The sequence below is a fragment of the Apteryx mantelli genome, chromosome 23 (genome assembly GCF_036417845.1).
Source record: "Apteryx mantelli isolate bAptMan1 chromosome 23, bAptMan1.hap1, whole genome shotgun sequence".
NCBI lineage: Eukaryota > Metazoa > Chordata > Aves > Apterygiformes > Apterygidae > Apteryx > Apteryx mantelli.
In genome coordinates this window covers 4,835,972-4,906,539 of record NC_090000.1, presented here as the reverse complement: position 1 = coordinate 4,906,539, position 70,568 = coordinate 4,835,972, and the positions used below count along the sequence as shown (strand labels likewise).

Genomic DNA, 70,568 nt, shown 5'->3' with positions numbered 1-70,568 from the left:
AAAAGGCTGTGCATAGCTGCAGTGCAGAAGCAGGGAGAAGAGGAGACGCCCAAGGCTATTTGCATGCCTCATCACAAGCATGCAATGAACAAATGAGCCCTCCTACATATTTTCCCATCTATAATGATTTGCTTACAAGTGATAGGAAGAAAATGGATAGGTCATCCCTGTGGCAAGCAAAAATTCATTCATCTTTTAAAAGAACACATTCTTTCAGTTTAAACCATACTGCTTGGTGCAGGGACCACAGGATAACAGCATATGGCCTGTTGCTTAGCATGTCTGTCTAGATAACCATAACAAGTCAGACCCCTCCTTCCTTGAATCATACAAATGCTCTTCTCAATATTATTTTGCATCTGTCTTTTTGGAATATCAGTTTTGGGGGACAGCTCTCCACTATTCTGTCTGTACAGCTTGGTTGTAAATCCCAAAAGCCTACTGAATTTTACTTGTACAGATAAGACAAGCAGCCTATTTCATGTGCATAGATTTTCACACTCAGTCACCCACATCAAAATTCAAACACATACTAGCATACATGCCCTAGCAAAGGTTTTCTTCTGGGCTGATGCAGTGAAAGAAGCTAAATATTCCTTCCCAGCTTCTCATTCATTTCTTATGATGCCGAGGCGGGGGGGGGGGGGGGGGGGGGAAGGATGGCAGGGAGACACAGCAAGAAGCTATAGCAAGAGAAAAATCCTTTTATCGCAAGCTCTGTAATGAGTGACATACTTCCTCTGGGGGCAAGGGGGAAAGACCTCCGCTGTCTTCTGCAAGACCTGCTCAGAATATCCTGCTCATAATCCAGAACCAATTTGCTGCAGATCTCCACTATGAACGCCACATGCTCACTCTGCCTCAAACAAGTGCACACCTTGGTTCCAACTTTCTCAAGGAAACAAAATTATTTGCCTATGATTGGAAAAATAAACAGCAAAAGACCATCTAGCAACAACAAAACATAAGGTTTGAGAGTACTAGCTGCTCTGCTCTCTGTAACAAGCTTGGCAGGTAACTGGGCCACATCTGTCTCTTTCAACAGGAATTCAGTATTCAGAGACCCTATGCTCTACAGATCCAAGCCCATCCTTTGCTACCCATGTCACTTGTAGGCAAGTTGGAACAGGCTCAGGCTAAGGCACAGAGTATCCTTTAGAGGAAGGGCCATCTCCAGCAGGGTCAGAACTTGAGGTCAGACTATATCTCCCCTTCACCTGGCCTAGAGAAATGGGCATAGCAGAGGGTGAGGGTGCTGCAGTTCAGTCTGACCCATTTACCACTCACAGCTCTTCCTGCACACAACAGCCATTTGAGCCTGAAATTTCACACCATTTTAGCTGACAAAAGAGGCCAAGGGAAAAAGCACAGTATGCCTGAAATTGCTCTTAAATTCCCTCTTGATTTCACCCTCAATGTACAACTCCCCTCTGTCCCCCTCCCCACCCAATATGTAGAATAGATAGCAGAAGTCCCCTATCCAAGAAGGTGGGCAATAGTGGAAGTATAGGCATTGTGTACTCAAACAGGATTTAATGACAACACAAGCAAAACTACATGGAAGAGCTCACTGCAGAAAATTATCTTCCTTTCAGTGGTACAGAAGTCCTTTCAATACATGCATGAGAACAAAATGATAGAAGCTTTCAAGAAAGACCAACAAGAGCAGTTCTGAAGATGCAAAACCATGTTGAACTGCTGTTTCCAACCACCTGCACTACAGATCTTCCCTCTCCAGCTCTCAGACATCCCTCATCGTCTACAAAGACCTTTTCCAATTCACCTGTCCTGTGGTGCACAGCGACTACACCTGTTCTCTTCTGCCCCCAGAGTGTTTAACAGGCATAACTAATTCAAGGGTTTTTCCCCATGCCTTCTCTCTCTCCCCAAGCCCTCAGTGCTTTCATAGCAGCAGTTAGCTGAAGGCCAGACACAACCTTTGAAAGCGCCAGAGCTCCTTCTTTTCTGTTCTGAGGAAGAACATGGATTTCCACAAGGTCACAACTTGATAACAAAGGCAGAACTGTAAAAGGAAATTGAATGAGGTTGCCCATGTTGGTATCATTGGTTCCCATGGCCTTTGTCCCTTGTCTCCATTTGGAATTTCCCATCACTTCTGTAAAGAGTCCTTTGGGCCTTTGTGTTTAAATGGCTTTGATCTGTGCAAGTGAGACTGTCAGAAAAGGTTTAGCTGCTGAGCAGTAAACCTTTCCGAGTTTTTTTAGCCACACAGAGACAGTGTCATAGCAGCAGTGACTGTGCTGGCATTTTAACCAAAGCTGAAAGAACAGGTCTTGGAACCTTCACTCCTTACAGTTCACGTTAAATTAGTAATATACATTAAATGATTATCTTAGATGGCATTATTTAAACATAACCTCACAGGACATTTGCCTCAAGCAAACTGCAACAGAAGAGCTAAGGGATTATGCAACTCACATATGCATGAGTGTACATTAGCATGTTTGCACATATAAGCATGCCCAAGCAAGTTCACAAGCCTCCACATTTTCCAAATGCGCAGGACACAAACACATTAATAATCCATACTGATAAGCCAGCACTTCAAAAATGAAGTAGTCATTTTTGGACAGGATAAAACCCCCTAATTTTCAGGGAAATGGCACGTAACACTTGTATTAAAAATTAGACCCCTCAGATTTCCTGGACCAGGCACCCACAAGACTCAGTGAATTCATGAAAGCTTAAGAAACATGTCTCAGGTTACCTATGCTGGGGTTTTGCCTTGCTTTAAGTTATCTGTTAGTGCAATACAGTAAAACACAGTTAGCAGTAGTGAAATTTAACAGCTATAGCTAGCGTTAAACAGCATGATGCAAACATAGTTGAGAACAGATTCACCAGTCTACAGTAGCAAGCTGCAGAAGTTCAGCTGCATTGGCAACTGGATGTTCACAGCTTAAGCTCCTGCTGTGCTGCAGTCTTCATCAAGTTAAGTAATCCCTGCACCTCAGGCTGTGTATAGAATGGAGCAACATGGAGAAAAAGTACCTGCAAGCATAGGCTCAGATGCAACAAGCCCAAGTCCTCTAAAACAAGTCCAGAGAGACTGTCCTATGTAGAAAGGCAGCAGAGTACAACTGTGTTCAAATTCTTCAGACACTCTTTCAGAGCCATGTCAGCATAGTCTGTCTGTGAAACTGGCTTAATTTAAGCCTTTCAATTGAACACCAGTAGGTAGGAATTGAGGGTCAAATTCAAAATGCTAGGATAAAAGCAGACTGGGACTTGCATAGAGCTTAGAAGAGCAGCACCTTTTCTATTTCTAAACCACCAGCAAGTTGGCTCAACTATGGCACTGTGGCACACAAACATTGCAACAGTCCTCTAACACTTGCATTAGAATATTTAAACTCCAGGAGAACAGGTTCAGAGATACAACCTCATACACATTAAACACTAAAAGTGACCTCACTAAGTCCATGACAAACTCCCACTTCAAAGGGACATCTGTTTCTTGCTTGGCATCTTGTCAGCATCTGGGTCTCAGTCCATTCTCAGGGGACTGTCACATACATTCCAGTTAAATAACCCACAGGTATCAACAAAACATTGTAGCACAAAAGCTGCATTCCACAAGAGCTTCTTTAGGTTGTGATTTAGACAAACAGTTACAGAAGTATTAGCACTCATATTCCACCATGATCATGGAATTGTAGGATTTTGCTGTGTTCTGTCACTTCCAGATTACTTAGCTTCCTGGAGACCTTAGTGAATTATATGCCTACTTCCCCCAAACCTCCCTATAAAGAGAGGACCAATATCTCCTTGCCCTCCTCCCTCCAGGGGTAAAGGAGGAAGAAGAAATTTCCTCTCTCTGGGAAAGCTGGTTTATTTATTTTGCTTTTGAAAGAAAGCAAACTGTCTGCGCAAACAGCTACAAAGAAGTAGGCCAACAGTTCCCACCAGCATTTGTTTCCTATTGAAATTATGGATAAACAATTAAGCAGCTTGGATTTATCACAATGTGCTCTGAGGATGAGTTGGGATACGCATGTGGAACTTTTCACCTCACCATTAATGGGATTGGAGGCAGGCAACTAGTTTTTGAATATCAACGTAATTCAATGAATATCCTGCTAGACCAATCATTCACTAACATATTAAGACACAGCACATTTACAAGTACATTCCTGAAAGGTTTCCCCCACCCCATTTTTGGGCAGCTCTAACTGGATTAACTACAGTAAACGCAACAATAAACTAATAGCAGAAGCTACTTAAAGTGCTTAATTATCCATGATTAACATGCATATGTCTAAGCAGAACAAAAAATACCTGGTACTTCACATACTGTAGGAAAGGGTAGCATTCTAATGCCAACTATCATGACCCTAGAGCAAGCAAAGAGACTTGAAATATCTCAAGTTTTACCTCTCCTTAAAATTATGCACTATGTGTGTTTGAGCCTGTCAGAACAGTTGTACAGTGCACAATATTGGTACAAGAGCCAAGTAACAGTGAACAGAATATTTCCATGTGTTCAGGCAACTCCAACCAAGAGCAGAAAATATGCCAGTCTTACCCAGTAAGATGTCAAGACAGCCACAAACAGTCATTAAAACTAGATATTGAGCAATTTCAATAGAAGCTTGCATATTTTCTGACTTTTCCCCTTCTTTTTGTGCAACATGAATATGAGGGTTACTGCTGAGAGTTCCTTAACTTGACTCTGAGGAATTATATGCTCAGTGTGGCATTGGCAAACAAGGAATATGTCCAAATGGCTTTGTACACGTTTCTTGCAACACTGGATACCTAATGAAATTATCCTGTCGTTCTAACCACTAAGGTTATCAAATTTGACTACCGAGAGGGAAATAACAGCTCAAGTGCAACTATTTTAAGAAAAGGGAGGAAACAGATCAAATATAACCAAACTCTACATACAAATGGCAGACTTGATTTTATGATGCCCAAGCACTTAAAAGTATGTTCAAAGCAACACAAAAGCAAAACATGGTTTTCCAATTTATTTACGGAGCTGTAAACTGAAGCATAAGTTAATAGCTTGTTGCATCTCAGCAGCGAGTTGACAGGACAGAATCAAAGACTCTAGATGCTCAGATCCCATGCAGACATCTCCACAGCAGTCCATCATGTAGCTTCAGGTTATTGCTTTGTACTGGGTACCTTTAAAAGGATAGGCTCTTCCAAGCTGTGCCATTTACTTTAATGGAACTCAGTATTAGTGAGGACTAAAGCAAACACTCCAGGGACAGAAGACTTATGCTGAGCTCCCCACATGCAGCAGTTGAGCTGCTGTTCAAAACCCCATTGCCCCCATGCAATCCTCAGCCTCACAGTGTCTTTCAACCTTGACTTGGAAAAAAATAGTTTAAAGATTGATCCCACAAGTCTCCACTAATCATTAATTTTGGCCTTTTTCCCCTCCCGAGACAGCTCACTGTAACAATGGATTTAGCAGTGCGTGGGCTTAGCATGCCCACTAAGCAATTGGATGAAGTTAACAGATTTGTTTCATACGGTCCTGCAAACGGCCACTGCACATCAACAACTTTTGCCCACTTCCAAATCAAGCTAGGTATTACCAGCAGCCAACAAATCCCTTTAAGAGTCTTTTTCACATCATTGTCCCCAATGACAAAATTAATAAAGAGACACCAGTTGCCAAGACTACTCTGGTTTAGTACAAATCTCTTTTTCCTTAGGGTCATACAAGATCTTATCCAACCCTTAAGCACTTCTTTAGGACTGTCTGCTGCTAACAAACTGGTGGCTACTGTAAAAGAGCAGAAGCAAAGATACCAAGGAGGTGGAAAAAATAGTGACCATTTCTACAGAGAAGTGACCTGCTGTCCCTTCCCCGACTAAGACTGAGTCAAGGAGAAGTACAAGAGAACCAAACTACAGCTTGGGACTTGCAGTTTCTCTCTCAGGTTGGGTTTTCCTAGATTGCCCTGCCTGCTACATACAGCCACCTCAAGCTCACTGTTGTGCAGTGTGTTGAGAGGCAAAAGTCAAAGCATTTCCTTTTCCCCCTTAATTTTTTTTAAAGTTAGTTCTCTTCTAACTCAGCACTTTTAAATCATCTCTTCTAATACTGAGAGGAAAGTCTTGTTTCCTAACCAAAGTTTTTACTTTCTTTAATCCTAGTCAAACTAAGGACCTGCTTTTCTACAGGCAGCTGGCAAAACTGTACGATACAAATTGCTTGCTGTGATGGACACTGTCAAATACGGATGCTTCAGTGTAGTTGTTTATTAGCAGAAGATAGCACAAAAGGGCTGAAATACATGAACAAAAGTTACTTGAAAGCAATTCAGAAGCACTGTAGCTACCAATGGCTTGCCATTCTGGAGCATATTATTGTGCATTCACCCACAAACAGGGCTGATATTTATATTCAAAGTATTAAAAGATTTGCTTAAAAATGAGTAAGAGTACAAAAAGCACAAATGTCAAGTTCACCTTTTACCTTCAACAGAGTTTCACTGAAGGACAGGCTTAAGCATTTATTCTTGGATGAAGGAGAGGAAAGAAAAAAAGAAGAAAGCCATATCCCTTATAATTTTTCATTTATGTTAAACTTCAGCTTTACTAACCTTAATAGTGTTCTTTGGAGAAGGAAATTTCTACAGAGTCAAGATGGGCTTGTAACAAGCCTTTTTATTTTCATTTCATTTGAACCCTCTTCCCCTCCCCACCAAAAAAAACCCAGAGACAGATGAGTATAGGAAACAGCAGGAAGAAACTTTGAAAGTATATTCATCGGTATTACAGGATGACATTTTAAATGCAACAAAAAACAAACAAAAAAAAGAAAAATCTGTCTTCCAGTGCTGACATTTTCTCTGTTCAATTACAGCAAGTTTAATGATTGCTTTTTTGAACTTCTAAGCATTTAAGCCAGTTTCTGGTTTATGATCAGTTTTATCTGTCCCTGCAAGAACTCACACCCAGAATTAATGCAATACCTTGTACTGCAAAAGCACTTTACAGACAAGCTTCCTATTTTTTTGTTTTACAGCAATGCTTGAAGTCTCCAGCTGAAACTGAGGTTCCATATTGCTAGTTGCTATATTAGTAGCTACCATACCACACAAAAGAGGTACAATATTGAGAAAACACTCACACAAAGGGGCCATGTACTCACCAGCACGCAGGAGATCAGTGACAGGCTGGAACTCAAGGCTGCCAAATTACTAAACACTTTCTCCTTCAAAGTAGCAACTACTTGCTGGGAGGCAGAATGCTATTCTGAGTTTAATCTGGTAACAATTGCATATGGGTTTTCCCACACCAGGAACTTGAACCGTGCAAGAGCTTCTCCTATATAGGCCCACACCAACACAAAAAGCACTAACGCAACTGAAATATTAATATCCAGAAATTACAGACACTTATTAGAAATGCAACACAGCTACCCAAGCCTCCGTGAGCAAAGGTTTAGACAGAGTAACACTTAAGCAGTCTCAGTCAAGCCTTCCCCAGCATCTTTCTTCCTACATTGTGCCTGCTTTAAAATTAACTCTACACCCTTCAAGCAGTTCCCTCTACACCAAATTCTTTATTTAGTTTTTGAACAGCTCCCCTACACCAAAATTTATACTTACTTTAGAAAAATAAAACAGAAAGAGGGTTAATTCATAAATAAGATTTCTTTAGAACTTAACATCATGCTATTAAGTAACTGAGCCTCAGGAACAAGCAAAACCCTTCTGCTCACTCTTGGTTAGGTAAGAGCTTTCCTGGTTCTCTAGACATAGTTGTTCTTCACTCACTGTTGCTCACTTACTTCTTTTGTTTTTGACAAGACCTGTACATGTATTATCCTTAACATTATAACAAAATACAACCAGTACAACTTTGGTTTTTACTGGTTCAAAAAAGTCAGTAGTAAAAAGCTGGGTTTTTTTTCCCTCCCTTTAAACAAAAGGCTGCATACAACCTTTCCCTTAAAAACATTTCCCAGACAAAGTTTAAGTCTATATCAAAACACAGGAAAAAAAAGTCTTACTTACCTCAGAGCAAAAAGAATAAACTGCCATTGCAATTTTTTTTCTTCTTCTTAGTCTCTCAGTCTTTTTCCTATCCTTCACTACCCATCAGACACACACATATTTACTTTGTAAATAACTTACTTTTCTATGAAAACATATACATACATATAAAAAACTCCAACCTTACTTAGGAGCAAACAAAAAATATTTTAACTCAAAACGCTCAGAAAAATAACACTACTTCTCTTCAGCTTTTCTAACTTTCTGTGGTCTACCCCTCCCTTTTTAATTTCATATGCTTCACACCTGTGATTAGTGAATTCCATTAATGTGCCAATTATCCAATGCCGTGGAGGGCAGTGAAAGGAGGCATTTTCATAGGCAGGTTTTTCAGAGGAAGCAGGATAAAACCCAGCATTACTGAATTAACCTCTTTTCTTAGAGGATAGGTAAAGACTGAAGGTGAAGAAAATTTGTTGTTTGTTAGGGTGCTTGTATGTTAGGTTAGGTGTTAATTTTTGGGTTTAGGATATATTTTTTGCTTTAAGTGAGTTGAATTAGTTTTTGCTTGAAAACAAAGTTTTTGTGTTATAAGAATATCTATATTTTTGTTGTTAGTAAAAATGAAAGGTTTCTTAATATAGCTTTTCTTATTTTAAAGTCAAGAAACCAATGTCTTTATTTCAGGCTCAGCTGTTGAACATCTTGAGGCTGGCATACAGCTAACGGTTTTTAAAAGTGGTTTTTGTTATGGGAAGCTCTCTGTCCTTTTGACTCACAAAAGTAAATACTGAATACACTTAATTATACATTTATATAGAGAACAAGTTTATCAAGCAGGTAAGAAAGACTTCGTCCTATCAAACAAAAAAAAGTGCTGGTGTAGCAAGGTGTACGTACACAAATATTTCAAACAGCTAGAACAAGATATGAAGCATTTTGCTTGTTTATTTCTGTCTTCAAGTTGATGTGCCTCTGCTGATAGTAGAGGCTTGTTGAAGTAAAACTTTTTTGCTAGCATTAAGTGACTAATAGTACTCCTGTGATCAGTTATTGAAGCCTGTTTGAGGGCTGGGAGGTTCTTAAAGATCTCATCTTTAAGCAAATGTCTGAGTACCGATGGGGTGTAAAACAACCTTTCCAGCTGAAGGTTACTAGGGGGAAAAAAAAAATCCTTGTGTTGGGTTTTATCCTCTACTTGTTTTTTCTCTTTTGTCTATTTTGAGTTTTCACATTCAGAGACTGGCTTGCTTTGTGTGAATACCTTTTCCCTTTTCAGAGCCTGTTTTCAGTTGTGAAGCCCAACAGAACATGGTTTTGCTTAGGGGATTCCAAGTGCTCTTCTGGCTATACTAGGGGGTGAACCCTATTGCTCTACTGACTATATCAATAAATTGCTTACATCATTTAAGCTGTACAGGATTAGCTTCTTCTGGGAGTCTCAGAATGACTTGATCAGGGGATCAACTTGGGAAGGTATCAAAGTAGCAGAAGCTTGCATTAGTGCTGTGCAGCAACTGTCCTAGAAGAAAGTCCAGAAAGGGAAGGTGATGGCAGAGCTGTTTTTTCATCTATTCTACATGTCCAAACAGGAAGGCTTTTGCTTCAGAACAGAACATTTCTCTTCCCTTGTGGCTTCTACTTGGGTGATGGGGGGTGTTAGAGCTGCTGTTGCTGGGCATATGCAGCACTGCTTGGGGCTGAGAAGACAACATGTAACTCTGCAGCAGAGGGGGACAGCTACATCTTAAGGGGTTGCTTCCTGTGTCCAGATTGATTCTGGCTTTGCAGACAGTGTGAGATGACAGCAGCCCACTGTTGCCTTGGGGCAAGGGGAGCAAGGTGAAAGGAGTAACCTGATGTTACAAAAAGAGCATCAGTAGAACTTGGAGAGAGGATCCCTTCCATGAATATATTCCAGCAGTTGAGGTGCAAGAACAAGCCAACAAAAGCTGGCCAGCTCTTGAGGGAAATGCAGCTTCTAGAGACTGCATTTTCCTGGTAGGGGTTACTTAGGCAAACCTGAGAGGGGCTGAAACTGAGATGGCAGCAGGGAAGATCATGAAATAGCTGAGTTTTGGCCATGATGATTTATACTGAATAGTCAGTGTACAATTGTTACAATCTGAACCTACTCTAGACTTAAAAATTGGGCTCTGTCCACAGCAACCCTGTAAGCCTAACTCAACTGATGAAGGTTTTTAATTAGTCTGTTTTTTTTAATGCCTGTGACAGCAAATGTTCTGGTTTCTCTGCTCCATTCTTCTCCCCGCTGAGAAGTGCATGGTGTATACCTCCTGTGCTGTGCTAGCACTGTGTGGTAACAGGTTAAATCATTCACAAGCCTGCTAGAAGAGTTAGCTTCTCCTGGAAAAATAACATGCTACAGGTACCACTTACTCCCCCAGAAAACAATCAGCAAATGTCTTGAGAGTATGTGTTGGTGTGAGAAGTAGTATGGGTGTCTATATATACATATACACACACATGCACATGTGTGCCCTTACTATTCTCTCATTTGAACTGCTATGCAAGCAAGATGCCCTTGCCATAATAAGTGTGAACACCAGGGGGAGAATCCCCACTGAACCCCAAAGCACAAGTTGCTCTTGAGGAGCTTCCTGAAGAGACTGAATGTAATGTGAGAGCAAGCTGTGGAGTGGCAGGAGATGTTGAAGGAGGAGATTTTGCATGCATGGCCTCCTTGCTCATTCTCAACATCCCCCTCCCCTTCCTTTGGCTTCTCTCAAATGTCCTAGCTCTGTGGGTTTTGGTGGAGGCTGGGGAGCGAGTGCAGGGTGACAACGCTTTTCTCTGTCTTGGTTTCTGATGGATTGATTTTATTAAAGCCAAGAAGCATGCTGGCTATTTACAGCATAGCTTGGGCCATCTTCTGTCAGACTTGTAATGCAGAGAGACAAGCTCAGTGCTGCTTGGCTTCTGGAGAGCGGGGGAAGGGATTAAATGCACTTTTCTCCGTTGATTTATGTCCTACACTGAACATCATCAATGTTCTCTCGAATCCACTCAACTGTTTGAAAAGCAGCAGCCTGTTTGGTCAAGTGTGGGGAGAAGTTCTGCAGAAATCTGGCTCCTACTCTGCGGCAGATGACAAATATATAGCTGTTTTGTAGGGACTGTTATATTTGCCTGTTAATGATAGCTTTTTTGTTATCTGCGTATGCGAGGTGGATATACTGTTCAAAACTTCTTCTTGCTGTTAGAGCAGCTGTTTTGGAGAGGAGGAGATAAATGCTGCTTTTGTTTCCATCTGTTGAAGCTGGGAGGGGCAAATGAGACTGTTTAATGAAACAGGGTGAGGGAGGATAATGTTCATCTGTGTTATTTCTCTCTAATGGGATCCACCTGAATCTCAAGTCCTACTGTGTCCAGTGTAGCAGTGTTTCCTGCCTTCCAGTAAATATTTGAAAACCTTGTATTGTAATGAAGAATTAAGTTACTGAAGTCCCAGTGAGCTTCCAAACATGGTGCTCCTCATTGTGAACTTCATAATCATCGCTGTCTTTACTTTCACTCTTAGACTGAGGGCAGCACCTTATCCCTGTTTTTACAGGGGAGAGGTATAGGAACTAGGTTTTGCTGAGGTTACATAGGGAGCTAATAAGAGAACTTGGAACTGAAGTCTGAGCTCTCAAACCACAGGCTACGAGCCATGCGTATGGCCTGCTCTTCCTATCAAGTATTAGAAATATGTTCTTAGCTATTCTTAAAGGAAAGGTTTTTATCCTGTTTTCCCCTTCCAAAGCTTTCCTTCAGCTCCAAGTTGCAGGAGGGTGGATTCCTTTGATTTGCAAGTAGCTGTGCATCATGGACATTCCTGTATAAGTGTGCCTACTTTTAGAAAAATGTGCAGTTGCCATTTAAACCTGCTGAGGTATAGCTATATAAACCAGCTGTGGTCCTGCTATCTGCCTAGCCATGGCAACAGAGATCAGTATGGGATACCCACCCAAGTATTTACTCGGTTTGGGTGGTTTTATAGCTGTTGTGGAGTTTCAGGCTGCCCGTGCTGCTCTTCTTTTGGTACTCAAGAAGGTCACCTGAAAGCACTTTACTTTTCTGAAGAGCGGATGTATCCTAAGACATGGACTTAAAAGTGTAAGTATGACCTATTTGTGTGTAAAGTACTATAGATCAGAACAGTCATGTGTATGCACACATGTAAAACATCTCTGTTTCGGTGGCTTTGCTGAGAGCGGCAAGAGTAGCGTGGGCATTTCACTACAGCATAAAAAAAGCTCAGTTCTGGCTTGTTCAGTAGACCCATAGATGGTCAAAGCCACCTTCTGCAAACTCCTCTTGCTACCGCAATTGTTCCTTCTTAGGGTAACTGAGGGGTTTGTCTTCACGGCAGTGAAGGACTGCAAATGCCACTTTGTGGCTGGCAGTAGTCTGAATGTGTCCATATGAGTTGTGTCCACAGCAGTCACTAACTGTAGATATACCCTGTTTGCTTGATTTGGCCCTTTCTCTAGTTGGTGAATCACAGGTAAAAATAAAGATGAAATTTATTTTTAGGAATTTTTTCTTTTGTAGGAACTCAGACCTATTCACAAAGGGAAAAATGAAGCACACTGAAAATGTCCTACTGTAAGGCTAGAGGCTTAAATTTTGCAGCTTACTAGCTATAAATGGCCATAAAGATAATGTATATATGTGAGTTTATTTATCGCTTGGAAGAGCATGTGTGCTCTTTCCAAGAGTCTGTCTCTAGCCCTTGAGTGATGAATCTAATTTTTTTTTTCCACGCTGAGTCTTTACTGCCTCTGAACTTAACTATTTTGACACTAGAGCAACCCTCTTGTTTTCCTCCAAAGGTTTAGCAATTTTTTTTATATATTTTTGGTAGGAGTTAGCAGTACCTCACCCACATGACTGGTCTTCACTATTAATCCCAGCTGATGGTAGGGAGGGGCTCTTCTGGGAGGCAGCCATGTGGTGAACATTGAGCGCAGTGTTTTCCCCCCTCTTCTCTCCTTTTCTTTTCAGACAAGCAAAATTGTTCTGTGCTGCTGTAGATGTGAACTCCTTGCTGCACCGCCTCTGTCTCTTCTCTTCCAGAAACTCAAGGGCCTGAATTACGAGCCGTGGAGATCTAAGAAATCTCACTGAATCTGGATGGAATATGGACAAGGAGATGAATAGCAGAAGGAAAGAAACGGTGAAGTTCGTTATTTTTCTGGCACATGGATGCAATTACACTCAGTGCATTCCAGAGGCGTTCCTTTGAATTCTGTGCAGGTCTGCCTGCTGTTCCTGGGAGAAAGAAAGAAAAAGGGAGGAAAAGTCCCCCTCTCGCCTGGAGACGGAATGTCTGCACTTTCTATCTTCTTTTTAGGTAGGCTGGCTTTTTGGTCTTATTTTGTGTTGTTAATCAAACTTCCATGTGCCCTCTGCACAACAAAAAATCATTTATGGTGAGCTAAAGGAAGGGATTTGCAAAGAAAAACTTATGCAAAACTCTAATTTCAGTGCCGTCTGGGTTTATTGTAGATGTTTTTCTTGTTGTTTCAATTATTAGCAGGTTGATGATCACAGATAGTTTAAAAATGAGATGCGTTTTTAGAAGTGGTGGTTAAACCCGCTCCTTTTGGAATGTATGTTTTTGATTTTAAAAAGGGCAGTGCTTTTAAGCAATGAACTAGTGAGGGGCTTTAAGCTCATTGGGAAGGCAAGGTGAACAAAATGTCTTTGTTCCAGGCATAGTGTCAAGTTTGTTTAACTATTTTGCTTTGCTTAGGCATTTAACATTCTGATTTTAAAATAAAAGGGTTATTGTTTCCAATAGATGCCTCAGATTAGAAACAGATGTGCTAAAGTGTGAGAGGGAGGAGGCTGTGGGGGAAGAGGATGGGAGAAGGGAGATAGAAGGGAGAAATGAAAAGGGGAAGGTTTTTAAAAAAAAAAAGGGGGAAGAGGGCTGCTGAAAGAAAGACAAGAAAAGAGAGGTGACTGAACAGGAGGAGAAGAGGAGCAGAGAGCAGGAAAGACGACTGTAAAGAAAGAGGATAGTGAAGGCAGGAGGACTGAAGGGAGAGCTGTTTGTTAAAGCCGTGGCCTCTGGAGAAGGGGTTTGCAGCCCTGAGGTCTTTAAGGGGGCTTGCCTACAAGACTGACTCGGAAGCAGCCTGGGTCTCGGCATCTCCAGAGGCACCGTAATGTGATGAGTGAGCTTCTGTCTCCGTTCTGCTCACCAGATCGCACTGACAGGCAGGCAGCTTAGAGAAATCTGGTGTGGTTGGGCAGGGGCTGTGATTCCCGCGTGCTCCTGTTACCCAGGCACCTGAGGGCATGTGTGAGTGGGGGTCAGGTCTTTCATTCCCTGGGAAGAGTGGAGCCCCTCGGGGTGATGGGGTGGGCACAAGCAGTAGAAATGAAGGTTTCAGATGGGATGCTGGAAACCGATGCTGCTGGGGACAGCCCTGTCCATTAAATCTCACAGGTGTGAAACAGACTAGTGAGAAGGTTAGGTGTCCAAAAGACAAGGAAGCATCTGTAGAGCTGCTGAACGTATTGCAGAGAAAGGGTTTTGCTCCAGGGACTGCTGTTAGTATAAGGTTTCCTCCACAAGAATGTGCAAGGGAGCTCAGACATGCTGCAGGGTCTGCAGGGGGAGTGCAGGCAGCACCTTGTCCCCTCTGTACATTTGCCTTGACAATGTGTCTCAATGTGGTCGTGATACTTGAAGACTCCAGCAGCTAAGACGCTGAGGTTAGGGCGAGCAGCTGGGTTCCTGTAAGAGGTGTCTGGGATGAGTCTGTCCCACAGAAATGACCAGAAAAGTGGCTCTGCAGAAACTGAGAAACTAGGGAAGGTTACTTACCTTAGTGAAGAAGAGGAAGGGCAACTGCAGTCTTCTATCCACCCAACCTTCTTGAGTTGATGACTTGCCTCACGGAGGCCAAATGTTGAAAGTCTGGAGCAAACGGAATAAGCTCCCTTCACAGAAGAAGCACTTGTGGCTGTAACTACAGCTCATGACTAGTGCTGCTTTTATCCAGGAAACACAATAAGCTTTTATAATCATTCTAATTTCTTTGGCATCTGGGGTTCTCCATAATCCTAGTATACCAAAAGCACAAGGCGAATCCTGTGCTGAACCCATGAACTGAGTTTCTCAGCCTCAGCACTGGCAAGGGGCAGGGTGTTAAATGTCTTTCCAAAGCTCCCGGCAGAACCCAGAATGTTTTGTCTCCTGGCACCACAGTGTAGCCGTGGAACTGCCCTTTCTCTTGCCTGCTTTGTACCTGCCTTGTCAACACACAGCTCTAGTGTTTCTGCTCAGAGTCCAGCCTCATTCACCAATATTAAAAGGATGCTTCAGGAAAGAGTCGAGTGTTGTGGCCCGTGTTCCTAGATTGTGCGTGAGAGAAAGCAAGGAGGCTGGAAGGTCTCACTTGCTAGCTAGAGAAAGCCTAGTAGCGGCTTCACAGGAAAATGGTGAAAAGCAAGCAGCCACTGGCACTTTTACATGCTCTTTAAGCAAAAGACTTGCATGAAAGAGGCTTTGGAGAAGCCAAGCAAACCTGAAAGGTAGCCTGTTTTGGTTTTTCATTGCTGCTAAACATGTTTACAGCATGGCTAGTGTATACAGTCCTTGCCCTGGATAGGTGAACAGCTTAACAGGAAGCCAATTAGTTTTAAGGAGAGTTTTAAAATGAGAAAAGACGAAAAAGACTTTCCTAAGTGTGGGCAAGACCCATGACCCCACTTACTTCTGTTGCAAGGGCTAGGCGAATGAAGCAGAAGGGCGTGAGGAGTGGAAGGTAATACTTGCTAGGATGTATGCCTATGTGTAAGCACATGCATTTGCCTAGGTATTCACCAGAAAGCTAGCTTAATACCTCCTGTAATGATATGGAATCTGCTTTGCAGCATTCAGCAGTGGCAGGTCAGCCTGGGGCTGTGCCGGTCTACTGCCTCTCAGATGTCTGAGACTGGGCTTCCCTCTTACTTTAAGAGCACAGGCAACCTGCACTCTGGCCCATCACATCTCTTTGAGATCTGTCTTTCTCCTTAACCTTGCAACACCACATTCCAACACAGCCAAGCCTAAGAATGACTGCAGTATCATGAAAACCTTCATTACTTCTCCTAGTGAGGTTACTGGGAAGTTTCTCATTGATTTTTAATGGAACACTTGTGCCTGAAAAATAATATGAAGAGAAAGGGGGACTGTTTTAAGCAATCTGAAAAGTAAGCTGATGGATCTTATGTTCCTGCTGATTTTTCAGGTCCTTCCCAAATCGCTCAGAGGCTATTATCAGTGTATATGACACCATCTCCTGGTTTTCTCAAAGCTCCTTCTCTGTTGGCTTAGCCTGTTTGCTTCGTGATATACTTACATTAGAAGCTTGGTGGGGCAAGAATTCTGTCCCATGTTTATACAGCATTTAACAAAAACACTCTTGGCCCGGGACTGGAGCACACACAGAACAAATCTATGGCTGTGAACAGGGTTTTTGTAGAGGATTACTGTGTGGTTTTTAACTGTTTCTTTGAGTCTTTGCCATATGAAGGAGTGCAGATAATTACTGTTGGTGTATTTAGCTCAAAATAAGACTGATCTCCCAAGGATAGCTTCAAATCTTTTAATTGTAATATCTCACCTCTGGCAGGAGAATGCCAGAAGTGATCAGGAAAGACAGGGAGTGAATGTAAGAATCAGTCCAATAGCCCATGGTGTGAAGTTACTTCTGTGATGGGGCAAGCAGCTCTTAGGTATTCTTGTGGAGGAGCATACTACTAAAGGGAAGGGAGTGAAGAAAAGCAGTGTATTCGTTTGACACTCCAGGGGGAATTCAAAGTAGCAAGACATAATTAAGTGAGTTGCTATCTGGCAGGATATCAGGGTTAACACTTCTGAGACAGCCTAAAATTTTTTTCAAGCCAGAGATGGTTTGTGTCAAATATTTTCCATCAGGATGCTTGACAAGAAAAGCCTATTTTTCTCCAATGGAACTTTTTTATATGAAATATTTTGGGGTTTAAATGTTAAAAAAAAAAAAAAAAACTGTTCATAGTTTGAGGGTTAATTTTTCTTTTTTCCCTGTTTTCTTTTTCTGTTTTACTGGAAGAGAGGAGCAGGGGAAAAAATGTAATTTTACAGAAGTGAGGAACAGCAGCATCTTGAAGTTTAAGAGCTGAAATACTGAAGATGGATTTTTAACCATTTGGGGTTTAAAAAAAAAAACCTTCTGAATTTCCTGTGGAAAACAATTGGTCTTTTTTCCTGTTGTGCCTGTAGTGGACCTTGTCTCCTCCATACAGAATTGGTGGTCTGTTTGTACTGGGGTACTCTGGCCCACTTCAGAAGGACATTTTGTGTAACAGCAGCACAAGCTTCCCAGAAATGCTTGTCATTGCACAACTGGCTTGGAGATATTCTGATATTTATCCTGAGGATAAAAACAAAAGCCCCTGTTTTCCTCAAGGCAAATACAGGCCTTTATAAGGAACTTAGCAGGTTTGCAATCTGGGATTTGTTTAAGTTTTTAGGAAGTGCCTGAAAAGAAATGTAAACAGTCACTCTAACAAAGTCTCATGTGTATTTGTGAAAATCTGTTGTGTGTGTGATGTTAAATGATTGCAAGTGTGCCTAGTGCCCAGTGAAGAGCGGTGTTGCTAGCTGCTTTCTGTGCCTTTTCTCTCCAGTTGTCCCTGCAGCTTTAGTGAAATTGTAACTTAGATTTTTAAAGTAGTCCTCTGTCTTAGCTTAGGTGATAGCCATTGCATGTATGTGTTGCACATCAGTGCACATCTGTGATGTATTTTATACATACACAGAGAAAGCTCAGTTCTTGAGTGTTCAAAATTGCCTGTCTTGCATGCAGCAATGTGTTACAGAACAGAGGCCACTTTGGGTGCAGTGGGAGCTTGGCGGTGTCCTGTCTAAAAGATGAATGGGTCTTCTTTACCCAAACTGCTTCTTCATCCATTCTTAGAAATGGTTAGTTTACAGAAGTAGCTCAGCTAAAAGCCAAGGGTGAAGTCAGGTCACTGAGGGCTATGAATAGATACTTACAGGACAAAATAACAGAGAAAGCAGAAATGGTGAGAGCAAGAAGCACAAAAATGGAAAATGTGCAAACCAAGTGATGGAAAGTCAGGTCAACAGAAGCAAGGAAGATGCAATACTTGGCATCTTGTTCATCTGTTATACTCTGCTCTCCCTCCCATCTGATTCTCCAGTATTACTGAGCAGAATGATAAGAAGGGAGCAGAGCTCTAGCACTAACAGCATGCTTCTGCCAGTGAGGGGATCAAACCCTGCCTAAAACATGCTTTCTGTTTGGGCAGAATATAGAAATTGTATTGCAGTAGTGACTGGGAGCTCTAGCAATGGGTTAGCCCCCCAAAATAAAAATGATCTTTCACCCCGAGAGCTCACAGTCTAAGCTCTGAACAGAAAGCAGCTAAAGTATCCTTATGGAGGATGGGTACTGCCCTGCCTCAGCCGAGCCTCAGTGCTAGGTTTTCTCAAGCCACTTTGCTTTTTGGTGCCTCAGTTTCCCCACATGACAAATTAGGGAGAGTCACCTTTTCTTTGCCAGAACCTGCGAAGAGGGGTGAGCAATTCTAAAGTGCCTTGAAGGTGGTGAGTATGACTGGAGAAGATTTTGAAACAATTCCTGTCCTCGCCTGCTCCCTCATCTTCTCTCAAAAAGAGTTAGGCAGTTTTAAAAAGCAAATGTTCTAACTCAGCATTTGTCTTAATGGGCCAGAGCCACATTCATGGTGTCAGAATTGCTGTTCTACAAGAATCAATATACATTAAAGAGTATATTTTCAGCCTGGCTTTTTTATTCCCCTGTAACTGATGTCCACATTTTTGTGGTTGCAAAACAAGTATGGAGCCTTAATATGTGTGCCTTGTCCCTGAGTTTGACTAGGTAGAAGTTGAGATTAGTGCCTGCAGTTTAATTGCCTTTGGTAGAAAAAGGTCAGTGAAAATTTTGTTGTGCTTACAATACGCGTTGGTAGAAGGGAGGCTGCTCTCCTGGAAACAAGTCTCTTGAAATGGAACGTGCACAGTTAGAGGCAACGGATGGCAATGGCTGCACACTGCATTTGGTCTCCCATAATACTGCACTGCTGCTACTTCTGTAGCATCCCTTGTGATAAGTGTTACATGGCATGTTTATCAGTCTCTGGATAATTAATTTAATCTTGCAGTGATATATTGGTCAGAGAAGTATATAAAGTGTATTTTAGAGGAGGAAATGAAGGCACAGGTGGGTGCATGCTCCCTCATGATAAGGCAGTGCTTTTGCTGTGTGGGTACAACCCTAGCAGCGCTCTTGCTCAAAGCCATTTTCTGTGGTGTTCTGTTCTAATATATCCTGGAATACAGGCAGAAGTAGTGACGATCAGATCAGCTGCAAACAGCTGAATTTGTCAGCCAGAACTTTATGAAGTGGAGGTCCTTGTGCTGTCACCTGGAGGGATGACTTCTAAGGAGAGATGGGGAGGTTTGACTTGATCTTAACTTGCTAGTAATATGTTTGGCAAAAAACGATGTGATAATGGGCTTTATAGCACAAATGTGTTGAGAGACCCACTCATGATGTGAATGACTCATTGGTGTTACCAGAGGAGTCCTCACAGGAGATTTTGGGCTGCATGTGTTTAGTCTCTGAATGACTTTGCTTCAGGAAAAATCCTTTTTTTTTGTCTAGCATATACCTGCAGTGTGATCATCTGTAGTTAAGAGATGTTTGCTTTAAGCTGCTTGGCAGAGCAGAACATGGAAGCCAGGTACTGTAAATGACAGACTGGAGTCCCTTGCTCTGGGCCATCTTTCTCCATGACCTTTGGTAAAGGGGAACATTTGCATGTCTGCCCTAAAGCACGTGCATCTGCATTCATTCAAAATATAGCTGCTGCTTGTAAATGGTTGCTGGGATCAGGGACGTAACTGTGCAACAATAAGCCTTCTGTCAGTGAAAATGCCTGTCAGATGCTTTTTTAGAGGTAAATGGTGTGCTTTGCCAGAGTATCTGAAGATAAAACCAAAAGCAACAGGTCAGGAAAGCATTAGGGACTGTTTAACCTAAGGGACTGGGAATCTGGATTCAATTCCCTGCTCTGTTTTAGATCTTGCCAAGCCATGTAGGTCCATCCCTCTGTCTCTCTTCCCCCTCCCCGCTGGCTTGGGCTTTTCACTAGCCTTGACTACTTAGGCTGTAGGCTCTTTTGGATAGAGGCTGTCTTTCCCTATGTGCCTGAACAGCATTTAGTGCAGACTGGGATGGTAAGAGGCCTTTGCAGAACTGGAATACAAAAATAAAACAAGTGATTCTGTTCCTTTCCCCCTTCGTGCCTCAGTAAAAACATCAGAAAGAGGTGGTTTTCCAGTACTCAGAATATTTATGAGATGCGTGCTGGCTGTCTCATAGCTCAGACTGCTAGGCTATTTTTTTTTGCGTTTTTAAAGCCTTGATAAAATTTTAAAGGCCATAGAAATCTTTAATATAGAGATGAACTTTATCTGGAGGATAGGGCTGCAAAGCACCAGGAAATGGTGGGGTGTGTTTGTGTGCGCAGGCGGGGAAGTGTTTCATATAACACAGCAAGCCTTGAATATTGAGCTAAAACAGAGTCAGGCACTTCTTTTTTTTGTTTCCAAAAAAAATTGCAGGGTTTTCAACCTTGAAGGGAAATTACTTCACGACTTCATTGTTTAAATTTAGGTTTTGTTTTGCGGGGGGTGGAAGGATCGTTAGACTTGAAGCAAAAGCCTTATAGCCCAGGGACTGTCACTTCTGATTACTTCCAGTGACACTTCCAATTATTTCCAATCACAATTCCAGGGACAAGAGGAAAAAGGAGTCATGTTCTCCAACATCAGGCCTTTTTCTGAACAAAGGACCACGTATCAAACCTCTGCAGAAAAGGAGGTCCTGAGCCAGCTTCGGAGTCCTGTTATGCTAGGGTAATTCCAGAACGAATCTGCTGAAGTGAGACTTAAGGCCAGTGTGCGGCAGAGTGCTGGGAATCCTGTGGTAGATCCTGACTTGTTGGGTAATATTAAGGGAATTGCTTCATTTTCCCCGGGCATTAACTGGCAGCGGGACTCATTTCAGTGCAACAACATGCAGCTTCAGTCAATGCCTGTTAAATGCTCCGTGGGTCTTGTATGAAATTAAGAGCATGTAAAAATACCGTTCACAGAGTCAAGAGGTTTGTGCTCAAAATGGGAAGCAAGTCTCTGCTGATGAAACTTGATTGACTTTAAGGTGACTGTGACAGTGAAGAATGTGGCCCAGAGTGTTTCATCCAAGGGTAAACCAGGAGCTATGAGCTATTTCCTTCAGAAAGCCCCCCGGTACTGAAAGGCTGGAGGAGGTAGAGGAAAGACTGAGGAAATAAAATACCTCAGGGTTTGAGCCTTCAGGCAGGAGTTGGCTCTGCTTTTTCTAATGGCAGTCAGGCAATGGCTGACCCCAACTGTATTGCAGCGTGGCTTTGGAAGAGTATATTTTCATTAGCAAAGTGCAGAAATGGGGTTCCAGATCAGTGGCTTGGCATTATCTTTGCACCAAGGCCTTCAAAGCCTTGCTGAGCATCAGCTCTGTAGTTTGGTGTTGTCTGTTTGTCTGGAGTAGGCCTGTTCCACAGCAGTGCCCCCCACTTCTGTGACTGAGGGGCCACTTGCATGAGAGCTCAGTGCTAATGCCCTAGGAGTCTCAGCATTTCACATAACTATCTGTTGTAGTGAATCCATCCAATCTGGATGGGTGTTTCAACAGTGCTGCTTTGTCGTGCTCCAATGTGGTCTGCGCTGTGGGCAAAGCCTGTCTTTATTTCCATTGTTTCAAGCTCTTGCTTAGAGACAAAGAGGATTTTAAAAGGGCAAAGCATAGTTCTTCTGTTGACAAATGCTGTAATTTTTCTTATTTCTTTTCCAAATGGAGATTGTAAGCAATTCAGAGGACTGTCCGGTCAAAGCAGTGTTCAGGGTGTCTAGATTCCTTTCCTGGTTTGCCAGTGACTCAGTGATATAAGTAATTCCAGGCTCCATTTTTAAGTGCCTGTTTTGAGTGTCTTTATTTCAAGCGGTGAACTTTGTAATAAAGGACCAGCACTTCTGAAAACATAACTCCAGGGCCTCATGAACTTGACCGGGTCAGACCAACAATGTGCTAAGCCTGGGGCCCTTTAAGTGTCTGAAGTTTTAAGATGCATTTGAAAATTTTGGTTTCAATGGCTGTGTGCCTCAGCTGCTTCCCTTTAAGTGTTAGAGCAGTCACAAATGTAGTAACTCTCCTGCAGCCAGGGTGCTGCAGAAGTGTGAAGTGATAGCCTGTTAAAATACTCCATGTACTGTTTGGGGGAAGACAGTGCTGCAGATCTGAGTCCCCCCATCGCGGCCACTCTGGCAAATGCATCCCCGGGTTATTTGGCGTTGTCAGAGCTCCTTCCACTTGACCCAAAGCTGCCCCTGAAGCAAACAGAAGAATTCTGCAGCTGTTAGTTAATTCAGATCCACTCTGACTTGGTATAAGGAAAGCTGAAAACTGAAGTCATTTGCTCTGCAGCTAATAATCCTGTGTTGCACAATACTTCTTCCTCTAATTACATGAGCTCCCATTTTTTCCTCTTTAGTAATACCCTGGGCCTGTTGCTTCCATTGTGGGATACCAACGCATGCACACCCATTAGTGAGCAAAGGCATTGAATGCAGTGGAGGCTGCAGTTCTTTCTCTAGTGTGTTTCTTTTTCAAGTTGTTGCCATCTTTGTTTTTCCCCCATGTCCTCTTGACTTAGGTGAAAGCACCAAATGAGAGGAGCACTGCAGACTTAAAAGCTGGCATAGTAGTCCAGACTATGCTAAACCTAGTTCTATTCCTGCTTGCTGTTAGAACAAGGCAGGCACCAGCTTAGCATTTATGCTTATGAAGCCCAGGCAAGATGCTTCTGGAGCTTAAACTTGGGCAGTGACTAAGCAGGAAAAACAGGAGTCTAAGGTATTAGATGACAACTAGATGAGCTGCTGAGGGTACTGGTTTTTCATGAGCTTATGTGAATTAGGTGTGGCCTGAACAGAAAGCGCTATCTGTTAGCAAAGTCAGTATGCTTTGCCGAAGGTCCTTTCCACTGACCAGTCCTACAGCGCAGTTAGGATGCAGGGACTTGTCAGCATCTCTGGATCACAGCACATGAAGCCACAGAAGAGAATGCAACAGAAATCTATCTTACAGGCATATCTGAGAGAGCCTTGATATCCTGGTATACACACAGTTACAGGCATTTTAAAGCAGTCTTGTAGACAGAACTCTGTCCCTCTGCAAGATGGACCGTCAGGAAATCAAGGGCAGTTTTGAGAATTGCTAGAGGGTCTGTATATCAGAGGACAGAGAATTTTACTCCTGTTATCCTTGAATTTATTTTAGACTCTTAAGTAAAATGTCTCTTCCAGGAAGACAGTCAGGCTTGGTTTGAAGACCTCAAGTGGTGGGAAGTCTCCCATCAAATTTTCACCAAGATTATCCATCTTACTAACATGAATGTTTCTGGCTTCAACTCTTACTATGTTTTTTCCTCTCTCAAAACATCTGCTGTTTCCTCCCCATGAAGATATTTGTGTTGTAACCAAGTTGTCTTGGTCTTTCTGATGAGCTAGATTGGCTGGGCTCCTTCTGCTTCCCCTTTTATTTAATACTGGCTTCGCTTAGAGAAAATGAATTGCTGTAGCATGAAGCAGACTTCTGCTGCACCTCAAAGGGTGCCAGGCACCACATGTTCCTGCCAAGATGCTCAGAACAAACTTTAAGACTTCAGGTTTCCGAAGGACCTGTGTTTGGGCCTTTCTGAAAGCAGTATGGTATCAGGGCATTTTCAAAAATCTCCTTTTAGTTATTTTTAATCAGTCCTTTCTCATTTAGAGAGATATTTATTTCCTTGATTTAACTGTTGTGCTTTGGGGCTTTTTAATATGTTCTTGCTTTAGTTTTCTCAGCTCCTGGAACAATTTGTATACTAAAGCTTTTTAAAAGGAGTTAAAATGAAGGTTGCCAAGATTCATATTCTTTATCTCCTCATCACCTCCTCTCCTACTTAGAAACATCTTTGGGTGTAAAGATGGGGAGCGGAGTTGATAGCATTCATGCACATGGAAGGATTTGTTTAACTGGCCAGTTAAACAAATAACACAAGATGCCAATATCGTCTGTATCCCCTATTAGTGCTCCTCTGAGAGCTCCTGAACACATGGACTGTTCCCAGTTGCTCTTGCAGGCTCTAATGGAAACAAACCAGGCCACTTGCTCTGTGTCTCCAAAGAGAAACTGAGGCACTGAAAAAACTCACATGTGCTTTGTTCTATAAAACAAAATAGCAGTATATGGCACACCCCACCCCAGCTCAGAAGAATCTGAAATGAACAATAAGAAAGTTTGCTGCAAGTGATTTGTTACAGCTGAAACAATTACACTGGGCACTTGGCATATACTTTAAAAGCTGTCACTTAATGGAGGCAGTGTTGGGCTGAGGCAAGTTCTTTATTTTCCAAGTGCCTGCCTTTCCTGAGTAGGAAGATCCCTTGATTCCAAATTTTTATCACTTGGCAATGCCATGTGACGTGTAAGATCTGTGCCCCTTCCTGGCAAGGCAGAATTCTTTAGCTATATTTTCCCCTCACTTCCATCCCTGCAGCTTTGTCAGCAAGGACAGCTGAAGCTGTCTGAAGCTTCTGTGTGGAATAGGTAAGAACTGAGCCCACTCACTTTTTGAAAAGATGACATCTAGCATCCTTTCAGTACAGTCTGCCTGGCAGAGGTTTGGGACATTCTTAGCTTTTCTTATAGAGTCTATCCAAGCCTCTTCACCTGTTCATGCCTTAGTGTCCCAGCCCAGTTATTAACAACTCCCTCATGACACTGGGCCTCCTCAGCAAAACCCTTTGGTTTCTGTGGAGAAGAATCTATATGGTCTCACTGTTACCACTTAATTTGTAATAAGCTTTTATGTAATTGGAGAGTGCATGATAGGCTGGAGACCATCAAGGGTTTGTGATTTGCCCTCATTGGATAAGGTCTCAAAGTAGCCAGGCTAAGAATCAGTCTGAGCTATAGGAGGAGAAGAGTGTAGTGCAGCTGCATATTTCTGATCTTGAGGGAAGAGCCCTGCTCACTGCCTTAAATCATTTTAGGTTTTATTCTTTTGTGTCAGCACTGTCAGTGTGTATAATGCTCAGCCGAAAGAGGCCATCTTACCCTACCGAGAGGAGGACTTAGTGAGGAATCCCCTTCAGCGAGGATGTGGCAAGCAGATTGATAACATAAAAGACAGGAAAAATATCCCAAGCCAACCTGCATAAAATTAGAACTTGATTATGATGCAGAATTTAAGAAAAAAAAAAATCCTCTGCTACAGGGAGCTGGTAGAGCCCCCCAATGGGCAGCATTTCTTGCCAAATCTTGCATTATAACAGTAATTGAGCAGGTAATGATTATATATGCTTTATAAACGCATGCCATCAGTTATGTTCATATTGTGCGGACAAGGAGACTCCAAGTAGTAGATGAATATTCTTTTTGCAGAGATTTTAAATAGTCACTGTTCATATGTTCTCTATATCCACTTCCAATTCAAAGAAAGTAGCACCTCATATATGAACAAGGAAAATGTGTTAGCAGTTGTGAGAAATTAAAGGTTTTGGAACAGTATACTTGCATTAGTGCTGAGGTGTGCTATGTATGTGGGGACAGTCTGGCCCTGTGGGTGGAGCAGTGTACAGAGGCTGAGTGGAGCTCTGTTCATTATCCAGCTTCCTGTCTCCTGGGTGATGGTGAGCACGACGTTCTTTCTGTGAGTCTTCAGGTGGAGATGCTGACTTCCCGTGTAAAGCAGTGTGACTGATGCATGGAAAATGGTGTAGAAAACTTGGCAGTATCTGTATTGCAGGTGAGATGGAAGTGTTTGCAAGTAGAACCAAAGATGGGGAGGCAAAAATCTGCAATTCTACTTCCAGCTCCAGTGGTGACTGGCATTAATTATATAATATAATAATATATTATACTGGAATTAAAACTTTCTGTAATCGCTTTTCATTGATATTGTTCAAATTGCATTGTTCACTAACTTGCCCCTCTCATTTCAACTATAATCCTAGCAGATTGTGTACAAGGGTTTTCTGAGCCTTAGCTTCCTCATCTGTAAAAATGGAAGTATCTTGTCTTATTATATAAAGCAGTTTATGGTATTCAGAGAAAATGTGAAGTATTGATGAGTAGCTTCATTATTATCAATCCTGCCTTTCTAAAGACCTTGTGGCTGCTATCTGTTTTCATTTGCAATTCATTACTCTGCATCATAACTGTGTGCTCTGTCTGACAGAGCCAGTTCTTTCCTTGCATTTTGGGAAGCATTGGAAACCTTCAGGAGTCACAGAAGTCCTGACCTCAGCTCTCTATGAATTTTGTAGGAAATGCACTCAGCCATACTTCCTAAAAGAGGACTTGCCTGAATCCTGTCTCCTGCGTTGAGAATAAACAGAATCCAGACAACTTAATCTAAAAGGAAAATGTTCTTTTGAGGATAAACACTCTGATGAATAAAACATTTCTGAGCCAACCCATGACAATTCCTCTCCCCTCGCACCATCTCCCCAAACAGCAGCTTCCATACTGAGGGGAGCCAGAGGCAGCTGGCTGTCAGTTAAGGGGTTGTGTGAGATGAAGAGAACTGGCCTCATTGCCAACTAGACTGTACATCTTGCCCAATACCCTGTTATGCCTGCTCCAGTCCTGCTGATACTGTAATCATCCCAAATGAGCCTTGAGGATCAATAAGGACTATACAAGTGAATGCATTTTATTTACTTGACTGACTTTAGGCAGACAAGATACTCTGGTTTTGTTTCTAGATATTAATGAGGACCAGACATGGAGACTTGGGTGGTCTGGGGCCAGTGAACTGCTGTTATCTCCAGGATGGGTCATTTTATTTCCTCTTCCCTCCCACTCTAGTAGGCAAACTTCATAAAGTATTTGCAACATTACAAAGCTGCAAAAGAGCTTTTCCATTTGCTGAGCTCTCTGGGCTGGAGAAACACAGAAAGCAGAGGCTGAGAGGGTAAACTTAGGCTTGCGACTGGGAGAGAATGGGTGTATAGCTCATGTCACCCCAGCAGATATGGGAAGGAAAGAGCTAATAGGCATGCTAAATGTGTGATTCTCACACTTATAATTAGACTGTTTCCCAGACGTAATGCCAACATCTAATAAGCATGTCTTGCAGAATAAGAGGCACCATGTGAGTTAGAATATCCAGTTAGCCTGATAGCTTGTTTGCAGTAATTTTCAGGAGCTGATCCTGAGGGGAAAAAGTACAGGAACTGGGTAAAAGTAAGAGGCTTTCTTCCCTGGCCAGTTGTTTCCAGGTGTTTGCAGTCAGTATTTTGGGGACCTTCAGAAATGGAGGTTTAATTGATACCCTTAAGCTCATCCTCCAGGACTTTGTGCAGGTTTCTTTTCTAGAGCATCACAGCTGCTTTCCTTCTGAGCTGCACATGATACTCCAGAGAGAACTCATGGCACTGAGCTGTAGTCCCTTCTGTGCCTCTCGAGGGCCTGGCTGCACTTGCTTGATAACTGTATGTGCACTATTCTGTCTACAGTGCTACTTTATTCCCTTCCCCCCAGCTGCTCTGTACCACTGGTGTACTTGGAATGGAGGAATTGTCTCTAGTGGAAGACTTTGCATAAGAGACTTGGCTCCACAATAGGCTCGCTTTGTGACCTTGGGATAGTGCCATAATCTGAAATATGAGTGACAGTACCTACATCTTGTGAAATACTGTCTGTGCCAGCAACAGAGGGGTCCGGTGGTTTCATAGACACTATTCATATGCCTCTAGTAGTACAGGTATGTGCCAGTTAGACTTGTGGCCACTGAATACAATGAAAAAGTCATAATGGTGTGCTTTTTAAAAAGCCCTTCAGGTACGACTCAAAGACACGGGAACCTGAGGGAGAAAATGTATGTACTAGTTGCCAGGAGAAATATGGAGACTGAGGAATGTCCCCAGACAGTTATGCATGTTTACATGAAGTTCCTTAGCCCCTTGTCATCTCGTGACAGCAAATGACAAATGTGCTCATTTAGCCATGCTTTCTTCTTTGGCCCACAGGTTTGTCATAGTTGTTCATGCCCTGGATTCGGTTCTCTGTGTGCTGTTACAATTGCATCAGACCCTGTCTGACAGATGCCTTGGAAAGTCTACAAAAACCCTAACTTACAAGTATTTCATTTTCTTAACATGAATTCATTTGGTGAGTCAGACTCCTTCTGCATGGAAATAAGGAGGTAGGAATTACTGGACCGGATCAGACCGACAGTTTATCTAAACTGCTATTTCTCTCCAGCCTGGTCCGGTATCAGATGGAGGTGTGGAAGAAAACCTGTAACTGACAGCTGTGGAACAGTATGCTTGTGAGGGAAACGTATTGCTGAACTTGGGCAGTTAGGCAAAAATAGGTGTTTTTATACTTGAGAAAAAAATCTAATATAACTTTGGTTCTGAGCCTTTTGGCTGTCTAATGTCTTCCTCAATAGAGGTTCAGCATTTTACATCTATTTTCTTGTTGCCAGATGCTCTGTTTTGTAATGTGCATTCCTGAGCAGAATGGGTTGTCTTCGTTTGCCAGTCTTTAGTACTATAAAACTAGGTGCTTGCCATCCTGTCTCCTGTCTTAAGGGAACTAGCCACTAATGATGCCTGTTTCAGAAATAGAAATCTTTCTGCCCTGTGTGAGACTCAACTTTTCCAGAAGGGAAAGGTGGAAATCTGTTACTTCAAGGACTGCAGACTCCTTTATTTTTACTGTTTCCAGTTTGTGGGAAGAGGCAACGTATTGGTTTTTGCAAGTATTGCAGGTGTACCTCTGTATTATCAGCACACTGTGACTGCAGGTCTTCCTTTAGCAGGTTTTAGGTGCCTGACAGAAACACTACATGCACAGAAAAAAATGGGAGGCTATTTGGCGTGTACACCCCTTGGACATTAGGGAGACATATCCAGCTTGCTATGGAAAAGAGGGGTTATGGAAATAGTGGGTGTGTGTAAGGGATGTTTCAGTGTCAGTTTACTGAGATTTCAGAGGAAAACATATTTGGGCAGTATCTGAGCATAGCTAAAAGGCATGGAAAGTGGCTTAGTATATAGGTCAGCTGAACTTCAATGAATCTGATGAACTGGATGTAGCAGAGAAGATGGACTAGAGAATCTCTGATTGATAAGAGTTAAAACTAGGCTGGAGAACCTCTTAAGGAATTTGTCTTGGCTTTGACTTTGAGTTTCATGCAGCCTCAGGAGATGTTGTGAAGAGTTGGCCTTTTGGATGCCCCTGCAGCCGTGCTGTTTGTTCTGCCTGTTCCAGGACAGCAGAAATGCATAAACTGGAGTGTGGCATTTTGTTTGGGAGCTTGTGCCTGGAGAGAGCCTCGCTCAGTCTGGGTCAGGGTAAAGGTCCCTGCATTAAACCACTGGCACAAGGCTGCTTTTCAGCTTGTTGAAACAATGCAGCCAAGCGGAGTTTAGCTTGAGGAAGGAATGTGAACTGTTTAAGACTGGGAGATGACTCTGGGCTGTGCTGGCTGTCGGATATATACAGAGCTTTGTCAGAATGTGCTGTCTCACAGCTCTTGGCATCTCTGTGTGTTTTACCTGATTACCATTTATAGTAAATGTTTTGTGATATGCACCAATGTGTCCAGGCCAATGCAGGCACAGGGATGATATGATGGACACCTCCCCAGATCGAGAGGCAGGATGCTATGATTGACCCTCTGAAAAGAGGAAGAGGATTAAGCACAACTCACTGTTATATAAATCCTACCCCCACTTCTGAATGAGCCCTGGATCCTAATATCAGCTGACAGCTAGGCCTGGTTCCTGATAAACCTCTCCTCTCCCAGATGGAGCCTGAGGTCAGGACAGCCCCTGCTCCTGGGGAGGCATAGGAAGCAACAGGAATTTAGTGGGAAGAATGCACATAGGGGTGTCCAACTGCCTTGCCTCCTGTTACCATGAGACACTAACTCCAAATTCTATGGTGTGGCCCTTTTTTATTTTTTTAAGTAGCAGAGGTAATTAGATATTTGTTTTTAAGGACTGTTTGATTAGACATCTTTTCTCAGAGGGCTTTGTAGCCTAACAGATAAGGGCCAAATAAGAGCTGGTAGCTAGAAGTTGAACAAATACAGAATGGAAATCAAGATTCAAGGAATTAACAGTAAAGTTAATGCACCACTGAATCAGTCTTTCAGAGTGGAGCAAGTAGGGCTATTTCTTCGAAAGACGCTAATTGAACCTTGAGCTATTAAACTCTGTGTAAAGGTTATGGTGACTTTGTGGTCTCTCCTGTGCTGAAAATTAGTTTGGATGATCAACACTGTTCTACTCAGACTTTTAAAAATCTATTAATCCTTCATTCTTATAATCATATGGCAGATTGAGACTTGATTCAGTAGCACATGGAACTAAGCATGTAGGGTGTTCCATTGAAGTTGTGCTACAGGCTTAAAATTTGCTCGAAATGCTACTGCTAATGTTACTACAAAACTCTAGATCATTTTGAGTGCAAAATGGGCAGGAATAAAGTTAGCATAGTTGAGAAATGAAACTGAACACCACACAGATGACAGTTATTCAGGATCACCAACAACTATAGCAAAACAAGAAGACATAACAAAAGCCACAGTCTGTAGTTTGTAGTCTGTCTCCATGCAGCTTGGTTTATTTATACAAAGATGTTTTTCCTACCCTCCTATTCAACTCAGTTTAATTGTCCATATACATCAGTGCTCAGCTAAGCATAAAAAATACTTGCCCTGCTACATGTGCTGTTTTATCTGTTCAATTCTCACAGAAATATGTTGGGTTTTTTTGATTAATCAGTATATCAGGCCCTACAGGGTCAGTTTCTACAACCATCAATAGCCAATGCCATGCTTCAAAATGCATGATTTCATTCTTTCTTTTTTTCCTTCAGTTTGTTCTTCTGTTTTGCAAATATATATTTTTTTCTTATCCGTTTAAGTTTCTTATTGGAATAGAGGCCTGAGTCATCCTCAAATCTTATGTAATTTATTCCACAGATATGGACAAAGCTCCCTTCGTTCTTTGTTTTGAGAAGCCTCAGGGGGTTTGAGGCTTTGTCAACCTCTCCAGTTGCGTTTTTTTTCCAGAAACTTGCTTAGCAGACAGAAGTCCATGTACCAATCTTTCCTGTTTTCTTTTTATGCCCACAGTTTTTTCTTCAGACTGAATCAATTCTTTAAACAATTGTTCTTTCTAACTACATAGCAGCTATCTGAATGTTACACCAATAGAGGAGCCTGCTTTAACTGCTTTCCAGAGTACCAGGCAACAAACAAGTATTATGCATATAGACCTATAGAGTATTTTAGTATGGCTGCCTAGCATTTTGCAGGCTGTGAGTAACCTAGTTCGTATTCCTTTTCACTGTATCTGCTCTTCTATTGCTGTCTTTCTGTATCGGTTTTGTGCCTTTTTCCATTTTCTTCCCATTTTTCTGAAATCTGCTTCTTAGTCTCTGCTCAGGAGCATATAAAGCAAGAGTAATTTGAACCAAGTACAGACTTTAAGGCTTACAAAATCTGGATGCATTTGAAATTATTTTTCACACTTGTATTGCTTTGCAAAAATGTTTAGCTCTTCAGTCTCTCCCCAGCCACTTGATAATTCCTTCTGAAGATGTTCGGTCTCACAAGTTCTCTTCTCAGGGCTTCTGCGTTGGTCTCACCCCACCCGTTGTCTTTTTCATACACAAATGTCAAGATATCCAGAATTGGGAGCCTGTCTTATTTTCCGCTTTATGCAGCATCCAAACAAAACAGATCATTGTCTGAGGCTTAATCTTAATCTAAATAATAATATCAAGTTGTACATCTACTTATCAGAGAAGGTGTTCCATTAGCCAAATACATCTCTGGAGTCAGGAAAATAAATGTAGAATCTGCTTTTTACTAAGGAGCAATTTGACCCTAAAAACAAAAGCCTCAGATGTGCTCTATTTTTTGACTGCCTAGGCCTTTGAAATACAGTCAGATTTTCCAGATCAAGAGCTTTACAATAGCAGGGGGGCACCAGACTGGTGCTGTGTTTATATCATGCTTATTTTTCTTTATTTGATCTTAAAAGTTCTTTGGGGGAATCTCTTATCAGCTATAAACTGTGGTTGCACTTGTAAATAAGAAGCAGTGACATTAAAAGTAATTGACGTTAAAATGTTGTGACATTAAAATTAATCATGTTTGATGGATGCTAGAGACTGAATCCACAAGGCTCCCGGGTTCATGTTTTAGCAAGTTTTGACATTCATTCTCCCCCTCAGTTGCTGCAGCCCTTACATAACGGCTTTCCCCACCTGCCACTTTGTGAGACCTTGTGCAGGGAGGTGTTATGGAGAGAATGGACTCTGAATCAGATTTTGGAACTACAGCAAAAGTTTGGGGTAAAAAAATCATCAGCCAAACCACTGGGCTCTCTCTGCTGAATGCCCTTAGCATAAGGCAAAGGGTGTTCGGGGTGTCGAGTTCCTCACTGTTTTGCTGGTAGCATCACAGTCTCTTATAATGCTCTGGGCATACGGCAGGAAATGCTACAGGAAATGTGCAGTATGTTTCCTAAGCCAGAATGATTAAAATAAGGGGGATTTGCTATGCTTCCACCTGGACACTGTGCATCTAAATAGCCCTTAAGACTTAGGGCTTTGACTCCGGTCGCAGCACGAGCAACTGCCTTGCCCTGAGGCATTACAGTTCCCCCACGCTGAAGTGGGAACTGGGTTGGCTGAAGCATAGCCCTTTGGCTCTGTTACAACAGCAATATCAACCGAGAGAGTCACAGGGGAGATGGATAGCAGTGGCAACACCTTGACATTTGGGATGATCTGAATTTACTGGCTAGCTTTGGGACCCCATCTTCTTCCTGTACCTCTAGGCTGCAGAGTACTGGCCTTCATACTTGCAAAAGATTTAAGGTTCTGGCTCTCTTATCAACTCCTTTGGTAGCTTGGGATGAAAGGGCTTAGTATCAGTATCTCAAAATCAATGCAGTACTTGAGACTAATTGGTTTCCTAATCAGCAGCATAAGGCCGAAGATGAACTGGACCACTGGGAAGTTAGCAGAAGAGCTGATGAAGTTCTTTTGGAGTGCTGGTTCCCTGTGCTATGGCAGTTCGAGGCAGAAGAAGCCTTGCAAAACCCTGCCTGCTCTTGCCATATGAATTGGAATTTTTGTTGCCTTTTTTTAGTAATAAGGGAAAAATATTTAGTTTTCCTAACAATTGTGCAAGGTTCAGCAGGAAATATTGTGTCTGTTGCCAGGTCTGCTCATGTGGCACTAGCACTAAGTGAAAAAGAAACTGACTGGTTTTCTTTAGGTCCTCAAGTTTCTCAGAGCTGGAGGGGATGTGGTATATATAACATGACACCTGCATTTTATAGCCAAGTTCTTTAGCAGCAGCCAGGAATATGGTGAGTGTCAAGAACGGTCGATGGCAGGTCACCATTCCTGCGTTTCTTTTGTGAAGCAAGTGTCAGGTGGAAATTATAGTTGGCTCCTCTGTGGCTGAAGCTTACCCAGATGAGGTGTTTCCTCTAGGCAGGGAGGGAGAGGGGAAGATGCAGCATTTCTCATTTTTGGTATAACGTTTTCCCATTTCCTTTTTTGGCAATGTGAGGCTGAAGGGGCCTCAGAAAAATGAACCGATGCATTGGGCAAGAAGCCAGCCACCTCCTCACAGCTTGAGCTCTGTGCTGGCTTTGCTTTCTGTCCTATTTGGAAACTGTAAGTAATAAGCTGACATGAGCTGATTTTCCCCTTTGGATTGTGCAGTCTGCAGAGGATGCCACTTCTGTGGAAAAGTCAGCACAATGGGCGGACTTTTTCCATGGTGCTGAGAGGTAATTTGCATGAGAGTCAGCGTCCCTTCTTGGAAGGTGTTACCTCACTTCTGTAAGAGCTTCACTCTTATAAGAAGCAAAAAGATGATGCCATAAGGTTGCTTTAGCTGAAGGTTAAGTTTGGCCCAGTGGGTAGGACACAGCACTGAACTTGTCTTCTGCAGGCAACCAGTCAAGGGGAGTTTCCAGCATTAACTTGATTTGGACCTCATGAATTATAGATCCTATTCACAGCTCCACCATTGACTCCTTGTGACCTTGGTCAGCCTTGCTGTGTCCCTAGTTTGTGTGTGGATAAATTGAGCCTTCAATATCTGCTTCCTCTTTCCTTTGCAAACTGAAAATAATGATGCTTAAGAGCTTCACTATGAGGCTGTGAACCTCATTTAACTAATGGCTGTAAAAAACACCGAGACCTTGGAATGAAAGGATCAATGGGAGAATCATGACTTTGTCCTTTTAATGGTACAATGTGCACAAGTTATATGGTGGGGGAAGATAATGAATAGGGATGTTTTTGCTTGTGCAGTATGAAACTAAGTAACTGGATACCACTGGACAAAGTCCATAAAGTCAAAGAAAAGCAAATAGGGGACAGAACTTTATTCAATACATGCTTTCCTTTTCTTTATACTTCTCTGGTTCTCTTTATCTGGAGATATCCAAGCCTCTGAGAAATAGATAGGCTTGAGCGTTTGTGGATGCGTAAGGTGAAGTACAGAGAGGTTGTGGTTGAGACTTTAGACATCTGGTTTGCAGAGGTGCTGAGGACCCACGAGTGTGCATGCTCTCAATGAAGGGTATGAGGGTGAACAGCACCTGGAGGAGGCAGGGAAAGACCAGAGCTCTTGGCTTAGACAGCCAGCGTGTTTTTTTTCTAGTCCTCCTTCTGACTGAAAATACATTCTTAAAAGGGGGGGAGAAAAGCTGTGTGTCAGCTTCTATTAGGGAAAACTGATTTTCCTTGCGAAACTGAAACAGCAAAAACCCATGAGTATTGCAGTAACGGGCCAAATGTTTTGTTGGCTTGTCTTTTTGTGGCAATTCTGGCTCAAGAATACTGGGGATTTTTGAAGACAACCCTTTGAAACATTGAACAGCAATAATTTCAACCATTGATTTAAACTGCCTGCAGGAAAGCAAACTTGTTTTCTGCAGAGGGTGCATTCATGTACGTTCCTGGGATCAGCGTTAGGGTTTGGAGCAAGAGGAAGCAGGCTGGAGCGTTTCAGCTCTGCACTCCTAGGTTTGGTTTCTGAAATTGGAGTACTGCCGGGCAATGCAAAGCACTCTGCAAATATTAAATATTTTTCCTTAACAAATTTGCTTTGGCCCTTTTGTCACTCTTTATGGTTAGCTAATGACTTATTTTTCTGGAACCTTGAAATAAATTTGCGTTGACCAAGTAAACACTGGAGAAAACCGATGTTAAACGTAATGTGCATTTACCTGCAAGCTCAGTCAACCAGGAAACAATATCAGGTGATTTATCTGACTAATGACAACGGCTTGTTTTTTTCCATCATATGGAATGAAAATTAAAAAATAAATAAATAAACTGGTACTGTAGTAATGAAGAAACTGGAGACAGCTGTGACCTCACAGACACTGTCAGCAGAAGAAGAGGTTAAATTCATCAAATAATGTGCTCAGCTCTCCCCACAGACCACACATGCTAGGAGAGTTGGAGTTTACTGTAAATGTGGCTGACAGATGGTTGCCAGACATTACAATGAACTTAATCATTGAGGAGCCCATCACCACTGTCCAGCAGCTGTGTACACAGTTTGTGTGTCATGGCAGTTGAAGCCTAACTGGCACTTCTTAGGAACCTTTCCGTAACCAAGGTAGTAGGAGTTGAGCATTTTCTTTTTTTTATTTATTTTTTCTATGTGGTCTAGAAGTTAGTGAAGCAGGAAGGCCTAAGGCTTAGGGAGTAGGACTCAAATCGTACAGGTCTTTCCTTCACCTGCTCTGTGATCTACAGCTTGTCATAGAATAATATAAATTGGAAAGGACTTTGAGAGGTCTCTGGCTCAGAGTAGGGTCAGCTTACATCAGGCTGCTCCAGGCCTTGGCTAGATAAGCTTTGAACAGCTCCAAGGATGGTGCTTCCACAATCACTCTGAGCCCCTGTTTCCAGTGTTTGCCTGTCCTCATAGTGAAAATATTTTCCTAATATCTGACTGGAGTTCTGCTTTTGATATCCTGTGCTTTAAAGGAGAGAAGTGAGGCACAGAGAAGCTGCAACTTGTCCGGGATCGCTTACTTTTGCATCAGGGCTTGTGAGGTCTTTCTCTAGAGTTTGATCTTTCTCACCAGGAAGCTTAGACAAACTCCCTGAGAAATTCCCAGTGCGAAGTCTCTCAAATCATTTGGCAGAAATTATTCCTCCATCACTTCTCTTCAGACTGTGCAGACCCACTGAGATCCTTTTTTTCCATGGAAATCCTGTATCTCTGCACTAACTCTGGAACTCTTGTATCCTCCAGCTTATATCCTTTCATCTCTGCAGGAAAAGACCTGGGTGTCCTGGTGGGCAAGTTGAATGTGAGCCAGCACATTGCCCTAGTGGCAAAGAAAGACAAACAGTATCCTGGGCTGCATCAGGAAGTGTTGTCAGCAAGTTGAGGGAGTGATCTTTCCCCTCTACTCACACTTGTGAGACTGTCTGGAGTAGCATGTACAGTTCTGGGATCCCAGTTCAAGAAAGACATGGACATACTGGAGTGAGTCCAGTGAAGGGCCATGAAGATGATTAAGGGACTGGAGCATCTGTCATGGGATCAGGCTGAGAGATGGGACTGTTCACCCTGGAGAAGAGATCCGCTTGGGGGGGAATCTAACCAGTGTATAAATACCTGACTGAAGGGTGTAAAGAAGAACGGAGCCAGACTCTTCTCAGAGGTATCCAGTAAAAGGACAAGAGGCTATGGGCACAAACTGAAATACAAGAATTTCTATTTAAACAATTTTTTTGTTGTTGTGAGGGTGGTTGAACACTGCAACAGATTGCCCAAGGAGGTTGTGGAGTCACTATCCCTGGAGATGCTCAAAACCCAACTGGACTATATCCTGAGCCACCTGCTCTCAGTCACCTGCAGTTGCCCCTGCTTTAAGCTGGGGGCTGGACTAGACTGTCTCCAGAGGTCCCTTCCAAGGTCAACTATTCTGTGGTTCCAAAGCATCTTTAATGAAGCTGAGCTATCGGGAGTTTCTGGTAGGTGCTACAAATACTGATTGCTGTCCCCAACAACAGAGTTGAAGTGGCTCTGAAAGGTGGTGCATGTACATTCATCTCATTTGACCCTACAACAAATGCATTTCAGCCGGATCCAAAAACCAGGTCTATTACCTTGCTATTTTAAGCCCACTAATAATTATTCTCAGGGGTTAGAGACATTGGAGAAATTGAAGCTTAAATATGCAGTCAGCACTACAGAGTAGTGCCTTTTCCCCACCTTTTGTACCAGCAAACTTTAAACCTCATGCAATCTCTAAATGGTCAGGAGTAAATGTGAAGGTTGAAGACAGTTTTTTCAGATGAGGTTAGGACCACTTGGGAAGACTCTGAGGGGTAAACATCAGTTTACCCATTTAAGACACATGGTTATAGGTCTAGCAGATACAAATAGCAGGTTAATGAAATACAAGTTACGATTGCTCCCAAGGTGATATATAATATCACCTTTCCTTGTTTTATTGTGAGATCAGTCTGTTCTCTAACATGTTACTTTATTTCTTCAACATCTCCCATTTTATGCCAGTAGCCAGGGCTGCTCTTGATATAAACAGTTCTTGATGCAAAGGAAGCTGGTTGGTCAAGTTTCTGTAGGGACCTTGCAGGGTCTGTGTTAGAGCAAGGGAAAAGTTCAGTGACACTTTTATTGGGGCTGATGCCTATACTGTGGTCAGACCTCCCTGATAGGCTGAATGGAAGGTGAAAATTCAGAGAGTCTTGATGGTGGAGTTTCAGCTGGTTGTGAATGTGTGCTGCCTGTTGCTCCTGGGCTTAGTTTTATATACTTCACCTGACCTTTAGAGTATGTTCCTTGATAATATGCCTGACCTTTTCATATCCAATTATCAGATTTGTTCAACTGTTGACCAAATCCTATTTTATCTGCTCCAGCCCTCCCCCCACTTCCTGTTCAGCATCGTGGAAACATTGTGCTTGCTCACCAGAGCTGGAGGATGTGTTGTAACTCTCAGGGCTTTCTTGCTCTCAAATGCTGATACCCAATGCCAGCTTTTGCAAAGGGCTCTGCCTCTCCAGTCATACTTGGGGCATCCCTCACCTCAGAACAGGGTCATGTGCCAGAGGAGAACTAGATTAGTCTTTTTAGCAAAGGCCACAGGAATATTTGGCAGGCATGATGCTTGTATGTTCTCATTCAGGGTTTCCCCTAGCAATGGCCTTAGGCTCTTGCAGACTTTGCTGCTCTGCAGAGCCCTTTACATTTGCAAACATGCAAAGCATATGTAATGCACATTTCAGCTGCTGGCATAAGAACCCTGTGGTGAGCAGAGAGGAGAGAATCTGCCTCCCCACCAGTCTCAGTCTCATCCCTAATGCAGAGGCAGTTAGTTTGCTGCTAGGACTACCAGAAACTAGATAGTTCAGTGTAGTTCAGTTCTTTGGTAGATAGATTGGAGCTGTTTAACTCTCTGGAATAGATCTTCCACCCACACCCTGGTTTGCAGAAGGTTTTATTTAGCTCAAGTGATACGGAGCTTTGTTTTGGTCTTTCCGCCTGCATGGTGTTTGAAATAGAGCTAGCTAAAATTGGAATTAAAGTCAGTACTTGGAGGCTGCTTCTTCTATTCCTGAGGAAGCAAAATGGATCTACTTTCTTTTTAGTCCTTATGCCCTTACCAATTATCTTCCATGGTATTTTAATTAACGTTTTGAAGAAATATTTAAATACTGTAGGTTTTCATCAAAGTCCTTGTCTTAGGTTAAAGAAGCAACACAGATTTTTGGTAAGTGTGAAGCCAGTTCATGACTAACAGAAAAAGCATGTGAAAAGGCCTATTGTTGGAAACTTCTGGAAAATCCACAGAAGAAAAAAAAAGTAATTACTCTATTTTCTTAGTATTTCTTATGTTGCAGCAATATTGCTGCACTTCAGCCAACCTGATCAGTGTAACATCATCAGCTCATAAGCTCTAGTTCTGTGGGTAATGGAATCCTTCTGACTTCACTGTCTCTGGCTATTGTCACTGCACTAGAACACCTTAGGTTCAGCTACACTCCCAGTAGTCATTGAAAAAATATGTATATCTAGCTAATAGAAACTAAAAGCCAAAACAAATACGCAAGTCTGTCATATTTTGTAGCAGGGATTAAGCAACATTTCCTTATTTTCTGACTTTTCAGTCCTTAGCTAACTTGAGAAACACTTGTAGCAGCTGTGCAGTGTTGGAGTCAGTAGTTGAAATAGTTGATGTGCTCCACTGCAGAAATCTGTCCCTCTGTGAAGGGAGAATGCTTTCCAAGTTACGCTTGTCTTAAAGTGAAAGCAAGTTCTCATGAGCATAGTATTCACAATCTAGCCTTTGGTTTGTAAATACTACCGGGAAGAACCTCAATTACATTGAACGCAGGGTCTCACTAAAATGCCGGACCTGACTTTCTGCAGTATAACGCAAACTAATATTCAGTGTGGAGGGATTTAGTGAAGTGTCTGGGTGATGCCAGCTTTCTAAAATCCAGTAGGCGTGTTTCTCTTCCAACAATTATGGTGGGGTTTGCATTCCTCTCTGATCCTCACTTGCTCAGTTTCAGGCTGTAATTTGGAAGGCGTGATTTATAGAGCTCTACCTCTGCTCTTTTGGGGCACCTCAGTGTATGTGTACAAATGCCATAACTCTCAGTAGCAGTGGAAAAAACATGCCAAAAGCTGTATTTGTGTTCTTAAGAGTTGCCTTGCTGGTATGCTGTTGTGCCAAACCGTAGGAAAGATGCAGGGAGGGAGTTAAATAACAGTGATAACAGAGTTAAGAACCTGATCCTCCTTTTTTTACTTGCTTCCAGTTCATACTGAAGCTGGTGAAAGGCCAGGACGGAAGAGAATTGGGCTTCTGTTGTTTGTTAACTATGCTCAAAAGGTCTGTAAACATAAACTAGTTAACTGATGCTCACTAGTTGTTGCATTGGTGAGAAACTTAGGCAGGGGACAGTTGGGTGACTGTCTTGCAACTATAGATGGTATCTGTAACCCTTCCGGACTTAGACTGTTAAACTGCTGTTTCTGGTCCTGCGTTCAGACCAAAAGATTGCAAGTCTTGTTCATCCACTAAGTGTTAGGGTTTAACATATCTTTCTCACAAGACTTATGGGGGTGATGGGGAGGAGCTGCTGCTGCTGTTCGTTTTCTGCCCTAGGGTAGACTGGCTGAGTGTTTGGGAGTGAGTGAATATGCGAATATGAAAAGTGACAGAGTGCTAATACGTTAGGCATTCATTTTGTATCATATTAGCAGTGCTTGTAGTGGATAAGTGAAATGTCATACCATGTTATATGCAATTATGGGTGAGGTAACCTGGATGGGCTTAACAGGGACTGGAGCCTGTATCTTAAAATTGCATCCAACTTTACTGAAAGTGTCTGTGAGAGAAAGATGAAGAAAAGCATGAAGTTTATTTGTGAGAACCTTTCAGATTACTTATGACCACCTTTTTGGCAAGCTTAAAAGTCATAGTTCTATGAAGAAAAGCATCAGAATCAGCTCAGCACTTTCTGGTTAACCTGTCTCACTTTGGAGCTAAGAAAAAAAGGAGAGGGAATCCTTAATTAATATAATAATGGTTTTGTGAGGAACCTTCTTAATCATCTGCTCAAGTCTTTTCCCCTTTCCCCAATTTTCAGAATTCCCTCAGCTGATACAACTTGCTTTTTGGACTTTGCAGTTGAAGAAAGATCACATAAGGGATCTGATCCAATGGACAAATACTGCTTTGAAATCAGTTTTGCTACTCTCTTTTTTGGTTTGTATTCTGGATTCTGCATGGTGTCTGCCTTTGGCAGATCACTTCATTCCTGTGTGCCTTCGTTGTTACGTCCATTAAATGACAGCAGTAATTGGCACACTGGGAGACTGTTCAGGCCTAATAGAATCACTTTCTCAGACAGAAGAGGCCTAAAAATGATTATTGAAAACCATTTTTCTTCTTATTAAGTCTTCTTTGAAACCAGGAAGCCCCTGGTTGATAAGGAGTGAAACTTCCGCTGTTGGGGTGGAATGTCTTGTTCTTTTGCTTTCCTCAACACAGCATTGTAAGGCACTCGGAGCGGTCCAGCGACCCTCGCGGAAAGCCTTAGGTGCTTCAGCCCCCAAGGAATCTGCGATACGTACTGACAAGCGCTCTGTACAGATCTAAGCCACACAGCTTGAAATTGCTAGCTGCATTACTGAGAGGCTTAGCTGAGCTGTGTTACTGTAAACAGAAGACACCTGGACCACTTTCCTAATAAGGTCCCTTGGACTAAAGAGCTAAGAGACTTTACATGTTTCCCTGCACAAACATCCTGTGAACTGTTAAATAGGAAGATGCAGTTCTTGTGTCTTATTTTCTGTTCTCTGTGGTCTCTAGGGATGTAAACCCAGAACCTCTTACTTGCACTTGATTTTAAAATGTAATGAGGAAAAGGACAGTCACAGTACATCATGGCTGGCTGCCTCTGCAGATGCTCAGTTAATGGAAAGTTTCAGTGTTCTTCCTGTATTTGAAAGCCTCTCCAGGCTTTGGATTCAATCCTCTGTGTTGGTGCTAAAGGCAAACTTCCTGTTAGCATTTTCAAGGACAGAATTTTACCTCTTGTTTCTAGGAATGTCTGCAAGATCTTCAGATTGCATGTGTTCACCAGCACTGCAGGATCTTGGTCTGTCTTTTGTCTCTGTTCTCACCTGCTAGAGAAACATCGAGTTTCCTCGAGGAATGCTGGTTCCTTGCCGCTGGGGCCATTTGCAAGACCTAGACCTGTACTGGGCTGGCCACCATCTCATTTGTGCCTCAGGGCAGTGTGAGGGCGTTGTGCGCTTAGAGCATTTGCACACACAGGCACTGCTGCTACCCTGGTAACAGCTGTCCTACAGAACATCTCCCTGGCTCATCGGAGACAGCCCAAGGATTGGCTTCTCAAAGGAGCCAAAGCAAGGGTGACCAACTCCTGCCCATGCTTCTGCAGCTGGCGATGTTTCTTATGGCAGGAGCCTGTGTATCACCAGCCGAATTTTAGCCCTCTCCTGCACTCCTCTGTTAGTCCTTGCACAGTTCTAAAAAGCAGAGGCTTTACTTTGAGAAATGCTGTTTTTTGTTCTCCTTGGGCCTTCCTAGCTCCTCACTGGTTTCAATTCCAAATGCTTCACGTCACCATTTGGAAACTCAGCAGTATGCAGGACTTGTCTTTTTGCTTTGTGCAGCAGCTGCCTCTGAAAACCTCAGCCACAAGCACATGTGGTTCCAATTAGAGAGAACCTCTGCAATGCTATGTGGATATGGATGGGGATCGGCTGACCTCTTTATTTTAACACAGCTAGCCTGGCCCTGCGGGAGCTGACTGTTAGCTCGCATTTTTCTTATTTGAGACACTTTTGCTTCACAACCGAATTCCTGAAATCAAAGGGAGGCTGAGGGTAGCAGGCTGCAGGCAGCATGCACTGGGGGCCGGGTCTTGGTCACTTGGAGCACTCGAGCTCTCGGGAGAAGGTGACCTATGGCCTTTATGCCTCTGCCAGCCAAAGAATACAGAAAGCAGATGTCCCCGAGCACAGCCTTGGCCGAGTTAATTATCCTTAGGAGACTTCCAGCCGCCCCCAGCTTCTCCTCCCTTGCGCAAAGAATGCAAAATAGCTGTCTGTGTAAAAAGACACCATTTTGTATTTATTTTGGCTTAAAATGCTGTTAGGGCTAGAATGGTCTGATCGTGAGCATAGGGTGCCAGCCTTCTGGGTTCTGCTTGCAGCTCTGGAACAAACTGGTTTAATTATCCAGTGTTTCAATTTATCCACTGCAAATAATGGTGAGGTGATTTAAAGGAGAGAGATAAAACTTTATGTGTATGTGTCTCCTATCACTATTGGATTCTCAATGAAGACCCTAAGTATTTAAGGGCCAGTGGGCCCTAAAATTAACTGTACAACTAGTGTTTTTAGCATTTAGTTGATTTGGGCTTCTAAGTCACTCAGGCATCTCTGGAAGTTTTACCACAGATAATGTGTGTGTGTGTGCATAAATATATAGAGAGAGAGGCCATAGATGTAGTTAGTCTCCTCTTTAAGCATGTAAAACGCTGAATTTTCGTTGACCAAAATCTGAGTGTTTTGCAATTACCGCTGTTATGAGCACTAGCTGGAGTGGGGAACGGGCTTTTGTTTTCACATAAATGAGCTTAGTAAATGATTTCCTACATAACTGTAGCAAGATCAAACTAACAGATGTAAAATGTCTTAAATTCCTGGCATGGAGGTTTGGGTCAAAGTTGCGATACGGCAGGCTGTCCTGTTTTTTCTTAATTCTCAAACCTTGTTGTTATGTATTTAATTTAGACAGATACTTTGTCTTCAAATGTGCCTCTGAGTGGGTTGGATGCATTTAGCTCTACAGGAATACGGAAGCCAAATATATAGAGTTATTCAGATAAAGGAACATTACTGGCCTGAATAATGCCGTGGACACTTTTTCTCTTCAGGCCATGGATTTAACTTAAAATATTCAAATGTAAAAATCTTTGCCAAGTTGGATTGTTTTGACTAAAATGAATCAAGAGGTACTTACACAAGCAGTTCAGCCTGCAGCTGTAGCTGCCACCAACTGTAGCATGGAACTGTCAGGTGCACTGAGGTGTTTCCCACCGGCCTATGCAGATTTTGAAGAGAAGGTGTACTTCATTCAGAGGACTGCAAGACCAAAACCTCCTTCCTACAAGGCCTCCATTTTCAGCTACTGGGATCACATGGAGATGTGAAAAATAGGAGTGTGCCAAGGAGGCTGCCCCAAATCAGTAACTACCAAAATTATTGGTAATGTTTAAGAAAACTTGTCTTTAGCGGATTGTTCTCATTCTTTCAGAAAAGTTGTGATTTGCCTTGACAACTTTTGCTGTTCACTGCTCCTGTCACGTTTACGTGCAGGAAATGTTTTGACATAAATGAATAAAAGCAGATAGAGCGCCTATCCCAGGTGAGCTGGAAGTTGTCCACACAGTACTACAAATTATGCAGTATTGAATAGAAAACCAGGATTTGTGAAACTGGCATTTTTGCTGTTGTATTGAAGCAACTTTGCCTCAGCAACAAATTTCTGAGTCGTTTGCCTGCTTCTCTACTCTGGAGAACACTTCGAAGTACACTCAGAAATCATTTTTGACCTTGTATCTAGTAATTCATAGAACTAAGCCTCGGATATGAACAGAGCTATCAAAATACAAATAGAAAAGAATGATCATAAAACAAATTCTTCTATGGTCAGAAAATGTAAGTGGCAGAGGGAAGTAGGTAGGTTCAGGTTTGAGGTATGAACAGTAGGTAAATGCTGCATTTCCAACAGCAAGTTGGTAGACTGCTCCCTGCAGTCTCCCTACTCTGTCTCCCTACACAGTCTCCCTCCCACTTCCTGGATTACTTCAATATTTCTTAAAAGTTGCTAGCTCCTAGCAATGAAAGAACTAAAAAACTTATACTACTTCCTGGATTTTTTTGTTTGTTTTAAGAGATGGTGGCATTAGTCTCCAAACCTGAAGTTCCCAAAACATGGTGAGGCTAGGATAAACTGTGAGTGAGACCGGTCTGAATCTGCAATAGGCCTATAACTATCTCAGGTGAACAGCTTTTACTGTTAAGGTTTTGATTTAGTAAAGCACTTAAAACCTTGCTTAATTTAGGTGAGTATTTACATCTCACTTCATGAGCTGAAGTGGGTGACCCTAACTTTTAAGGTAACAACTTGACTTTTCCAAATAAACCCTAAAGCTGTGGGAATCCTCTGTGTCTGGTGCTAACACAGGATGTCCTGAGTCACAGGAAAATTGCAGGTTGCATTTCTACTTCTGCTCTTTAGAGATGACTGTCCTGAAATAGTTGGTCACAGATACCATCTCTGATAAAGCCAAAATAAACTATGAAAAGTCTAGCTAAAGAATATGTTTCACAAGAGGAAACAAGTTCCTGGAACCACTAAAGTTTTTCGAGACCCGTTTTAGGAGTTCATGTCTCAAATTATGTTGGTAGGTGTGGGCCATGTCTGCTAAGTTTCACTGCGCATTTTTCATATCTTGATCTCTGAATCTTTTCTAGGCCATTCCTTCTAGTTCTAGCAGTCAGTAGGTGATATAGCACAACTCATTATTTTGTGAAATGTATAATCTATGTTTAGCATTGCTGCCTAATTTAAGCACTCAGATGAGGCTAATGAAAGATTTAAATCTGGAAGCTCTTTAGCTTTTAGCACATGAATTTGGCTATAAAAAAAAAGTCAACAAAATATTTTTAGTTCCATTCTGTGTATGTTTGTCTTGCCAATGTGTTTACTTCGTGTTCTCAGTAGGTACATGCATTTGTTTATACACATATTTTTGGATGGGCGTGCAAGTGGTCTGGGCTTCATAATAGATATGTTGCGTATGTATGAAAGCACCTGTGTTCATGTACAGGATTCAGATGTGAAAATATTTCTTTGGGCAGTCATAGTTTGTGATGAGGCAAAGTAGCGCTATGGTTGGTGACAGCACCCAGTTCCTGGGAGCTCAGTACTTGCTGCATCACATGGAACAGTTTTCTCCCTCTAAGTCTATTTTGGAAGGCAGGGGGGTTTCTGAAAGCCAAACCCTCTTAAAGTATCTCACATACATTCAAAATCAGTAGTCACTTACCAAAGCATTGAAATGAGTCCTGGGGACTACTCTAAGACTTACATTTTGCTCTGCATGAGAAAGATGCAGGGTGTTGTTCTTAATTTTTCTTTCTTCAAAATCTATGATGGATACACAGCAGAACGGTCCCTATTTTTGACAGGGGCCAAAAATCTATTTATGTCCCCTGGTCAGACCTGTGCCCTTTCCCTGATAAATTTGCACTTGTGCTGCTTGGGTACTGTCTGTTTAGGTGCGCTAGCTTTTGTGTTTAAAATGTCTGTTGCTCTATAATCCTTGCATGTAAAATGTTTGTGGGGAACGAAAGACAAAAATCTCTCCCCCTTGTCTGCAGGGCCTTGGGTGACCGAGCTATTGTCTTAGGAACAATAGTGCAAATGTTTAAACAATAAAGTTGTCCCGCGTTCCCCCTCCGGTACTGAACAGCGTGCTGTGTGGTGCGTCAGCAAGGCTGGCGCTGCGCTGAACACTGGGGGTTTTCAGGCCCGCGAGCTAATGCTTACATGATGCAGGAACTGCTGTAGAGCCAGGTTCCTGCTCCAGGGGAATACCAAACCAGCCTCCCCCTGAAGTCGTGGGATGTAATCTGAGTAAGGTCTGAGTAAACTGAAAGCAGCAGTTCCCGCGCTGGACTTTGCGGTATAAGGAATGCCACGCAGGATGCATAAGGGGAAGAGTGGCTCCATGAGAGGTTTTTTGGGCAAGGACTGCAGAGCCTGCTTATTTACTGCATTGCTGAGTGAGACCCTTGGGAGACTTTGGGGAAAATCATCTATTGTCTTAAATGATCCGCTGTTGCGCACGGGTGCCAGCCCCAAGGCATTATTCTCTGCGCAGGCTCTGCCCTCGTGTGGCTGCCAGGCTCCTTGGCGGGGGGAGCTGCAGAGCCAGCTGTGCACCCGCCTAGCAGAGCAAAAGTGCTTGCCCAGAACCAACTGCTTTTTCAAGCTAGCAAACGTGTATCCTGGTAAGTGTGTGCTGAAGACGGTGAGTCCTTTTGCTGCTCTAAGGGGTAGCCCAAGTGCAGAGACAGTCATCTTTTATAACCATTAAAAAAAAAAAAAAAACCACTCTTAAACACCGTCAGCAAAATCTTGTTTCTTCTTGCTTGATCTCATCTGCACCTGAACATGAGAGAAAAAATTAGAGGGAATTAATTATTCAGGTAATAAAAGCCATAAAATCTAGAGGGGGGACCTCAGATTTGTTATCTAGATTCTTTTTATTTGAGGCATATATTGTAAATCCTAGCACATACCAAATGCAAACTTTAATTTCAGTTTCATTACTGCTTGCTACAGTGCGATGCTACCCAGGCTTTAGAAGGGTGGAGGTCTGATCACTTTGAACTCTTTTCCAGACTTTGCATAGCCAGTTTCCATAACTGGTACCCTATACTGGGTACCTTTAATTAAAGAACTAATAATGACTAAAGGGACCAGCTTTTGAAATAAGGTACAGTCGGCTATCTCATGGAAACATAAGTATGTGACTTTCATGAAAATGTGGTAAAAAGCTCACACCGGTGCCTATAACAACATAACATGCAGTTCAGTCGTGAATCAGCTCCAAATTATCTCAGACTGTGTGTACCTTTGGAAAAAAGGGTGCTTCTGAAATGTGCAGTTGTCATTATCTTATTGAATGCCTCTTACATGTTACTTCTAGCAGATGAGCTTACAGGCAAAGGGCTGCTTTGCAAATCCAGAGCGTGTTTGCTGGGGGCAGCAAGCATAGACCAAAGTGTGAGCTCCCCTAAAAAACATCTTAGCCTAAGCCAGAGAGGTAGGAAAATGATGCTCTTTTGCTCCCTCAAAATGTAATTTATATTCCTGATCGAGGGTTGCAATGACCAGAGAAGATGCTTGTTGTTTAAAGGGTTCACCGCAAGATGTGTGTGGAACTGACACAGAATTTTGGGAAAAGTTGCAGATGTGTGAATAGTTGCTGTAGTTGGCAGATCAATTAAACTCATTGATCAGTCCATCTAGTGAGCGTTAGTGTGTTAATGAAGGGAGCCCCCAGCAATGCAGGCTGAAGGAGAAAGGCATTCATTTACAGACAAAATGTATAATTGTATTTGGCAGATGGTGCTTTGGGACTAGTGAATCCAGTGCAAAACTGGATTAATTTTCCCTTTAAAGAGGGTAGCTAATGTGGCTGAAAAGGAGCTTTTGGGCTCATTGGTTCATGTGGAGATCCATGTAGGGGATGAGAGCTTAATCCTTTGCACCACTCCACCTGTCTTGAAATTCTAGGTGTTTTTATATGTGTGCATGCACATGTTAGATGATGCCTTCTATAAAAGTACTTGGCAAGTATTGATTTAAATACCAGAGAGAAGCTCAAGACCTGAGGAATGGTTGTGGTAACAACTCGGAGCCAGATCTGAGAATGGGAGTGGATGAATGTTTCTTAAACCAGGCTGGGTTCCAGAGAAACAGTAAAAGCTGAGGAAGTGTCACTTCGGATGTCATTTTTCTGCTTTCTTCATGTAAAGGTGAAGGAAAGATTAAAGATCCACTCTGAATGCAAGTGCAGGAACAAATTTAGCATATGTATCTAGAGCTTCTCGTGCTCTTGCCAGTTATTTTGTTGTATAGTCACAGACTGTGTGTTCAAATACACATACATGTCTTCACAGTGTTGCCAACACTCCCAGTCTTAATCTGTTGCACAATAATTAGTCCTCAAATCAAGAGATTTCATTTTCCTTTGTTTCACAGAAGAAAAAAAATGTTTTTAGGCTTCCTTGCTGCATGGCAAAATTCAAGAACAACAACCCAGCCACACTCAAGATTCAAACACGAAAGGCAAATGACGTTCATGCCACGGAAGTGTATGTGGGAACTCGGTTGGAAAATTTTTCATTAGGTTTCACTGCAGATCTAGAGGTGACCCTGACCTAAATGCCCAGAGTTTTCTCCATCTCTGACCTTTGGGGCCAATTTTAATTGAGCTTGAGCTTACCAGAGCCCATCTGTTATCAAAACACGAAGACTTGCAAGGCCTCAGTATGAACCCCTGATTCAGTAGAGTTTTAGCAGGGATGTAGTAGCATTTCAGTGTAGCAGAGCTTCAATATAAAAAGAAACCTGGAAAGAAAGTGCAAGTTTCAGCATGACTTATACAGTGATCTAACACTGTTTTTTCCTGGGGTGTGCTGTTTCTTGGGGCTGGTTTTAGGGAGGTACATGTGTGTTGGGATTTATTCGATAACTTTTATAAGGCTCGGATTCCCTCTAGTGGTTCAACTTAGAAACACTTCCTCCCCCCCCCCCGCCCCTTTTGCTCTGGACAAAGTGTTTTTGACACCTTCTGTTTTTTGACGTTGCTGTTCAAAGACACTTCAGTAGCCTGCTTGCACGGTGCTTTTCTTTAAGGTTAACCTTTTTGTTCTCAGGCTGGTCTCTTCTTTCCAGTGCTGAAATGCACACAAAGAGCATTCTCCAGGGCTAGCGATGAGCTCCAAGCCTTGTCGCACTGGCACAGGAGTAAAGCTATGGGCCCTGAAAGTTTTCCAGGCTGAAATGATATTCATGAATGAAGGCAGTAGAAGGTGAAGGCAAAAACAAGCAAGTAAGCTGGAATTTTGAGTTCACAGAGGATATAGGTCAATATGTAGCTTGCAAATCTCCAAACTGCCTTCATGGTCTGCAGGCAAATTTCACTGTGGCAAATAAATGTTAACAAAAGGTTTATATGATTTTAGTATTGACAGCTCTGGAGTGTGAAGCCATCTGTTTTTCATGCTTAAATACTAGTGTGAAACTAACTCCCCATGTATGTATAGATGTCCTCTTTAATTAGCTGCAATCTGTCCAGGAAGTCAAGCTGTTGGGTTTTCTTTTATGCTGTGAAGCAAATGAAGAAGAATCTAGTGAAATCTAAGCCAGCACCACTTATCACAGCAGAGGTAAATCCTTCATCTTGGCCTCTGATTATTAGTATCTGTCTTTCAGCTTCCTGTTCTGTTTGGATATCTGAGGCTCAGACTGAATTCAAGAGAGTGGCTGAAGAAAACGTGACTTTGCCGTGTCACCACCACCTGGGCCTCCTGGAGCAAGGAAGCTTGGATATCGAGTGGCTGCTGCACGTTTCTGAAACAGTCCAAAAAGCGGTAGGTTCTCTTTAGCTGCAATTTGCATCTGCTCAGAAAATTCCCTTATTTCTATGTTGACATCAAGAGCAGCCATTAATCTGAAGAGATTTCTGCGTTCTCGTTTGTAAGTTATACTGTGGGAGTGACTAATGTTTAGAAAACATAACTGATTTTAAGAGCTGTTGTGAAATGTATGCAAGTTATTTGATATGAATGCATCTTATATTGGAGCAGGCACTGATATAATTGGGTTTGCTTTAAACCAACATCGTTAATCAGTCGTTTCTGGATCAACCTCAAAATAGGCCTTCAGGTTTTCAGAAATGACCTTGGATTTTGTACGTCCAGTTTTTGAAACCTCTGTTTCAGAAAAAAAATAAGGGAGTTGAGCACTTTTAAAAGTCAGGCCTAAGGTAACTTAAATTAGTTTGTCAAAACAAGCCAAAACTAGAGGTCACTCTTGTATATTATGGCATAAGCTGATGCCCTTGCTGGGATTTTGACAGAAGTACAAATGCTCCAGTATAAACCCGTAGTGTAAATACGGTTTAGGTATGAGTCTCAGATGTGAAACCCAGGTTTAATTTACTAATATGCTGCAGACTTCCTGCATGACCCTGGGTAATCACTTAGCCCTGCAAAAACCTTAGTTCTCAGTTTCTGGAATAGTTCAGCTATAGTTTTTTGCTCTGTGTATTGAAAGTAACGCTACAACTGGCTGATCAGTGACTGTCTTGGCTCATCAGGTAATCACTTACTCTGGAGGCCATGTTTATGATGACCTGAACGAGGAACAGAAAGGCCGTGTTTCCTTCACTTCTAATTTTCTTGCTGGAGATGCGTCCTTGCAGATCATATCCCTGCAGTCCAGTGATGCAGGAAAGTACATATGTAAAGTTAAAAATGCTGGGCAGTACGAATGGGCTCGCATCACCCTGAAGGTTGTAGGTAAGGTCATTTTGTTGTTCTTCCAAAGGAAAAAAAAAAATCACTAGACTCATTTCCTGGAGGCAGATTTATTTCAGCAGGGTATAAATACACAAAGACATTTCATGATCAGATTTCACTGTCCAACTCCATATCTGTCTTTGCATTTTTTGGCAAAGGACAGGACACAGGAAGGGCTTAAAGAACTGTTTGGAGGTCAGCATAACCACCTGTAAAAACTGTTCTTTCCAAATTACATCTATGACCTCATCACAACCTAGAATGATATCCTAGCTTAGCTGGTGATCACCCTGTCCAGATCTCTCACTGGAGATTCCGGGTTCATGTTCCAGGACTCTGAACTGGACCAAGTCAGGGAGGTGACCTGTAAACTGCTGGGGTTAGCATTTCTTTTCCTTGATTTCAGTTTTTTGGTTGGCTTTTGGCACTTATGCTGTTATCCCAGAGAAGAACTGTTGTGGCCTGCCAGATGCTATGGGGAGAAAGAGGAAGAAATGGAGAAGAAGGGGGAGGGAAAAGATGTTCTCTAAATAGTACCTAAAGAAGGAATACAGTGATAGAGCTGCACTGGTGCAAATATCCATGAGGCAAACTGCCCCAAACCACAGTGTGGCATTTCTATGTCTGTGGGCCAGCCAGCCCTGCTTCTTAGACTATGAAACTGCACAAAGTTGCAGTTAAAGTCCATTAGCAAGCATCCCTGATGTTCTTGCTAATGCTCTCTAGAGAAGACAGCTCTCAGAAGCTGCTTGATATGTGTCCTCTTGCCAAAGAAAGGGTTTTCCACTGAGAAAATAGTTTGTGGCATTTGCGTGACCTGTGTTCTGTTTCTTCCAGAGAAGCCTTCCAAGCCCAAATGCTGGCTAGAAGGGGAACTGCTGGAAGGAAAGGAACTTTCCTTGCAGTGTCATTCTGCATCTGGCACTGCACCTATCTCCTACCGATGGCAGCGCTTAAGCGAGATCGAAGAGAGAGCTGAACATCTCCCACCTACATCAAGAGTCAGTAAGTAAGGTCATTTCCTCTTAGAGTACACTCAGGAAAGCCAAGTAACCGCACGCACTTGAACTCTCCTCTAGTCCTGATGCTGGAAGTCATCTGCCCGTCTTTTAGGCAGGGAACACTTAGTGGCAGTGATAGCAATGGTATAGTGGTGCTTCTGACTACTGCAGCTGGATGATGTAGTCCCGTAACAAGGGAGTGAATGAGTGTAAGTGTTCGTGGTTTTACTGAAATGATGTTTTGTGAGGCATCCTTTACTCCTTTTGAGCTGATTTGACCTGGAAATTCAACCTGGGTTTCTGGGTCCAGGTTCTGTGCCCTATTCGCCATCCTTTACAGTTTCCTAATTTAAAATTTTCTGATTAATCTTGCTGTTGTTTTTCCTGTTTCAGACATATCTAATCCTGGGCAAGTCCTACTAAAGAATCTCACCCAGATGAGTACAGGTTTATACCAATGCATTGCTACCAATGAGGCTGGACAAGAAAGCTGTGTTGTTCAGGTGACAGTGCAGCGTGAGTATCAGTGCATAACTAGTATTCGCACCACTGTATGAGCAGCATTGCTTCTCAGCTGTCCTATCTCTGCTGATGAATTCTGTGCCACACCTTTGCCCTTTCATACTTGAATCACATGAAGCAGTTCTTATTTATTGCCCTTGTGGTTTGCACAGCATTTCTCAGGATAACCTAGAGTGGTAAATACCTTCTTCAGGCTCAGACATCTTGGTCTGTTAGAAATTTTGATTTTGAGAATAACTAATGGAGCACTAGGAAAAAAGGCTGAGCTACAGAGTTTGCAGAGGCTACAGCTTTTAGTGGTACTTATGGTTGGAATGACTGCATGATAAATTCCTGTCAAGTATAAAATCTCAGCGGATAGTCCATCATTCCAATTCCAAATTAAATCTCTCTCCTACCTGAGATAGTAAACTAGCTAAAGGTAGCCTGAAAAGGCTGTCTTAGACATGAAATAATGTGTGGAGTAAAAAGTTAAGCTTGACAGAATTTGTTTTTAATCTGTATTTAATAAGTTCTGGTCTGCACACCAGAGATTACGATGTCCTGCATAGTTAACCACATCGAGAGTGTGTACGTGTTTAGGTATCACTGTCTTTGCATATGCATGCAAGGAAGAGGGTGGAGTTTAGCACCACCACTGATGACAAATCCAAAGAATACAGTTTAGCCTGTTTTTAGGTGCAGTGCTCAGGTGAGATCAGCAGGAGGTGGAACTGCTGTGATAAAGGGCTGCTAATAGAGCAGTCTCTTCTGTGGAGAGGTCCCACAGCTTTGGAATTTGTCTGCCCAGCCAGGATGGAAATAACTGGAATAGGGTCATGTAGCAAGGAAAGCCTGTTCCCCTCAGGCATTGAAATAAAAGCATCTGGGCAGCCTTTATTCCATTTGAACTGAATTGGTTTAAACCACCTCACTATACCCTCCGTAGGGACAAGCCTTAGGGAAACAAGTTCCAGCCAAACCCAACCTAACCACATTTTTATTAAAAGAAGGTTTTGTACGGAGGCAAAAAAGGGGCTCAAATGCATTAGAAAGCTTTGTCTCATTAACCTTGTTGTTTTGGATGAAAAATGCCCTGCACTCACACAGTATGGTCTTCCTTTCCTCCTCTATCCCCCTCAAGTCACTTTTTTCCCCAGTTGAATAATTCATTTTGAAAGTGGATTGTAATCATTTCAGGGTGAGTTGGGGGGAAAACAATCCTCATGAGGAAACGTTCATACTTGAGACATACTCTTCTGCCTCTAGGACACTGCTTGGCGCCTGGGTTCAGATGTGGATTGCCCCGTCTTTTTAGGTCTGTGCTTTCTGTGGCTCTGTAATCTTATGAGAGGATTCCTCCTTCTCATTTAAATTCTGGCACATGGCCAAAAGGCAGAGCACTTGCGATCCCACCCTTAAAGAGCTAAATACTATTCTCAGTGTTGGTGCCCATGCTAAGTTTTAGAAATACCTTAAGATAAACTGGTTCAACCTCTGCATGAAGACATGCTTAAGTAAATTAAAATAATAACTTCTGTTCTGCTTTATACCCAGTAGTATAATTTCTAGTGTGGGCCCGAATCTGACTATATGGACCATAGCGAGAGTTTACTTGCTAACATATATGTTTGTTTTCTGGGCAACAGAGGCACAGAATATCGGCATGATTGCTGGAGCAGTCTGTGGAGTGGTGGTAGGACTTTCCCTTCTTCTCCTGGTGGTGAGGCTGACGATAAGGAGGAAAGAAAAAAAGAGATATGAAGAGGAGGAGGCCCCAAATGAAATCAGGTAACGCCTTTTATTGAATCCCCCACCTCCCTTCTTTTAGTTTCACATAGAATCAGCATGATGCAAATTAACACATCTTTTCACTGCTGTTTTAAGTAACCTAGGTATAAGTGTCTGCAAAGGTTATTCTAAAAAACTTGTGAAGTTACCCTGAAATGTCATTGACAAATATCTTGACTGAGAATTATCTTTGTGTAGAAAAAATAGATGAAATGTTACTTTCCATGAAAAATGTAGCATAAAACTCAATAAAATTATATTAAATGCAAATTAATATAAAATTTCCTCTTTCTTGCTTGCAATTTTCATCATTGTTATGCATTTCCTTAGCCCTCTCCCGTACTGAATTTAGCCTGCTTGTCCATTTGGGTTCTGTAAGATCTGATTTGTTTCTTCTAAATTCCAATCTCTGTTGGGAATGCTGTGAGGCGGGCAGGTTCTCTCAGTCTTTCTTGAGTCTTTTGAACAACTGTGCTTCTGGATTTAGCTCAGGGTTGAAAATCCCCTGAGCGTCTGTGTGCAGAGTTGAGAAGCCTCGCCCTGAGCGTGTGTACCGAGAATGCTGACGCATGTTCTTTGAACTCATTCATTACATGCGTGTGAAGTCTGCCACTCGCTCCTCTAAGCAGAGGTTGGCTTCTAGCGAATTGAACCTAAAGTTCTCAGGAAGGAAAGTGCTGGAAAAATTTTTCCAAGAATGAGTTTTAGCTGCTCCTGCCCTTGAACCTTATTGCGTTGTTGCATCCTCTTTTCTATTTGTAAAGGACCACCTGCCCTCATATGACGTCCGCGTACCATTGAGCAAGAACCTCTGTAATCCTTTCAGCAGCTGATCTCTCTGCCTGATGGTCAGGTTGCATACATAACCAGCAAGAAGCGGTTGGTTCTTCTCTGCCTTTTTTCTTGTTTCCTTTGTTTTCAAATCTTGGGTGTTGGTTTCCTTCCTTTTTTTTTTTTGCAGTCTCAGCTTCAGCCTCTTCTTGCATCAACTTTTCACCTGTGATTGGTACCTCTCTCTCTCCCTCTCTCTGGGCCCAGTTCTTGCATTTCTTTTATTCCTCCCATTTTTACTAGAAGAAGAACTGGTCTCGGTTAGCCCTGTATAGGTGATTAGTCATTGCAGGAAAGGATTACAGAGCAGACAGTTGTATCTGAACTCTTTGCACTCATTCCACAGACCTCATAGCCACACACAGAGAGCCACACGTGCAGCATGTATTTCTAAAGCCATTCAACCGATATCTCTGCAGAGCCAGAGGGAGTTAAACCCACACAGTTAGGTAGGGCAGAATTTGGAAGACCCGGTACCTTGCTCAGCCTGCCGGGCACATGTGCCCTGGGTGATCTGCAACTTCAATGAGCAACTGCTCATTGCAGCAGCGATTTAGTCTGGTAAAATGTATGAATGTTTCTGTTCTCATGGTGTTTGAACCCTGTTATCTGTTTGATTGCAGAGAAGATGCAGAGGCACCCAAAGCCCATCTTGTCAAGCCCAGCTCCTCTTCCTCTGGTTCCAGGAGCTCGCGTTCAGGTTCCTCCTCAACCAGATCGACAGCCAACAGTGCCTCTCGCAGCCAACGGACTTTGTCAACGGAAGCTACTCCTCATCTAACTCCTCCCCAGTACAGCCAGAAGGAGACGGAGGGAAGGGAAACTGAGCCAAAGAAAGTTGACTACGCTAACCTGATGAAAATGGGAGCCACGTTGGTCATGGTGCCTGCCCAAAGCCGAGCATTCCAGACCGTGTGACTGCTTACCAGCCACCTGGAGACTCCTGCTGTCCAGAAACACTTCGCATACCACCAGCCACATAGGGATAGTTAGGTTAGCTTGTTACCTTCCTAGTCAGCTTAATTTTAATCACTTCTGATTATTCACACCACAAGAAGCCCTCCCACTCAAATCTGTCTTGCATCTTCCTGCACTGAGGTTCTGATACAGATTTTTTTTAAGATAAATTTGAGGGAAAAGGGAGCCTTCTTTTTAAATTAACTCTTTAGGAAATGGAGCATCAAGCATTTTAAAACTACAGCTGAAAAATGTCAGCTAAGTGCTGTATAAATGAAATTAAACCAAACCTCAGGATTTTTTTAAAAGGGATCAACAGAGGCAAAAAGGCGTACAGTGTTCTGGTGAGGTTTACAGGGGAGGGGAAAGTCTTTTGTACTGGTTTTGGTGAACTTTCTAAAAGAACCATCCTCTTATCTGAATTTTTTGAGGCAACTTCTCTGCTGAGGATTGTCTGCTGAGCAACCTCAAGGGGAACTAAAAGCTGCCGCCTCATTTCTGCATTCAGTTTCCTAGTAAAATACTTTCAGGGGCTGTTAACTGAAGCAGAAAGGAAAAGTAACTCAAAAAGGTCCAGAGATGCAGCAGTAAGGCATGTGTCTGAACTAACCTCTGTACTAAAGAAAGGACCCTTCGTGTCAAGAAAACAGGTGCTTAATTGCCAGAATAAACTTAATAATGCACCAGTAGATATGGCCAGGAGCCTGACTCTGCTCTTATGGTCAGCACTGTAAACCAGCGGTAACTCCACTGGAGTTGTCTGTGTCAAATGAGCCTTAGTGAGATGAGAATCAGATGCTGAATCCAAAATGAAGGCAGCACCTCAAAAGGTAAGGGCCGCTAATCTGCCAAAAAGCCCTGGAGGAAGCATTTAGAAGATATTTTTCCTATTGCTATGCTGTGAATTCACCAGTTTTGGCATGAGCCGTGCTGTAGAAGCCTTATGGAGAGCTCTTCCCAAGGCTGAATGAACAGCATCCTGAAACTGACCTTCGGGCATCCAGGTAAGAGTGGACTGGCAGAGCATATTGTGAGGAAAACACACCAGGGCCGCGAAAACAAATGCAAAACTAATGGAAGGAAATGTCTGGGTGTATTGTCCTATTTTATATCAGACACTGGGCCTCATCCTATTGTTGAGGCTTAAACTTTAGCAGGATTCAAATGAGCAAGAATCATACAAATACTTTCTGTGATTAAATTAGCCAGAATAAACATTTATAAGGGATATAAAGCCTTATGCTTCAAGTTGCAAGCCAAACAAGAAATGGTGCAAGACAGGGACAGGCTTCTGCAGGCAGATGCTCCTGTAACTCTCGTTTACACTTTCCTCTGAAGGACTTGGCTCTGGCCACCGCTACACACAAGACACTGAGCTTGTAGGTCCTAAATTCCTGTACTCTTAAACTGACAATTTTCTATATGGCCTGATTTTTCATTTGAGGGAGAGAAGGTTTTCTTCAGTCTGTGGAAGGACTCCACAGAAGACGGATCAGCACAGAAGAACCACAAATCTATAATTCTGTCACTCCAGGGATGATAATTAACATCCTTCTCTGACTGAGGCCCAGCATTCTGGCTGCTTTGCTTGAGATCTTAGAAAATGCTTGCTATAATTTCTCTGGGAGTACCAAAATCTGATCAAAACTGAGCCTTGGATTTTTACTTCCTTATGGGAAATAGTCTTGTAAAGCAACTTGCCCTATATTATCTGAGAGCTTCACTTCTTAGTAGCAGTCACCTATTCTCCTCACATGCATTAACATGTAACTTGATCTCTGTACCCAAGAGTCAACCTAACCACCCTTAGTAGGATAGAGTACCAGTCTGTTGTGTAAGGATCAGTCTTGGATCAGCGATTTAAACCAAGGAACCCTCTGGTATTAGACATTTGATAAGCTTCTATTTTCATGACAGCTCCTGGTGTTGAGCATTGTCATTTGACCTAGGCACTTGCCCTGGATACTCCAAAGGCACGTTCCTGGCTTGGCCATGTCTTGGTAGATGGTTGTGCCTGTTGCCATTTAGAAAAAGCGGCTGTAAGTGTCTGGGATTTCTCGGCAGTTTGCTCTTTTGCTGGGCCCTGAAGGCCTAGGCCCTCCAAAGCACTTGCAGGACACTCCAGAGCTGGAGAAGTCCTGAACAAGAGCATGAGCAGGACTTCTTAAGCAGTTTGTGGCTTTTATGGTAGCTTACTGTTCAGGAGTGAACGCTACCTGTGTTCCCTCAATGGATTATCTGAGGATGTGTATTCTATGCGTATACAAACAGGAGCAAATTTCTCAGTGAAGAACACATGCCGGAGCAACCAGAGGCTTATTATCACAAAACAAGGGTAACGAGTCAAACAGTTGAGCTGGCTAAGGTCTAGGTACAAAATACTTAGCTCATTTCTGAGTCATAGGCCAGACTTGCCATTAGCTAAGTGAAGGATTCTCTATCTACAGCCTAGAGGCCAGCTTGCTGCCAGCTATGAGAATCTGACCAGCCAGCTCCTGGCAATCTCTCTCCTGGAGGCCTTTGGGAATAGGCTGCAGGACAGGTGAGCCATGGCAGCCCTCTCCTGGCTTCCAACTTCCCTGGAGCAGCGAAGTCGCTCCCTGTCATATGAGGTACCTGTCTGATGCATGGGAGGAAAGGTTTACGGACCTTAGGTAAAAGAGGTTAGTCAGGAGCGACCAGTAGAGCCCCTGTCAGGAAGCAGGCTATGTGCGCGCCGGCTATCTGTGCATACACTGATGGCACTGTATATATAGTGTGGCGCTCTCCTGCCATGGACAGAAAGTGTGGGTGTCACTGTGATTTAAAATTCCTAAGTCTGAAATGCTGTGGTGCTTTTCAGACCACGCATCAGTGATCTCACAGGCAAACGCGAGTCGGTTCTGCACTTCAGTTGCTAACAGGAAGCCAAAAAGGGAAAAGTTCCTTACTCCAATGAAATATGAGAAAGATTGTTTCAAAGGCATGAGTATTTTATTTTCAAAGAGACGTTTTCTGAGCTCCGGATGATAGCATCAGGAGTTTAACAAGAGAAGCAAATGAACCATAAGCCAAACTCTATTTTGTAAAATAGTGTATTTAAAGCATTTACTGTCATATACCAATTATTACTAGAGTGTGATTACATGCATACAATCTTATGTAGCTTTCTTTTGTTTCTCAGCGGCTAAACTGAGCTTACATGTCTCTTTTACCTGCTATAATTGGTGTACTTGTACTGTGTCTGAAAAACTCGGAGGAAAGCAAATATTTATTACAGATTCCTTTGAATCAATGATTTCATAATTTTTGTTTGGTTGTTTTATAAATAAATGTGCTGCAGCGGAAGTGCTACAGCTCAACTCAGTTTGTACTATTGCTCCATCTTCTGTACTATGGTATGCTACACAATCTCGCACTAAAATCGGGGAAAAAGGTACGGAGGCAAAAATACCTTTTCTAAGCTAACAAGGATTGTGTGTGTACTTACAATGTCTAGAAACTGCAGGCAAGCCACACCTGATCCTGTGGGGGGTTTTTTTGGTCTAAATTACAAGACACAGTATGAAACATGATGTGTAATCTTGGATGTATTAAAGTAAATAGGGTTTTGACTTCCATGCAGCTATTTCACCTGAGATATTTTGGCTGAGCGATGTAGGTGCTTCAAGCTAATATGGTAAATACTGTCAGTGCAGACACAGCACAGATAAAAATCTAACACTAACACAGCTCTCCTACTGCTGCATATGCAACCTTACTTCTGAACCACCCTGTGTATTTCAGTTTGTCTCCTAAACTGTGTGTGAGATCACAGTGAAACCTTTAAAACCTAAGAGCTGTGTACAGACAGTTTAGATCTTGCCTTCAGATAAATGTTTTGAACCAGCTAACAGGAATCTCTAGTCAGAGATGTAGGTGGACTTTAGACTGACTAAATATGATTGTGGTTGATTTCTATTGCAATGGTTCAGCCTTCTTTCCCCAGGGTGCTTCATGCAGAGGTCTCCTAACATCAGCAGTCCTCTTCTCTGCAGAAAGCTGTGAGTAAAAGTTGCAACACAGTACTGAAAGCACAATGACAACACAGTTGTCTGATAGGCGTGTCCGTCCCCTATCTCCTTGATGCATGAGGAAGGGCTATTACTGCCTCCCTCCCCAGTCAATGGCACCCAAACTTCTGATTAGGTGATATGCATTTCAAGTGGAGTTGTGCAATTGCATGCTTTTGTACAGTATCAGGAATCTTGGGTTATTTTTAACTTGGATTAGCTCATGCTGACACACTGAAGGGGATAACACAATGGGGAAGATGATGATCTTGGAAATGGGAGCACTGCCTTAGAAATGCATGATTTTCAGTCTTGAACCAGGGTGTGCAGATGTTGCTGTTGTATAAATAACAAATGCCATTATCATGAAAAGGAAGCATGCCTTTAACAGTCTCTGCTCTCTTGCCAATTCTGTTGTAACAGTTAAAAGGAGAAGCAGTCGTTGATCTAAGGTACCAAACTGGCTTCAGAAAACAATGTTGGAATTCATCATTTAAAAAAAAAAAAAGAAAGAAAGAAATTTGTCATTGTCCAGCCTTCTGGGCCTTAGTTTGTCTGACTTACAGTCAATGACCTTTGAAAAGTACATTAACAGCCTTTAATTTCTGTTGTAATGAGTTGGTTTCCTGACTGCCCTCCTCCCTGTACTATCTTTTTTAGGTTGCCTTCACCTGCCATCAGTCAGCTGTGAAAAGTATGGCTGCACATCCGAGTGCCACTCTTTAATTTCAAGGTGCTAGTGGTGCTATTCTCAGGTCCTACTGAAATTCTGCTTGTGATTTTAAAAAAAATTAAAAACGCAGAGACAACCCTTTGCTAACAACACAGTCCTCCTGAGACTCGATGCATGATGTATTCAGCGCATGAGTTAGCACTGTATAGCTGAGAAGGATCTTCCAGGTAGCACAGACAGGAGTTCAGAGCTCCAAGAGCTGTACTCTGGACAGGGTGGAGTGTGCTTGGCATGCCACCCTTGATCAGCAAAGGGGCTGTGGTTCATATTGCCCCCCACGCCCTTATCTTTAAAGGCAAAGGAGGGTGGCAGCCCTTTGCTCTCCTTTCTTTGTCCTGTTGCACCTCCTGTCTCCCTAATCTTGTGTCCCCAAGTTTCAACCCCAAACTATACCTTGTGTGGTCACCCAGAGGTCCCAATTCAGGTTTCGGCACTGTCTGTGGCAGAGCAGAACAAACGTACGAGCCACAAACTATTGCTTGACGTGAGTGACCGGCTGTGGGTCAGCATGCAGGCTCCTATCTGGTGCTATGTGGCAAGAAGAATCTGCGCATTTGTGGTCTGATAATAAGTTACCAGCTGTCAGTTGATCCAAGGTAACTGCATCATACTCCCCAGTAGAGGTAACTCAAGGTTGCTGTGAAAAAGTAAGTTAATGTATGCGTGTCTCAGGCTATAGGCATGCACACAGGAAGTCATCGCGAAGAGCCATTTGACTGGGGTAAGGTTTAAAGATACGTGAGCTCCCTGCAAGCACTGGACTTTAAGCCATTAAGAGGAGTGCTTTTGTCTGGGCCAGGTCACTGTACAGCATTAAGAGCGAGCACCTGAATTGCTTTTCCGCGTTGTTCCAGTTTTACACTGTAGAAGTTCCTTTGCACTTTTTCCCTGCTGCACGATTTCAGTCTAGCAAGGATATAGTTTTTGTATAGCCCTCCTCCTCGTGAACTCCCTTTGACATTTTCATGCGGTGTTTTATGTCATGTAAACATCTGACGCAACCCACAGCACTGCTGATGGGGCCTGGCCTTAGGTGGTTTATGACCTCTGATCAGCTTTCAGCCTCAGACTCTGAGACCAGCTGAACGTTTGTGGCCATCCGTCTGCTCGCCTGATCCCAAAGGACGCTAAAGGATCCCAAAGGAATGGTGACAGTTTTCCACTGATGTTCTGGGCCTCTATTTCCTTTCTACTGCAGTAAGTCATATGGAGAGCGTGCACCAAGAGAAGTGAGTAGCACTGACATATGATGAGGTATCGCATTACTCCTCAGCCCGGTTTGAGGCGTTACCACAACCAAGCATGAATAGCACCGATTATGGGCAAGAGAAATTCATGAAGGATTTACGAAGGATTAAAAAGTCAGATTCAAGAGAGGCCAGATTCTCCTCTGCGGAGAAAACACTGTGTTACTCTAGAACAACTTAGGCAAGGTGCTTTCCTCTGACTGAGCAAGAATTAGGGCTTGGTGAGAAATTGGAGAACCTCACCTTTTACCTTGTGAAACAGAAAATGGGAGATTAGGCTTGCAACACACAGCTAGGAAGGATTATCCCATGGAGTGATATTTAGTGAGGCAATTAAGTCTTTAAAAGCATTAGGCAATGAAGTATGAATAAGAACAGCACATGTACTAAAAAAAAGCATTAAAAAATTACAAATGCTCTCATTTTTCTTAGGGCAGAAAGTGATCCCTGGTGGTTTGTCACAGGCTAGGCCCTTTTCAGCCCTTTAGGGCTCCTGCTGGCTGCGTTTTCCTCTCAGAAACCCTAATACTCTCTTTCCGGCCTGGATTTCATCTCTGCAAAGATGTAACAGTACATGCGGTTTCGATTTGCGTGCCATTAATCTTGCCGAGAGGCCGAGTCTGTTAAGTCTGTGCCCCGAGGCCGCCCGCCCGCAGCGCCCGGGCCGGGCCAGGGCAAGGGCCCGCACTGCGCTCCCCCCCTCCCCGCACCGCGTCCTCCATCTTGTCTTCCTCCCGCCCCCCCCTCCCTCTGCCCGCCACCCTCTATGCAAACGACCCCACAGCCCCGCCATCTGATTGGTCAGTGCCACCGCAGCGCGCCTTTCCGCGCCTTCCCCCGCGCGCTGGAAATATGCAAACGGAGCTCCAAGCGCCGTGTCGCGATTGGCTGCGATTCGCGCTTTCGCGCGCTTTTTCCTCCCTCCGCTTACTCCTCCTGTCTTCGCTAACCGATGACGTCACCTTCATGCAAATATAGCGGCTGCGGAAGGGTTCTCATTGGCTCCCGCGCACCCGAAGCTCCACCCCGTACCTTGCGGGAGGGGGATGAGCGGAGGAAAGCGGTAGGTGGGGGGGAAGAGAGGGGAAAACGCATGAAGGTTCGAGAATGCCGGCCGGCGGGCGGGCACGCCCCCTTCCTGTGTGCGTCACGAAGGGCGCGGGTTCCGGCGGGCGGCCATTGGCGGGAAGGGGTGCAGAAAGCGCGAGCGAATTGGCTGGAGCGGCGAGCAGGGGCGGGCGCTTCTGGAAGGTTCTGAGGGGGTATATAAAGGCGCCGGGGCGGGCGGCGACCGCTCTCATTCAGCAGCAACCTCCGCGGAGCGTCTGCCTTTGTGCGCGCCTGGGTCTGTCCGCGCCGCTCAGGTAACGGGGCCTGTCCTGGCGAGGGGAGGCGGTTGCCTGGCGGACCGGGGGGCCGAGGGGGAGCGGCTTGAAGCTGGGGTCCGTCCTGCCCGCAGCCTGGAGTGCCTTTGCCCGCGGGAGGGGCTGTGGGGGCAGAGGCAGGGTCTGGGGGCGCCATTTTGGCCCCGCGCCGATCATTTTTCCTGGTTTAGTGCAGGATAGCAGGGGTTTCGCTGAGCCTTATTTTTTCGCCACAATGCGATTTAATGGCTGTATTTTTTTATCTTTTTTTTCCCATTTTGTCGGGTTCCCTTAAGACAATCTAGAAAAGAGTAGTGGGGGGGGCTTGGCCCATATCGCCCCCCGCTAGAGGAAGGTGGGGGGGCGGATGGGGTAATGCTTGGGGGGGGGGCGGCCGGGGCATGCTGGGGGTTGTAGTCCCTGGGGGAGGAGTGGGCTTGTTGGGCCACCACGTGGTGGTGAGGGAGGCTCGGGGAGGCGGGGGCGGTCGGCGTCTCCCCCCCCCCCCCGGCTCGGTGCTGGGTGGGTTGGTGCCGCAGCCGCACTGGGGCTGTGCCAGGCCACATGGCTCGAGAAGCTCAGCCCCTGCGAGGTGGAGACTACGTTTCCCAGCATGCAAGATGTCTGTCTCCCACCACGTGATCTGAGTGGGGGGTTGCATGATGGGATATGGAGTCCGGGGCCACGTGCTCTAGCACGTGGTTGGGCTTTTCACTTTTATTATCGAACACAAAGTACCCTGACTTGTAAATGTATCTTCTATGTGTTGAAAAGAGCAATTGCTGCTAAAATGTGGATTAGTAGAGCATTCAACGTTTAGCTTTCCTGAGGCATACTTACCGCGGGAGATCTTAACTTCTGATGAGCTATTTGATGTGTAGGTGGCAGCCTGTAACAAATGACCTTACCGTTCAATTATCACTTTCCAGACAAAATGTCGAAGGGACCAGCTGTCGGAATTGATCTTGGCACCACCTATTCTTGTGTTGGTGTATTCCAACATGGGAAGGTGGAAATCATTGCCAATGATCAGGGTAACCGGACCACGCCAAGCTACGTTGCCTTCACAGACACAGAAAGGTTGATTGGTGATGCTGCAAAGAACCAAGTTGCAATGAATCCAACCAACACAGTCTTTGGTAAGAAGGCTAGAAGCTTTATGTGTGTGTGGTTTTTTTGTTTTTGTTTTTTTTGTTGTTGTTTTTTGTGTATATATGTTTGCTTTGGATTATGATCAATTGTGGTAACTGTTGATAAGAATTTATAGTGAGTGGCAGGGTCAAGTTTACTGTTGGGAACTTAAATGGCTAATTAACTTAAGTAGCATGACAAGCAAGTAGTAAGTTGTTGTTAATATTAAGCAATAGGAAAGCATATGCCTTACAGCTGAAAGCTTGCTTTCCTGTCACTGAATCAGAGTGCTTGTGGCAGTTCTAGCATTAAATGCTCTTGATTAAATGTGTTAGTCTTAATTTCTAGTTTGCACTAAGATTTTTTGTTACCATAACTACAGCTGTTAGGTGTGGGTTGCAGTTAGGCCTGTGAGTTTCTAGTGGCACGAGTTTGTTTGTGTCTTAAGTTGCAGCTTGCTTACTACTGCCTAAAATGAATTCTTGGCAAGGTACTAGTAATGTTTTTGTGCTGCGATTGAAGATGCTTATTGTAGTCCATTACTTTTCCAGATGCAAAACGGTTGATTGGGCGTAGATTCGATGATTCTGTTGTCCAGTCGGATATGAAGCACTGGCCTTTCACCGTGGTGAATGATGCTGGTAGACCGAAAGTCCAGGTGGAGTACAAAGGAGAGACCAAGAGCTTCTACCCAGAAGAAATTTCTTCAATGGTTTTAACCAAAATGAAGGAAATTGCAGAAGCATATCTTGGGAAGGTGAGGTGTAGGACTTCTCAGGGAAATGTAACAAAATTTGATATGCATGAGTATTAACATGTACAATTCATTGTTCTGTTTGCTTTCTTCTAGACTGTTACAAATGCTGTTGTCACTGTACCAGCCTATTTCAATGACTCCCAGCGCCAGGCTACAAAGGATGCTGGAACCATTGCAGGGCTCAATGTACTCCGAATTATCAATGAGCCAACTGCTGCTGCTATTGCCTATGGTCTGGACAAGAAGGTAAGCGATGGAATCACTGTTTCTGACTAATAGACCTGCTAATCTAGCAATAGAAAAATCATTTGTGTGCGTGTGTTCGTTTTTCACATGAATATGAAACTTCCCTTGCAGGTTGGTGCTGAAAGGAACGTTCTTATCTTTGACCTTGGAGGTGGTACCTTTGATGTGTCAATTCTGACTATAGAAGATGGCATCTTTGAGGTGAAATCCACTGCAGGTGATACTCACTTGGGTGGAGAAGATTTTGATAACCGCATGGTCAACCACTTCATTGCTGAATTCAAGCGCAAACACAAGAAAGATATTAGTGAGAACAAGAGAGCAGTTCGTCGCCTCCGCACTGCATGTGAACGTGCAAAGCGTACCCTCTCTTCGAGCACTCAGGCCAGTATTGAAATTGATTCTCTCTATGAGGGTATTGACTTCTACACATCGATTACCAGAGCTCGCTTTGAAGAGCTGAATGCTGACCTGTTCCGTGGCACCCTGGATCCTGTGGAAAAAGCTCTGCGGGATGCTAAATTAGACAAATCACAGATCCATGACATCGTGTTGGTTGGTGGGTCTACTCGTATCCCAAAGATTCAGAAACTTCTACAGGATTTCTTCAATGGCAAAGAGTTGAACAAGAGCATCAATCCTGATGAAGCTGTGGCTTACGGTGCAGGTAATGATAGCTGGTCAAAGTTGCACATCTCTTCCACTTTCTGCATATTAATAGCTAAAGCTGTTGGGTGAGGTTGTTGGTGCACTGACAGCTGAGCTATATCTCAGCAGCACTGGTGCAGGCCCTAAGTTTTGCACCTGAATCAATAAGCCTCATAAGGCAATAAGCTTCTCTCTTGCAATGATGAATCAGATTCCAAAGCCATTCGTAGTTTCCACCAGAAGTCTACTAATGATGGCCAAAATCTTCCTTGGATGTCTGAGCGAGCTATTGGGGTAGCTACAGTGTAAGGTACATCTCTTGCAGAGTTCTTACTTTGTTCTTTTTTTTTCCCCTAGCTGTCCAGGCTGCTATTTTGTCCGGTGACAAGTCTGAGAATGTACAAGATCTGCTGCTGTTGGATGTGACACCTCTGTCTCTTGGTATTGAAACTGCTGGAGGTGTCATGACAGTCCTGATTAAAAGAAATACTACCATCCCCACAAAGCAGACTCAGACGTTCACTACCTACTCGGACAACCAGCCTGGTGTGCTTATCCAGGTAGGCAAGCAACACTGAAGTGACCTGATGGTTGGCTCGCTCCACTAATCTTTAGACACTGAACAGTTATAAGTAAGCATAAGGCAGGCGACCTGCTTGCAGCTCATAAACGATGGCAGTTATACCTGGTTGCAATGATGAAAGTGATTCCAAAGCCATTCGTAGTTTCCACCAGAAGTCGAAAGGCTTATGTTGGTCCAAGTACCTTCCTTGGATGTCTGAGCGACCGTGTCACTTCAGGATAGACCCTATTATAACTTTATTTCTGAATGGTCAAACTTACAACATTTGTTCTGGCTTGCTTTCTGCTAGGTATATGAAGGGGAACGAGCTATGACTAAGGACAACAACTTGCTGGGCAAGTTTGAGCTGACTGGTATTCCCCCTGCACCCAGAGGTGTACCTCAGATTGAAGTAACCTTTGATATTGATGCCAATGGCATCCTGAATGTGTCTGCTGTGGATAAGAGCACTGGCAAGGAGAACAAGATCACAATAACGAATGACAAGGGTAAGCATCACATGTTTCTGCAGGTGGGAGACTTCACAGCTGCTTTTGGTTTGTAAAAGCACTCTTTTCTAGCTTTATCAGAACTTGTTGTAATAGGCATTTTTATAATTACAGCTGTGAACCCTTTATTTTTTAGTGCAGTTAGCCCTAAGTTTCTCGGGAGGCTCAAGAAGCAGTTTAAGATAAGGGCACCTGAGATTTTGTGGGCCTTCGTACTGCCTGTGTACCCAAGTTATTAGGCTAAGTGTGGAACTTGCAGTGCCACAGGAGTCTTCAGTCTTTGGCTGAAAATGCCTAACTGAAAAGCATAATCTGAAACATGGTTGTACTCTACAGGCCGCCTGAGCAAGGAGGACATTGAGCGCATGGTTCAGGAAGCGGAGAAATACAAAGCAGAAGATGAGAAGCAGCGTGATAAGGTGTCTTCTAAGAACTCCCTGGAGTCTTATGCATTCAACATGAAAGCTACTGTTGAAGATGAGAAGCTCCAGGGCAAGATCTCTGATGAGGACAAACAGAAAATCCTGGACAAATGCAATGAAATCATCAACTGGCTGGACAAGAATCAGGTATGTTTGTATTCCTTTGGACAGAGTTTACTTTCAGCATGTTTGAGCTAAAAGAAAGCTCAGCGTATAGAGAACTGGTTGCAGTGATGAAAGTGATTCCAAAGCCATTCGTAGTTTCCACCAGAAGTCGAAAGACTTGTGTTGGCTTAAGTACCTTCCTTGGATGTCTGAGCGACCACAGACCCTGCAAGCATACAGCTTTTTCTTCCTCCCAGTTCAGACTGGTTAGCTTGCAAGTCTGACCTTCTGTGATCCTGTTGCTTGAGCAATTGAAGCTCTAAGACCTGTTTAAGGGAGTCTTGAAAGAGGTTTGTTCCATTGGAACTAAACCAAGCAGAAGTGAAAACTTCTCTTTAACCTGGCCTGCCCCACACCTTGCTTTTTCTGAAAGGTGGGCTTTTATTGGGTGAGACTCAAAATGGTTAAGCAATGTAGTGCCAGTTAGCTGCCAGGCTATGTGCGTGTCAGTATAGCAGGTACTGAGCTCTTTGTCCTTTTCCAGACGGCTGAGAAAGAGGAGTTTGAGCACCAGCAGAAGGAGCTGGAGAAGGTGTGCAACCCCATCATCACAAAGCTGTACCAGAGTGCAGGAGGGATGCCAGGTGGGATGCCCGGTGGATTCCCTGGTGGTGGAGCACCTCCATCTGGGGGAGCTTCTTCCGGACCAACCATCGAGGAGGTGGACTAAAGACACTGGGAAATGCATTCCACTAGCAGTTAGTATTGGAGGACCCCCAACTGGGGGTTAGATTGAAGGACCCAAACCTGTAGGCACATCTGGGTATATTGCCAGATTAAAACTCCATAACTGAGCTGCTGTAAAAAATTTCTGGGCATTTTAAATACTTGAACATGTGCACAGGAGGGGAGATGAATACCATTGCACTTTACAGTACTGTAAACAAGTGGAAATGCAATTCATGTCCTAAGGAATAAAAACTATTTAATGGGCATCACAATGCATCTTTGTTCCATTTTTGGGTGTGTGTGTCTATTATACCAGTGGGGGAAAATTCAGTAGCACAAGAAAAGGTCATACATGTTTCCAGCAGTAGCTGAGTAATTCCTTAGTTTTAGCCACATTGTGTCCATGGAGACTACAGCTTTAGCAACCTCTAGTGACTTGAAATTCTTTCAAGTTCCACCTTTCCTTGCTGGAATCTCTTCAACTGAGAAGAACCGGACTCTAAAATTCTAGACAGGCTGCTACAATTGCACATCTAAACCAGCTTGGAGGTGGCATAGGCCAAGCTTTACATCTTGTTTAAGGTAATAACACAAACACAGCATTTGGGGGTTGAGTGTCGCTACTCCTGAAACAGTGGCTGCTGCTTCAAGCTACAGGTCTGAACTTCATCAAAGCAGTTCCTCTGCCCCTTGCTGCAGCTGCAAAAACAATGTAATGAACCAAGCTCAAAGCTGAGTTTAGCCAGAGCCAGGCTACGTCTAGCTAAAAGGTGGCAGGAGAGCTTTTTAGCGTGTTTGGGTAATTGTTTGGGACTTGCCTGGAAGATAAGTACCTCCCATGCAGTACAGCACTGACGTGACAGTGAACATCATTGAAAGATCATAGCAGCTACCTCTGCCTAATTCAATTTTAGTCTTGGAGCCTGCACTAAGGTAGCAGTAACAAACTGTTGGCTCGCTTTTGCTCAGGAACTGACTAGTGTTTTGTGGAAGAGGTTTTATTTTGGTCTTAAAGCTGTCTACACTTAACCCTTAGCAATAAAGAGTATCTTCAAAAGGACATAAAAGATAATCATTCTCTAGACCTTGACGCCACTGTCATCAGAAAAGTTTTGTTTTCACCCTTGGTGGGGAGGGATGAGTTAAAAGATGTCTTTTTTGAGTTAGAGCTGACTCTCATTCCTTGGCTGTACAGGTAGCCTTGCACACCTTCAGTAAGGCTCAAATTAGATAAGTAAATGATTCACTACACCTTCTGTAAGGAAGATGTAGGCTTCAGGCTTGCACCCTCCTGATTTATTTTTAGGTCCTTTCTAAGTTAAATTAGTTTTCTTTTGATTTTTCCTAAGGGGCTTTTGCTCCCCAATCTCTGGGGAAGAATTTTTTTTTTTTTTAAACAGAAGTACTTAACTATTGGAAATCTCAAAAAACCAAACAGGAAAAGTAGTCTTGTAACCATTTAATATTCTCATAGATTGGTTCTTGAGGCCATGTCACCTGCTTGCAAGAACTTATAGTGCTGCCTGGAGTGGAGCTGCTAAAAGAATTGCCAGGAGAAAAGTGGATGTTCATATAAAAAGTGGAAGGCTTTGTATATCATCCCAACAAGGCTTTTTCTGTTTATGTACAGATATTTTTGGATTCCTTTTTTGATCAGTGGGGTTGCAAAAGGGATGCTGCCGTTCGGGTGAACATTGTTACCTTTGTACTCCAGGGTATTTGTCAAAAAAAGCTCTGAGGCATAATCCATGGGATGGGGAAGTGAACTAGAGCTGCAAGATCCGAGTTCTGTTCCTGCCCTTACTGTGACTTTTGATCAGTAGCTTGATTTTGTTCCGCGCCTTTAGCACCTATTGCCTTCCTGTCTTTAGTAACAGGGTACCACTTTGAGGGAAGCCTTGCGCAGTGGAGTGGCAATTTTTATTTGGGGCATCAAGCATGTCTGTAAATCATGAAGTCCTTATTTCCTAATAATTGGAAAATAATTGCAACATTAGTTACATTTGCTCACGCAACAGGGAAAAGCAGCATGCTCTCTGATTTTTATTAACCTCCAGCGTTTTAAGTGCAATTTAGATTAGGATTGGGTTTTGTGTTAAGAACAGGCTATACTGCAGAGCATTAGTCATGCCTGTTTAC

The 70,568-nt window shown here is 43.1% G+C and overlaps 2 protein-coding genes and 3 non-coding genes across 5 annotated transcripts; all 5 read left to right on the top strand.

The window, feature by feature from the left end:
• The first annotated feature begins 12,947 nt into the window (after positions 1–12,947).
• Positions 12,948–59,290, top strand: CLMP (CXADR like membrane protein). Its single transcript, XM_013949614.2, has 7 exons — positions 12,948–13,344; positions 49,777–49,934; positions 50,663–50,864; positions 51,702–51,869; positions 52,259–52,381; positions 54,016–54,157; positions 55,612–59,290. Exons 1-7 carry the CDS (start codon positions 13,197–13,199, stop codon positions 55,904–55,906), a joined length of 1,236 nt encoding a protein of 411 aa, XP_013805068.2. The 5' UTR covers positions 12,948–13,196; the 3' UTR covers positions 55,907–59,290.
• Positions 59,291–63,265: 3,975 nt separating this feature from the next.
• HSPA8 (heat shock protein family A (Hsp70) member 8) lies at positions 63,266–68,701 on the top strand. The gene is made up of 9 exons (XM_013949603.2): positions 63,266–63,320; positions 64,250–64,459; positions 65,003–65,208; positions 65,302–65,454; positions 65,566–66,121; positions 66,460–66,662; positions 66,975–67,173; positions 67,510–67,742; positions 68,245–68,701. The coding sequence occupies exons 2-9, from the start codon at positions 64,255–64,257 to the stop codon at positions 68,428–68,430; spliced, it is 1,941 nt and encodes a 646-aa protein (XP_013805057.1). The 5' UTR covers positions 63,266–63,320; positions 64,250–64,254; the 3' UTR covers positions 68,431–68,701.
• LOC136994062 (small nucleolar RNA SNORD14) lies at positions 66,297–66,387 on the top strand. Its single transcript, XR_010886296.1, has one exon. It is a non-coding gene; the product is annotated as a small nucleolar RNA SNORD14 (small nucleolar RNA).
• Positions 66,792–66,888, top strand: LOC136994061 (small nucleolar RNA SNORD14). Its single transcript, XR_010886295.1, has one exon. It is a non-coding gene; the product is annotated as a small nucleolar RNA SNORD14 (small nucleolar RNA).
• Positions 67,821–67,917, top strand: LOC136994060 (small nucleolar RNA SNORD14). Its single transcript, XR_010886294.1, has one exon. It is a non-coding gene; the product is annotated as a small nucleolar RNA SNORD14 (small nucleolar RNA).
• Positions 68,702–70,568: the final 1,867 nt, after the last annotated feature.

Excerpts from the sequence above, each read along its gene's own strand:
- CLMP (XM_013949614.2), top strand. The coding sequence starts at position 13,197 with ATGCAATTACACTCAGTGCATTCCAGAGGCGTTCCTTTGAATTCTGTG. Across the intron at positions 13,345-49,776 it reads ACTTTCTATCTTCTTTTTAG|CTTCCTGTTCTGTTTGGATA; the intron begins GTAGGCTGGCTT and ends TCTGTCTTTCAG. Across the intron at positions 52,382-54,015 it reads TGTTCAGGTGACAGTGCAGC|AGGCACAGAATATCGGCATG; the intron begins GTGAGTATCAGT and ends TCTGGGCAACAG.
- HSPA8 (XM_013949603.2), top strand. The coding sequence starts at position 64,255 with ATGTCGAAGGGACCAGCTGTCGGAATTGATCTTGGCACCACCTATTCT. Across the intron at positions 64,460-65,002 it reads TCCAACCAACACAGTCTTTG|ATGCAAAACGGTTGATTGGG; the intron begins GTAAGAAGGCTA and ends TTACTTTTCCAG. Across the intron at positions 65,209-65,301 it reads CAGAAGCATATCTTGGGAAG|ACTGTTACAAATGCTGTTGT; the intron begins GTGAGGTGTAGG and ends GCTTTCTTCTAG.